Source organism: Erigeron canadensis, chromosome 6, assembly GCF_010389155.1.
Source record: "Erigeron canadensis isolate Cc75 chromosome 6, C_canadensis_v1, whole genome shotgun sequence".
Classification (NCBI taxonomy): Eukaryota; Viridiplantae; Streptophyta; class Magnoliopsida; order Asterales; family Asteraceae; genus Erigeron; species Erigeron canadensis.
Window position 1 is genome coordinate 9,889,142 of NC_057766.1, and position 65,811 is coordinate 9,954,952.

Below are 65,811 nucleotides of genomic sequence, written 5' to 3' on the forward strand. Positions count from 1 at the left end.
CAAACGCACCAATATAAAAATGAAATGAAAAATTAAACTACACTACTTAAACTAAAAATATTTTTGGATTCTTGAAATTTATAGAAATTGAAAATACTAGTTAACCTAACTAGACTAAAAGAAAACTAACCCTAAAATGATATAGACCTAAAAACAGTCAATTAACTTTCACGTGCCGAAACACATGAAAGGATCGAACTACACTAGTAAACTAAGAATGCGATGCGTCGCTGGTAGCGGCGCCAAAAAAACATTGATGCGTGTTTTTTTGTGTGAAAAAAAACAAAATGATTTTTATTTATGAAAATAAACACTGGTTTTTAAATTTAAAAAATGTTGTACAAGTAAAAAACCTCAAACTAAACACACAATTATGGGCAGAGAACCCGGTCAGGTATTGTATATCAATTGATACGATACAGGATCGTTCGCAGGGACGCTTGCACTACCTAGTCTAACATAATGTGTAATTCTAGCGGTTGGGGGTTGTCACGATTTCTAATTTAAACTAATTAAACGAAATTAAGCAAAATAGAAGCCGCAACCGCTTGGTCTAGCGAGAAGTTTCTCTTAGCCTAGTAACTAATATTGTAATGCAGAAAACAATAATTAAAACAAATACTTGTTTGACATCTCCGTTCACATGCATATGACAATTACTACCTTATTTTATGCTAGTCTGTTGGTAACTTATTCATGGCTCAGATTCTTGTTAGTTTCACTTTGCCTATGTAACCAGAATTGTCGCTAGACTCACACTACTCTTTAAACAAATTCTCGTTAGTTTCATTGTTTAAGCATTATTAACCTAAGTTTGTGTTACTGGTTCACCTTTTAGTATACCCGGCTCTTAAGTCATGATCAGATAATAATTCCGTCTGGTGACCATAATGCACGTTTCCATGTCACTAGATTGCGTCTGACATTGTTAAGCATCATGTTCAACTCATTCTAATTATTATAGTCTTGAATCCGTCTGTTAGAACTGAATCACCTTTTACATCTAAATAAAGACCGATTAGTGTTTTTGTTAGGTCCAGTTTCGCTAAAAAACTGGAACTCTCAAGCTGCATCTGGAGAACAGAAGAATTGTTCGAAATATTAGTCCAGTTGCAATGTATAGTTTATGTAACTGATGACTTCCTCCAGTTGAGATCTAAAGAAATCATCTTAAGACATTCCAATTGAAGTCAAAGACAACAAGTGGAAGATAGAAAATGGTAATGCCAGTGAAGCCCAATTGACATTCTAATCAGATTAATCAACTGGAGATCCTTCGGTGTAAATGCACTTACAAAGCTTTACACCGATTACGAGGAGGACCTTTTACACTACATCCTTTTACCCGGACAATAATCTTGTCTGTAGATAAAAATACAAAGATGTAGAGTGGTTGAATAAAGTAACATTTTGTCTTACTTTATTTAACGCACACACAAAGAATTATTTACTAATAATTTTGTGTGTTGTCAACCATATTTGTACGTCGAAGTTGAGATCTCAATGCTCAACTTTCGACTATAAATAGAGGTCCTTGCACAAGCATTTCAACAACTTTGCAAAAACACATATACCTACAACTTTGCACAAGCATTTCCATCTTTATGTATTAATCCTAGTGTTTGATTATGGACCGATCATCAGAACTAAACTAATACATGTAGATATAGAACCTACAACAATATGAAGAATTCATTAACCTTGGATCTATGACAAACAGTAATCACTAACCAACATATCTAACAAGTAAAATTAGATAAATAAACGTCTACATTATCACATTGATGCAAACAAGTATTCAACCTACTAGCTTGACATTATTAAAGGAATAACAATGTCTGAAAAGATGAAAGACATTGTTTACCAACTAGAAAGTAAAAGAAAGTAAGAGATCTAGGTTGAAGATGAAGATCAAGAGGTGTTAGAAGCTCCAAATCCTTCTTGGAATCTACAATAATCGATCTAGGGTTCTTGGGTGTCGACCTAGCGGTTGGGATATGCTCTCCCTTAGGATTTGGAGGGTTCTTGTTCTATTTAAAAGCTGAAAGTCGTAACTGGACCTAGGCCACCCAGCGGCGCTGGAGATGGGTTCTAGCGACGCTGGGGCCTGGGCCACCCAGCGGCGCTGGAGATGGGTTCTAGCGACGCTGGGGCCTGGGCCACCCAGCGGCGCTGGAGATGGGTTCTAGCGACGCTGGGGCCTTCAGATGGGATGTCAGCGGCTCTGGTAGCTGCTCCATCTTCTGGATTTGCTTTGTTTGACTCCCGGCTTGCCTCCCTGTGTCTTGTAAATTCATCGGCCTTCATGTTGAGTTGATAAATTTCATTAACCCTCACTCACATCTTCCATAAACATGCGTTTATATTTAATCCATTTAGTACCAATAGTTCGCGAATATTAACTCATTTAGACATTAAAATGTGGCCTTATGATGGGGGAATTTATCACAAAATGAAATCTCATCACTAAACCTGAGTATTTGACATCAGAGTAGTATTAGAGACAGGTTCCAAAAAGGTTTCTTAATCTTTTTATCCATGGGTTTTTGTTATTTGATTGTTGGTACTTTCTTAAAATTTGTTGTTCTGAGCTTTTCTTTGTAGAAGTATGGCATATAGAAGAAATATGACTCTGGAAGAAGCTAATAATCTTAGAAGGGATAGACAGATCGAGGCTCTCTAAGAACAACTTGGAAGGGTTGTTAATCTGTTAGAAGATGCTATGTATCAACTTGTTCCAAAACTCAATGCTACCAAGAAACCTTGTCGAAAGTTATTGCATTCTTATGGTAATATATACGAAAAGGTTATCAAGTTACGCAAGGATTTAGATGAGGTTCAAGTGGCGTTAGACAAGGAACCACATAACAGTGATCAAATTAAGAGAAACAAGTTGATTGTCTAAATGTCTATAATGAGGCGGTACTTGATGAGGAAAGGTTTATAAAACAGAAAGCTAAGGTGGAATGGCTTAATGTGGGGGATTCCAATTCTGCATGTTTTCATAAAGTTGTAAAGTCCCGCAAAAATCATAACTGAATTGATATGCTTATTGATTCTAATGGGGTACAGATTGATTGTGATGATGTTGCAAATGCTTTTGAAGCTCATTATGTTGGTTTTTTAGGTCAACCTGGTCTTGTGTCGGATTTAGATTGGTTGGATTTGTTTTCTGCTCGGATTTCTAATGTTAATGCTACAGCTATGGTGGCTTCTATTTCTGATATTGAGATTAAAGAGGCTATTTTCTCAATGGGTGATGACAAATCTTCGGGTCCATATGGTTATTCAGCTGCGTTTTATAAGGCAGCTTGGGATGTTGTGGGGTCGGATGTTATAAAGGCTGTAAAGGATTTCTTTCAGTGTGATCGACTTGTTAAAGAAATCAACCATACTATTATATCCCTAATTCCTAAAGTGTCACCTCCTTCTCGTGTTACTGATTATCGACCTATTTCTATTTCTAATATCATTTTTAAATGCATTACAAAGATTTTGTCCAACATGATTAAAGGATCTCTTGAGGAGCTGGTTAGTATAAATCAATTTGCATTTATACCGGGACGGAAAATTACTGATAATATCCTTCTTACTCAAAAGCTAATGCACAATTATAATCTTGATAGAGGTTCTCCATGGGCTACTTTTAAAGTTGACATTCAGAAAGCGTATGATACGGTTGATTGGAGCTTCTTGAAACATATACTGATTGGTTTTGGTTTTCCTAATCAAATGATTCACTGGATTATGGAATGTGTTTCTACCACGTCTTTTACTTTGAGTATTACTGGCAATTTGCATGCTTTTTTCCATGGAAGACGTGGTTTAAGGCAAGGTAACCCTCTTTCCCCTTATTTATTCACATTGGTTATGGAGGTTTTAACACTTATTATCAAACGTAATGTGAGAAGGGCTGAGAATTTTGGTTTTCATCCCCATTGTGAACGAGTTGACATTGTCAATCTATGCTTTGTTGATGATCTGTCTATCTTTATGAGAGGTGATGTTGAGTCGGCTAAGGTTGTAAGAGACTCGCTTGAAGAATTCAAATCTGTTTCAAGGCTAGCTCCTAGTTTACCTAAGAGTACCGCGTTTTTTTATAATGTTGTTAATCATGTTAAGATTGCTATCCTTCATGTTTTACCATTTGAAGAAGGCACTCTACCAGTGAAATATTTGGGTTTCTATGGAGTCAAGGAACTTTGAAACGCGGTCAGGCTAAAGTATCTTTGGGTTCGTTGGATTCACATGTACAAGTTAAGAAATAAAAGTTCCTGGGCCATTCAACCAACAGGTAGTATCACTTGGAGTTGGCGGAAGTTTCTTCAAATCCGCTAGATTATTAGGGAGCATTTTTGGCACCGACTTGGTAATGGTAACACAAATTTTGCTTAGTTTGACTTTTGGTGCAGTAATTGTCCTTTGTTTGATAAGTTGTCTCCACACATAATTACTTCTGCTGGTTTTAATCTTAATGTTAAAGTTTTCGATGTTGTGGTTAATGGCGAATGGATGTGGCCGACTGAATGGAGTTGGAGGTTTGCTTTTGGTGATCCTCCGGTTCTAGAGGTAACTAAAGCCGATGAAATCTTGAGGAAATATAGAAATGGTAATCTGGATTGTTGGTTTAGTTTGGAATGATCTTCAACCCCATGCTAATCTGGTCCATTAGTATCAAGTGGTTTGGTTTCCTTAATGTATCCCAAAACATTATTTCATTTAGTCTAAGTGATTCATATTTGATGGATTTGGGAAAGAGATGGTTTGTTAATCTTCAGAATAATGGATATGTTGATTACTTTTGGTAGAGATTGCAAAAGGAAAGAAATTGGCATTTTGTAGATAGAGGTTTGAAACCTAAGGAAAGATTGGTTAAACCTAGATCGCCGAAGAAGATTACAAAGCCAGATGGCATAGTTGAGTTTGTTCAAAGGAAGATCAAGTGTGTTAAACAAGTTCCCGCTATCAAATGGGATCAAGATATGCTGACTACTATGACATATTGGCAGATAGATATCAAGTCAGGTGAAGCACAAATGTTTGTTGATAATTCAAAGAGCAAGATGTTGCTTCCCATGTATGATCCAATGCAAGTTGTCAATTTGTCAAGAGGTGATCAACGAAGATTGATTGAGACACCTTGTACAACTCGGATTTTTGGAGAACTGAAGTTAGACGCTATCGCAATATTCTTGGATTTTGTTTGGCTGGGAAGATTCATGCAAATAGCATAAGACTTCTATTTGACGGTCGAGCATGAAGTTCAAAGATAAAGAAATCTAGTCGCTAATGTGAAGGGGGAGTCTATAGATGCAGATTTGTGTGACAGTCGCAACGTAGATTTGGTTAACTTTTTTGTTCTTAGGAATATTTATGTAATCGTTGAATAATAAGTCGTTAGGACATACGTTTGAACTTTAGTATAAGATCGTTATATGTTTATTGTTATGTTTTGTGTGTTATATTTATTGTTTTGCAGCTACAAGGATGTAGAGTCAAGGTTAAAGTGTTGTAAAACACTTAAACGGTGGTTGGGCATTATGTACAAAGCAAAATAAGGTCCTAAGATACGCGCCCTTATGGTGACGTCAGCAGCACATAGGAATGTCCTCGTGCTGACATCAGCGCGAAGACAAGCCGATTGATGGATCTAGGCTTATGGACTTCGAATTAAGTCCAAGCCCACACGAATTAACATTATACAAGTATAAATACCAAACCTAATTACGTTTTAGGTAACGAATTAACAACTAGAAAGTCGAATTGTTGCTTGTGTGATCTCCTACACGAACTACTACCTCGTACAAGACCTTAGGTTGATTAATTGCTCATTAATTGACAGAGGGTAATAGCAATCTAGTTATCTCAAGAGGATTCCGCACTCTTGACATAACGAATCACGTCTTATTACGATCTATACGACAATAGGGACCTTAAACTACGGCCCACTATACAACCACACATATGGAAAAATATTAGAAAGGGATTAAACACTAACGCATGGAGTGACAATTGGTGCAACCAAAGTCCATGGCGTGGGTTTATTTCACCAAGGGAGACTATGAAGGCAGGATTAACTCTAAACACTATGCTTGCTAATCTGATCTGAGGTGGACTTGGCCTCAAGCATGGTACGATCTTTTTCTTGTTTTAGTTCATACTCAAATCACTCAGATTGAGGATAGAATTGATCGAGTAGTTTGGAAAAATGTGAATGGACCTGAACGAGATTATTGTGCGAGTGAGGTATGGGACACTTTCCGTTTAAACACGTGTGGGTATCCTGGGCTAACTTAGTTTGGTTTTCACAATGTATCCCCCGTCATGCATTTCACGTTTGGCTAGTATTCAAGAACAAGCTTAAGACTCAGGATCGCATGAAAGCTTCGGATGTCAGAAGTGAGACTAATTTAAGGCTTATGTGTTGTCCATTGTGAAAAAAGGGCATCGACACACACTCACATCTTTTCTTCAAGTGTACTTTTTCTTTGCAAGTATGGCACCTTTTTCAACTAATGGCGAACATGCATAATGTTGTTGAAAATTGGGACAATATTGTTGATTGGCTATCTATAGCATCAAAGAGGAACTTTGCAAAAAGTGTTATTGGAAGGCTAGTAGTAGCGGTTGCTGCATACCTCATATGGCAAGAGCGTAATGCACGCCAGACATAAGAAATGCAAGCCAATTGAAAGAGGTGATAGGTTACCGTCTCTCAAGTTTAAATCAAATTCACGTAATAGAAGACTCTTAGAAGAGTGGAAGCTGATTGACCAAAATGTCATACGGACATAACCCAAGGATTCGTGGTCCTATCCAAGATGCTTTTGGACGAGTTTCATGCAAATAGGGAATCTATGTTTTGACTATTTATATGTAGTTTTATAAAGGATGTTTTTAGCGACTTCTAATGTAATACGTATGGGATGCCATACATAAATTGTAAGTCCCCCGGGTCTTACCGAACCGAGATCGACTTAAGGATATGTCGAGGTGTGGAATCCCTCAAGATAACCCACAGTTACTATATCTACCTTTTATGATATATATATATCACTATATATATATATCTTTTTGCGTGAATATAAACACTCGTATTTGGTTATATAGTGAAACGGCTCTTCGGACAAACTTTACCAACCACCGTGGCAACCTAAGTCTACAAACCATCCAAACCGGGTGTGTGTTTGCAGTTCGTGCGTGAGTAGAGAACCCACAAGATCAAACCGTGTGTCTTTCTTGGTTTTCTCTCTCTAGGTTTTGCCCGTTTCTCTCTCTACACTCTTGTTAAGAACACACATGACACACACTCCTATTTATAGGCAAATGACAAAAACTCTCAAATCCAATGGATTTGAATGTTCTCATGTCAAAACCATTAGGGTTTCGGCTTAGTTTGAGAGTTCTTGTGTACAAGCATACTTTTGCTTGTTTCCACAAAAACTCTCAAACCATTTGAGAGTTCTTATGAACAAGCATACTTTTGCTCGTTCCTCAGAAACTCTCAAATGACCATTTGAGTGTTCTTTCCACAAGCAAACTTTTGCCCGTTCCCAAGAACCCTCAAATGACCTTTTGAGTGTTCTCTTCACATGCAACTAACTGCTAGTTCCCGAGAACACTCAAATAACACTTAGGAATATTTGAGTTAATGTCTTTTCTGTTGTCAAGACGCCGAACCGACATTACACTCTGAGTTAATGTCTTTACTGTTGTCAAAACGCAGTACCGACATTAACTCAACCAATGTTTCTACTGCTGTAACTATACGCAGAAACAACATTAGCTATGACAACGTTTTTCTGTTGCTGTAAATACGTAGCAGCAACGTCATCAATATTACCTGTTAGAGGTATGTATTTAAGATAATGTTTCTTCTGCTGTTAATACGCAGAAACACAATTATCTTAACTTCCCTTTGGAAGTACATTAAGTTAATATTTCAACTGCTGTAAAACTCAGAAACAATATTAACTTAATGACTCTTTACATGTTATGTCTAAAACCTGCAAAATATAAATAATAAACAAACACATAAACATAAATGGATCCTAATATGATCAACAATATATGTCCAGGTAATATTATTGACAAACGGTAATTACAAGATAAATTACAAGACTTGGATATTATATGAAAATATATGTAACACATCTAGAATGCTTTTGTCACCGAGAAACTTGCACTAACATAAATTGAATGAGGTATTCAGCCACATTATTTGTACTAAACACTTTGATTCTAATATATCATCAGTGGGTGACGGCCATTTACCGAGAAAAAAAAAGACCTTGTTAACCAAGTCTAGGGTACTATACTACACCTTTTATAATTCAGGGTAGTATAGCACCTAGTTGACCAAATTGAGGGTACTAAAATACATTTTAGCCATCCGTATAAAGCATTTGTAACTCTTTTACTAAATTTGTTAAGTTTTAAATTTGATAAGCAACAAGGTTAGATTATTTAATTATCTCTTCGATTAAAAATTAGAATAATCGGATATTCTATGCATTCTACTCATAAACTTATGGGCTAATAGCTTAGAAAGTACCCAAAACTTGTCACAAAAAGCTTTATTGGGATCCTAACTAAAAACCCAACCTTTATGGCCTTAAACTTTTCAAAAGTTGCTTTTGTGGCGTCTCCGTTATCCTCTTAACAAAAATTGTCGATGTGTACCATTAGTTTTTATTTACCTTTATTAAATAATTTCCACCTCACTATAACTTTCCACCTCGCTAAAACTTTCCACCTCATTAAAACATAATAAAACACATGAGGCCTATATATACATATACATACAACATATATTAGATCAAAACCTTAAATTGAAAAAACATACCCACCCCCAAACTCCCCTATTTGAAACCCTTCCCCATTTTTATCAAACCCTAAATTGAAAAAACCAAAAGTTAAGAGGTGGAAAGTTTTAGTGAGGTGGATATAATTTAAATAAAGGTAAAAAAAAAAAACTAACGGTAGTCGTCGACAATTTCTGTTAAGAGGATAACGGAGATCCCACAAAAGCAGTTTTTGAAAAGTTTAAGGCCATAAAGGTTGCGTTTTTAGTTAAGACCCCAATAAAGCTTTTTGTGACAAGTTCGGATACTTTCTAAGCTATTAGCCCTAAACTTAACATATGTAGTAAAAGAGCTACAAATGCTTTATACGTATGAATAAGTGATGTGTCGTATTTTATACCCATTTCCCACAATGTATTTAGTTGTTTTTAAGTGGTTTCGAGTCGTTTTCGTATACATTTGGTGCGTTTATAGTATTTGTTAGTGTTTCAAAATATTAACAGGTACTTGAGCATAGTTAAGGAGAAAACGACATTTTAAAGTGAAATGACTGCTTACGGATGGTCAAAATAATGCTTTAAATTCGAGATGCACAAGGATTTTGCAAGATAGACATGTTGATATAATATTTTGCTTGGAATGAATTAATTGATGGACTAGTAGAAAAGAAGCTTGTATGGCTCGGATAGAAAGTTACAGTCCAATTATCGTTACCTTGGTTAGGAGCATAGTTGTAGACTCGTAAATCTCGACTCAACTCGAAATCTGATTTTTTGATTCATGACTCGAAACGTGACTCGAATCGTAAGAGTCAGGATATTTGAAAATGTATACTTTTATAATTATGTGCAATTATTTATTGTAGACATATTGTAATGTATTAATATGTTAAGCTAAAATTAAAAATATTATTAAAATCAAATTAAATTTAAAAACATATAAAAGAGTTATGTTTAAAAAAAATTTTAAGAAATTAAAAATTATTTTGTGACTCGTGACTCGGACATGACTCGGACCGACTCGCACCACAAACACGAGTCATGTTACGAGTCTGGAGTAAAGCGAGTTATTTCATTGAGTTGCCTCGTTTTCCTTTTGTTTTGACTCGACTCTTACGAGTCCGACTCGTGACTTGTACGAGTTTGACAACTATGGTTTGGAGGATACTACCCGAGAGATAAAAAAAGAAAGGTAGTCATGGGCTTGAGCATCAAATAAATAAAGAAGAGAAATAAGGCCTGTGGCCCTTTGTTCAAAGAAGGTCAGCCCAATTTAAAGAAAGTCAAGTCGGCTAAAGTAGGCCTCAAGTCCAGTTGAAAGGAAGCAGCTCAAATTGATCAAGGGATATTGTTTTACATATTTTTGGAACGTGAGGTTGAGGGGAGCCGCATAAAGTGATCTTCAAACTAGAAAGTGAGGTTTTTTTGAGGTTGGATTTAATTTCGAGGTGCCTGAAGAGTTTTTGGAACTTGAGGTTGAGAGGAGCCGCATAAAACAAAAGTCGAATACATCATCCGCATATCAACTCGTTCGACTTCTTCACTTTTTATTTTATAATTCTTAATTGCTTAATTACAAGTCTATATTGCTATACAATTTTTATTATGGATTTTATTTATTTAATAATTGTTAGTGTTATCTATCCTGATATGAGTGGCTAGTCCCTTTATCATCCGTCTTGATGGAGTGAGACAATATGTAAGGATTGCATACTTTTTATAATTCAAAGTTGATTACATTTAACGTTATATCGAAATCTAAGCATATTTGTTCCTTATAATTTATCTTGAATTGATTGGTGATTTATATGTGTCTTTAATGGTAGTTATTGGTTTCATATATTTTATTTCAATGGTTTGGATACAAATGATTGAATCTATGACGGGTACGGTAGATAATCATTCAAAGATAATAGGAATAAATGTGTTGACGGTTGGATACAATCGATAGGTATAAATGTTATTTTAATAACCAAAACCATTGTTGAATTAGCAAATTATAAAAGATGTCTTGGGGTACCAGTCTTTGTAATGAAACTAGTTTATATAAGAGAGTCAAAGAATGTCACTAACTTGACGGGTACGGGGTTGGTATTTAATTTGAATCTCGGTTATTTAATCAACTAAATTGGATTTGAACTTCATTTTATATGCAATCCGAACATGTTGTTGAGCGAAATCAAGATGGATGAACTTTTAAATTATTGTTTTAAATCAAAACTTTCTCTCTTGCGATTAATCCTGCAGGATTACTAACAATTTTACTAACTATTTGTAACGTGACAATTCGGTCACAAAACCCCTTTTAATCTGAATTACTTTATTTTAACAATTGCTTACAAAGTCCTTGTGATCGACCTCGGATTTACCAAATTTACTATACTACATGCGATACACTGTCTGTGAGTGTGTTGTAGTCAGTCTTTTTTCGTAATTCGTGTTTATAAATTTTATTACACGATTTCATCCATCAATAAGCCATGCATCTCAACATCTGTCCTTCTATAAGCATCTGCAATGAGTTGTCGCACACTTATCATGTTAAAGAAAAACGAAGGTTCCTGTCATTTTTAAGTATGAAGCATTCTCTGGTTAATGAGCTTAAAACTTCTAATCTATAGGGTCGTGTAAAAAAACAGAAAACAAAAAAGAACTAGATATCGTGAACTGTATATCTCCCAAAGTCCCAATCATGCACCAAGTCACCTACTTGTAGCAATATGTGCCCAGATATGCACTTGTATTGTATGTCACCAGCACGTGAATGTACGTGGAGTCGACAGATACAAAAGGATACAGATAATAGTATTTGTACTACGATAAATTCAGAATAGGCTGACCTTGGCAGCCTTGGCAGAACATTAGCGTACTTGCTAAGGTCTATGATGATCCCCTCGTATGCATAAATAGATATACCAATAAATTAATAAAAATTGCTTACATATACAAACTCAACCAGATCTGAGTCATGGAGAAAATGGATTATAGCCACGCGAAATAAAAGATAAGAAATTGATATTTAGTTTTATGCCTGCTAGTATTCCCCAGTAGTAAGAACTTCGAAGTGAGTTTCTCATGATTCTACTTATGGACTACATAGCTTCCTTTATAACTTGCTCTTGTTAGAGTTGGACGGTGGCAGGGAAACTCAACAAAATGGCTCTGAATAAACTCAAAGTTACTAGTAACCTTATTTAACTTGTTCATATATCCGAGCTCGGCCAGGATTAAGAAGAGAATCTGACATCACCCACCCCTGCACAAGGTGTTAGCATATATTTAAGATCAATCAATCAATAAGTTAGTAACACATTTCAGCTTTTCTAAAGTGGTTATGATATATTATTAAATCATATTATCAACAGTGTATCATGTTATCCCGTGGCAAAATGGGGGGTTGGATAGCACTTCAAAAGGGTCGGATTGGTTGACCAGTTAACAATTCCTGTCTAATTTTTAGAAATTTATAAATAAGTGAATAACTGGTATTTGATCTTTTATATTTAATTAGTTATTGTTAGAAACCTGACATGCTAGGACTCAAGAAAGCCATTTGGAAAGTTACAAACATTTGATTAAGTTAAATTTACGAAAGGCTACAACTTAAGTTGACCCATTTCCATTTCAGTTAGCTATACAATTCCCCTGTTTGAACCCTTGTATCATTTACAGTAAAGCTTTACCCATTTTCACATTAGAGGCTCAAATTACCATCAATACGCTCAATCCAATAGCAAGTTTTCAGTAAAAATGCTACTACCAAAAAACCCCATTTAAATACATTCTAGACAAAGATCGACTAACTTGACCTGTTTCATTTTTTGCTGACTTCTATATTTATAAAGCATTTGTCCAATTGAGAAAGCATATATAAGTATATAACCCAGCTCAGCCCATCTTTAAGATGATGAATGGAAGTGCCAACTCTAGGCACAACAAACAATTAAGGGATTTTATATGCAAGCAAACAGGAAAAAATTAGCGTAAAGCTGAAAAATCTACCAAAAAAAATCATACCTGTTCTTTAGCTTTGCTTTTAAAAGGTCCGTACAAAGCAGAAACCATGTTATATGACTCTGCCACATGAGCTTGAAGGTCTGCAGATGTCGGCAAAAGAGTTGAATGATCTCTACTTGTATATTCACTTGTAACTTGGTTGTGTTTTGATGACCGAAGGATGTGGAGAAGCACATGAGCCTGGATCGCACAAGATCGGTATAATCCTCAATACAAGATAAAACAATGTAAATTGAACAACCAATGCAACCCTTGTATCTTTGGGCTTGACTTCTAATACAATATTATGGTTTACTTCTAGAAAAGAAATAAAATTGAACATCGAACATGACTGATATGCAAGCACACTAGAGCTCACAACCCCTTGGATGATGGGCCACCAAGATAACTGAATATGCAAGCACACTGAATGCAAGACATATGCGCTCTCATACACAGGGACGGAGCCAGAGTTTTTTTAACGAGGGGGCAAATTTTGAAGTCGTATGTCTTACTCATTATCTAATGGGGAGGGAGAGTTCGTCAAAAGATGCCCCTACTAAACCTGTAAACCGGTAACCCACTATTATTTTAAAGTGCCTCAATCATAATCAAGCTAGCAACTCATCTCTACCCCAAATTTATTTTTATAAGAACAAAAATGAAAATGTTAAATGAAGTCACAAACTAGTATGATAAGATAATATATTTGAAAACCGGTATGATATTTAAGTCGACAACCACTAATTCACTAGTCAAATCAAAGACATCATAGTGCAGTAGATAAAGAATGTTGAACATGTATACTAGTTTATTTCATATGCATTTTAAGAGTAAGAAGTTCATTGCATATATTTGTTTAGAAGTTTATGTTCATAAAATAATCAATATTCTATAAATAATCTTTTAATAGTAAAATAAAAGATTTGAATGTTTGGTTAAGTTAGTTATGATTTGTATTTTAGTAGTTTACCAAAACAAAATATATACTATGATAATTGATAAGATAAATCAGATATGTTACTTTTGAGTTTAAAACCATATATATAAACTATCAAGTGAAGGGGAAAAAGTGTAAAAATAATAAAACAATGATTGTTGATTGTAAATTGATGACAAGATGACAAAGTAAGAATGTCATCTCTTTTACTTATATTATATGTGGCTATCTTCTTTATTTCTCATGGCAAAAATTCCTGACCACAATTTTCCAATCTCAAGCTTTGTTTTATAATTACCTTTAAAGTCATATATCCAATAATGTATAATATAAATTCTTTATGCTATATCTAGTACATACTTTTAGCATTAAAATTCCAAATAAATGTGTAAAATAAAAAAAAGAGTAAATTACACTTTTCGTCCCTAAAGTTGGCACGTTTTTCACTTTTCGTCCCTTAAGTGAAAAAATTACAATTTTGATCTTAAAGTTGGCAGATTTTTTCAATCATCGTTTCTCGCCAAACGTCGTTAAGTTTCAGCCGTTAAGTCGGACACGTGCAACACACGTGAGGGACTGAAACTGCAAAAATGACAAGTTCAGGGACGAAAACTGAAATTTACTTTTTTTTGTCATCACTTTCGTCGGAAAATTGGCCAGAAAACTTAAAATGCCGATATCTCACTCATTTCTTTGAATTAGACCATGAAACCACCACCAAACTTCTCAAAATTAATTTCCGCACGAATCCTATAACTGAAACGAGATCCAATGAATCAGTTGTCACACCCGAATTCTTTGTACCTCAATCTACTAATCTAACTATTGTAACAACTTAATAACCTTAACGATTGACCAATAAACTATATCGAAAACCTTACGATGAAACTAACATGTAACTAAATCACCAAAAATGAAAGGTAACGAATCGCTATGAAACTTAACACAATACTAGATTAATCAACGGTTAACTTGTAACAACTTTCAGAATGAGATTTCGACGTAAGGATTTCACGAACAACGGATTTAAAGTTTCTATACAAAATATAGAACAAGAGCTATAATCAACCAAATGACGAACTGTAAATTGCTTTGAACTTCTATTACATAAACTAAGAATTAGGTGACGATGATCAGAATTTTTGATCTGAAATATTTGAGTTTTAGGGGCTTGTCAGGCCTCCTAATCCTTTCGTCCCTCTTTGCTTCCTCTTTATATATATTTCTAATTTTTCGATCTTTTGTCTTTGCCTCATTGACAAAAACCGAACCCATACGAAGGTCTCTCCCTATTTTGTACTTCTCTTTTTGGTGCAGAGTTTATGGAATAATAAATGAGGCACACCATTGGCGTCTTAGTGAGGAGAACGTACACCTAATCCAACATGGACTTATTTGCGAAAACAGAAATATTGCATTCTTAGAACAAGCTAAATCGTACAGAAATATTGCTCAAAATCCATGTTATGGGTATTTTGAGTTTTCCGGCAAGTGTTGAATCTGAAATCTTTTGGTTATGATTCATGCGAAAATTAATTTTGAGAAGTTTGGTGGTGGTTTCGTGGTCTAATTCAAAGAAACGAGTGAGATATCGGCATTTTAAGTTTTCCGGCGAAAGTCAGCCGGAGAAGATGAGGATGATGAAAACACAAAAGTAAATTTCAGTTTTCGTCCCTGAACTTGTCATTTTTTACAGTTTCAGTCCCTCACGTGTGTTGCACGCGTCCAACTTAACGGCTGAAAACGTTTGGCCAGGGACGATGATTGAAAAATTCTGCCAACTTTAAGGTCAAAATTATAATTTTTTCACTTAAGGGACGAAAAGTGAAAAACGTGCCAACTTCAGGGACGAAAAGTGTAATTTACTTCAAAAAAAATTTACAAAATTTTACCAAAATCAAAGTGGGGGCACACACTGCCCCCATGCTAGATCCGTCTCTGCTCATACATGAATATGATTTGAATTAAGATTGGATTTCTAGCTGCTTGTATCTGGTCATTATTATAGATTTAATCATTTAAATAATACATTACTATTTCCCACACCAATATGTACCAGATAGATGCTAAACCAACATAAGAAATACAAATAGATATTTACGAAATGATGGCTACAACCAGTCACCCACGAAAGATTTCTACTACATTTTTTTCTCTCTTTATTAACTAAAGCCACATCATTTTATGATGATCTCTTTGTACTGCTTCTTTAAGTCTAGCATTTCTATATATTAGTAGAGGTTGCAAAATGGGGTTGGGTTAATGTTAGGAAAAAAACTGCACAGACACACACACAAAGAACGGGAAAATAACAAGAATGAAGGACACGATTTAACGTGGTATCTCATAGTAATGTGTGTGAACCAATCCACGGGCTGCAACTAGAATAATTTATCTAAGCTTTCTTCCTCTAATCTCTCACATGGGAATTACAAGTACATGACAAATATATATACTACATAGATTAGGGTTAATAACTTCATCACCAAGTTACCAAGAAACCGGCCTAAATAAATTAAGGGGCCGACAACTTTTCTTAAACAATTAAGGCCTGTGTAGCAACCTTCTACATTGGGTTGTACTATCAAGTCCCCATAAACCTAACAATCTCTCACTTGGAGGCTTGGAGGCTTGATAATCTTCAAACTGGCCTCTAGCTGTGAATACTTGTACTTGTACGTCTAGTAACTCCGTCATCCTATCCTAGTTGGAGAAACCTTATTATTAGTTGACTAGAAGGTCTATTGAGTTTTTAAATCATCAGTCATGGCTATCTCTAGTCATGGCTATCTCTGCTATCTCTGCTCCTGACTCGTCCTCTGTCTCTACGAGCTCCCACGTAAACGAACGGCTAATTCTTGAGAGATACTAAGAACACACACTTTCCTTTATAAGCAAGAAATCATCTGGAGAGACTTTACCCACTATCGTCAGCAGTAACCGAAGCTTTGACTATTTTAATGCCAATGTTCCCACTGTCACGATGTCCCCATGAATGGTTTAACCTTTCGAACTCGTTCACCCTGAATCTTCACATTGGCTCTAGGTTGCTATCTTGCAAAGCATACCTTCTCCTGGCCACGAGATTCTGTAAACCAGACTTCGTTTTTGATGTCATGCTAAAAAGTATGACGAACCTCTCTTGTGTCCTAGGTCATCCAACTGCCCAACAGAAATTAAACTCGTTCTTCAAGCTTGGAATGACCCTCACGTCTCTCAAAATGCTAGTACTACCGACTAGGGGTGAGCATGGGTGAGAATGCTTTTTATTACTTACTTATATCATTTAGAACATAAACTTTTATTGATTTCTACACTAAAAAAGCAAAAAAATTATATATATATATATATATATATATTAACAAATTACTAAGTACAAGTAGTAAATAAAAATGTAATATGATATAAATATAAATATAAAATAAGTTAAATTATATTTGGCTTGGTTCGATTCAGTTTTTGATCGGTTTTTTATATAAAACTAAAATCCGAACCGATCCGTTCGGTTTTTAAAAATGAAGACCAAACCAATCGGTTTTGTTCCTCTAAAAAATGAACCTACATGGGTAGCATGAAACGACGCACAAGAATCCATTAACTAGGAATCTACACTACTTTCTACACTACCAATGAAAGCATTATCAGAAGCAAAAGTAGTATTCGCTTCTTTCTTTTCGTTAAGACATTGATTCCTAAAATGACCGACCTCTTCACAGTTCCAAAAAGTCACATCATTACCAAGGCTGATTCATTTTTTCGTTTCCGCTTCTACCACTTATGTTATTACTCCTTCCTCAACCTACATTCAATAAGTTACTTCATGATTCGACAATTTTTCCGTCTAATGCCTTCCACTATAATTAAATCTCGAATTCCTTCAAAAGTGAGCTTTTTGTATCCTGCTGACTTGTAATAGCTGTAACAGTTCCGGACCAACTGTCGGGTAACGAAGATAACGGTAGCAAAGCCTTGACCTCATAATCGTATTTTATCAGCACTAACTCAAGTCTAGACAAAACCGAGTTCATATTAGTGATGTGCAAACTTCCTTCATTCTTGTATTCACCAAATCTCGAATCAAAAAAAGTTTATTTGTTGTCGAAGATCCATGATGTCCTTCGCTTTCTTTTCTTTCAAGATGTTGAACGCAACATAGATAATATCAACCGAATAACTGCGTTCGCTTTCTTATCTTAAGTTCCGGTCTTTCACCCGACAATACCACGTCCAAATCCAATTGAACTAGCAAATTCTCTACCTGGATCTTCCACCAACGGAAATCTTTCCATCTTCTGCCATTACAATGACTAAACGAATAACTAATCACGGAAAAAGATCATCTAACAAGAGAAAAACCGTAAAGCTGCTAAGGCTTAGCTGTCGATTAACAATGAAGACCAAAATAGACGGTTGATTGACACTATATACCCGAAAACGGATTTCTCATTAATTCAATATACCAAAAATCGAAGCATACTGACCTGGAATCCCCATAATCAGGTGCTAATTCACGAACCGAAAAACCCTAAACTGTCACAACCCTTAATCTGCCCAATTGAACCCTAATCTGCCAGAATCAGACCTGATTATGCACAATTCAGACCAAATTCTGCCTAAATTAGACCTCAATGAGGCTGTTCTCGCTGACGGCGGCGCCTGTGGTGGCTGGTTTTAGCTAGAACCCTAATTTGGGCGACAACTGTGGTGGTGGGTCTTGTCCGGAACCCTAATCTGGTGACGGTTGTGTAAACAACCACTTGTTAGGAATTAAACTACACATACGCAAGAACGAGAAAATAAGAAGAATTAAAGACATTAGAGATTTAACGTGGTATCTCACACTAAACTGCAAGGTTGTAGAACTCGTGGATGGGGATCTTATGAGAAGACGGGATTTTTTTAAAAAATCGGGCAGATAATGGGAATATATCGGATAGGGTAATTTATATACAAAGATTATAGTTTATGAAATTATATGTAACAAAATATTAAAAGTATTTTGGACACCTCAACTTAAACATAATTGTCTCAAAACATTAACAAAATTATTTAAACTTAAACATGGAATCGAATAGGGGTTTTTTTTAAAGACCTCTGAAAATAGAAAAAATAACTTTTGTTGACCTGACCGAGTTTGACCGGCCGATATTTGACGGATTTTTTTAAAAAATCGGGCAGATAATAGGGATATATCGGATAGGGTAATTTATATACAAAGATTATAGTTTATGAAATTATATGTAACAAAATATTAAAAGTATTTTGGACACCTCAAACTTAAACATAATTGTCTCAAAATATTAACAAAATTATTTAAACTTAAACATAGAATCGAATAGGGGTTTTTTTTTAAAGATCTCTGAAAATAGAAAAAATAACTTTTGTTGACCTTGACCGAGTTTGACCGGCCGATATTTGACAGAGATTCCAATATTTGCCCGATGGTTCACTAGTGTTGGCCGATATCTAAGCCATCACACCCATTTCATCTCCTTTAGAGACTGATCCCAAACCGATACCGAGATATCGGCCGATATTTACAACACTGCTAAACTGTGTTAAGTAATCTATGGGCTGCAACTTATTAATATTTTATTAAAGTTTTCTGCCTCTAATTCTCACACAAGAATTACAAATACATGACAAATATATAATATATACAATGGGAAAAAGGAATATGGTGTTGTCTCACACCTAAATTAGGTGAAAAACCACTCACATATTTTTTTTTTAATATTTTTTGTATAATGAAAAAATAATTAGGCCCCCATAATTTTTATGGAATAAAAAATCAAGATGTGAAGAGTTTTTCAACTAAGTTGGGTGTGAGACAACCCCGCCTTCACTTCCCCCTATATAATACATATAGGGTTAAGAACTTAATCCCCAAGTTATAAGCAAACTGGGCCTAAGTAAACTAAGGGGCCGATTGTTTTTTTAAACGATTAAGGCCTTTGTAACAGCCATCTAAATAGGGTTGTACTATCAAGTCTCCATAAACCCAACAATTAACCCAAAACACCTCTATCCAATAATTCACACACAACTCATGCATATCAAAATTATCATTATTTTTTAGTGAAACTATTTTGGATTATATATGCATTACAATTAGAATTTGAAAATTTTTAACTCGCTCAATGCATTTAACCAATTTCCATTTAGGTAGTGTTTTCTTTGAATACCAGACTTGAACTTATGACCTACTTAAAGGAAGAACTTGTAAACCAGCAAGCTAAGAGAAGACTGGTTTTAGCTATGTTTATTATTATAACTGAACTGATCCATTCACAAAGTAAACTTATGGAAATTCCTGTCTTATAAATTGAATATCCAATTTGACTTTTGTGTTCAAATGACCCTTTTGTTCAACATCTAGAATCAAGACCTTTGATTGGTATAGCTTAATGTGATTGGTATTGATCCCTGTAATACGATCATTAAAGTTCATGTTGAGTGCTAAGTACTGATCATAAAAGACCATATCGACCAAAGGAGTTGGTTGCTCAAAAAGTGGGAGTGCAAATTGTCAAAGGTACTCACATGGAAAGCTGCTTTCAAAATGTCATCAGGCTTGGCTTCATCCTTTAGAACTGCGTATATATTTCCTTTTGAAGGATTATAAGCCACTACATATCTCTCTTTCTGCACCAAAAGAATAAGGCATGGAAGTTCAAGTTCCGCAGAGTAACAGTGACAACTATCCACATCACTAACGGATTTAAGAAGGGTACCTGAAAGACAGGCTCTACATCATAAAATGAATTTGCATCTTGAAATGCATCCTTAAATCGTGAACCTGGAACCAGTTATAAGAAACATTAGCGAGGAATAAACAAGGAAAATTGTAAACTAGTATGACCTGAATAAATCACGAAGCATAAGTACAAATTAGCTATTAATACCAAGAACAATTGGCCTGTCCTTGCACCAAGGGAAATTAAACACTGTTTCCATCATGTTTCCTTCATGCAAAGTTGGGACAGTACCTATGTCAAGATCATAGAGAAATAAAATATCAACTAACAATAATATTTATAGATATAATTTTCTTCTGAAAGAGAAAGATGAATACATTTTATAAAGTAAACTAAAATAATACTACTATGATTAGTATTGTCTTTTATGCATGTATAATGTGCTTTGGAAGCTGATTAGGAAGTTTCTTGGACAAGTACCAATCAGTATAAGAGGTTCTTGCTATATCAATAATAATAAACTGCCCATATGATACGAACCAATGGCTTCTATCAAATGATAAGAACAATAACAAAGATAGGCTGGTATTCGAGAACCAGTAAACTCCCAAATTAAACTAAACAAGAACAATAAACTTCTGATTAATATTCCACACCTCAAAATTACAGCCCTAATATTCTATTTATACTAATCCTATAGCTTGGTTAACAAGCTAACTAAATAATAATAATAATAATAATAAATATATCAATAAAAGACTTTCCTAATAATAATAATACTAATAAATAATGTGGAGACGTATCATTACTCCCGCCCCCAAACAACACCTTGTCCTGAAGGTGTTGCCTTAAAAAGTTCTCTCTAGTAATTCCAGGATCCCAAATCTTGACTTGTAAATCCATAGCTTGCTAATCATAGTGAAATTGTAAAATAGACCCGATCATTGGTTTGTCTTCCAACCATATCCTAACCTCCTGTTCAACACAACTTGGCGAGTGTTTTGAAGACTGCTCCATAGATATATTAAGTTGCCACTTCAACTTCGACTTCATATCAGGTTTGAACATGTCATGGTTCTGCCCTACAACTTGAAGTGTACTTCTGATAAAGATGTTTTCTTTCGGAGTAAAATTATTTCCAATAGCAGGTTGACTAGGGAAATCTTTCAGCAAGGCAACCTTACTTTTTTCAATAAACTTATTCTCTATATCTTCTGGCACCACCATGATTTGTTCTATAAGAGCCACTTCTTCATCACGTGGAGCAACCATAAACTCAGTTGTACTACCACCATCTTCGCTATTTTCTTCCACTGTGATAGGTCTGATAGGTAGAAAATATAACTGAGTTTTCATGAGAAGATTTCAGTCCCTTTTATTTTCTGACTGTGACGTTTCCAGCTCACACCTTTCAGCAACAGCAAGTTGGTCTTGGATGTCCCATATATCTATCAGTATACTTTGTTGAACTATTCCCATTCTTTGTTCAGATCTCAACATCTCCTTTTGGATCTTGTGAAAAGTCTGCATACTAGCTTGATGTTCTTCCATTATCTTGGACCGAAGATACGCCATTGATTCAAGCAATTAAAAATAAATAAATCTTTTTAATCCCGTGTTGTGAGCAGTGACGATGAACAGTAAATGCAACAGTGTTTTCTAGCGATGAACAGTACCCCCGTGAACAGTGGTTTGAAAAGTGTTTTTTTGTGTGGATATCACAGGTTGCAAGATCGATGCTCTGATACCAATTGATACGAACCAATGGCTTGTATCAAATGATAAGAACAATAACAAAGATAGGCTGGTATTCGAGAACCAGTAAACTCCCAAATTAAACTAAACAAGAACAATAAACTTCTGATTAATATTCCACACCTCAAAATTACAACCCTAATATTCTATTTATACTAATCCTTTAGCTTGGTTAACAAGCTAACTAAATAATAATAATAATAATAAATATATCACTAAAATACTTTCCTAATAATAATAATAAATAATGTGGAGACGTATCACCATAACCCCAGGAAACAAAAAAAAAAAAAGATAAAGATAATAAGGTAGATATTTTGACATGAAAATAGGAAGAAAAAAAAAAGCATGCATTAGAAGGCAGTACAGGCCAATCAACTCATTTGTGTATTAAGAAATATCATTCAATCTTACGACAGTCGGGTATGCTAATTTTTATTTTAAAAGGCAGGCATGCTAATATCTTTAAGGCTGCCTTTTGATTTTTGTTACGCCAACATGCCTTTTATAGGGCAATACCCAGGGTGCCCCACATACCAAAGGTTGTGGGTTCAAGTCGTGTAAGTGACAGGTGGGTAGGTATTTTGTAGGTCTTTACTTTAAAAAAATAGGCACGTTGCACCACAATAGAAAATAACCATCAGTTTTTTTGGTTACCCACTAACATTAGTAAAAGGAAATAATTTATAAATTCTAAGACCCATTTGTACCGTATCACTTTTATACTATTCCTTGTTCACTACACTAATAAGATATAAACTTATCTGAAAATGGTTTAGATAAAATTTTGTTATTTCAAATAATAAGATCATTTGGCTGCATTAGTAACGGAAAACTTTCATAGCCTTTCTAGAGTTGTGTCTTAGATCATCAAATTAACATCACCCTTCATGTTGAACCCCCATCTTTACTGACTAAAAAATGTTAGAATACATGACTACAGAATATTCTCACGTCTTCAGCAAGGAGTACTTGAGATAAGTATTTCAAACGAGAACGATATGCATCTCAAATACAAATCAACTTAAAACCAGTCGCAGCGTTAATGGTGTCAATAAGGACAAATATCAAACTACCCAGGTCAACAGAATATTGCAGATGAGAGCTGCAATTTAAAAACAAATTGATCTGCCAAATTCTACTCAGTAGGTTCAATAATGCTTTAAGCCTAAACAGCTAAATCTAGCCACCAAAGCAAGAAAAATGGTAGACTAACCTGTCTTCAGAAACGATTCTACTGCCACAGTGAACCTTGCCCGATTCAACGTATGCAGGACAACGGATTTTACCTGGTCAGATGAGAAGGTAATAGCATTAACACGAAAAGACACCAGCTAAAAAATATTACTAATATATATAAAAAGCATTTACCAGTTTACAGCTGTTATACCTCTTGGTAAGAGCTGAAAAGGTATCCACAAGAGAGTAAGGCAAACGTTGTGAATAAGGAAGGATTCCTTTTAGCTATGATGATGCTCAATCCAGTTCCCAGCTTGACAATAAAAGAAAGCATACGAATCAAGGTAACAATATAATACAAACCACCAGATCATTACCACAAGAACAATTGAAAAAGCATATATTTCTATTTTGAGAGACATAATAACCAAAGTACACTCAGCAGATCTATTTTCTGGTAATGATGTTTGCATATAGGGTGATTTTTTTGAAAGGGGTAGAGCATAGAGTTTTTATTACAACATCTTACTTTATACTCAATGATTTGTTGGGCTGCAAATTTTAATGATTTGGAAGATAGTCAAGACGATGCATTAACTATATAATCAAGATCTAATCATTTGGGTTTATGCCCCGTCTGTAGCGTCTTTGATCTTGGGGTTATCCGCCAGTGTTCTAGTCCCACTTCTCACATTTGAGAAGGTAGATTGACGGACGGGTTTTTCGGAATCCCTGGGTTTCATTGGCATTTGTTTAGTTCAGGAGTAGGATAATTTGCCGTTCCTAAAAAAAGTATTTGGGTTCTTTAGTATCAAGCAATCCACGTAGATGGATAACTTCTAGAAACTCTAATATCCTGTGTGATCCTGGTCCCAAAATCCAAGATGCTATCGGTATGACGTTGTTGGTATTTGAAACATATGTGATTAGAGAAGTATAATCTAGGAACAGGCATTGGCATGCGTTCTATTTATAACTAAAGGATTACGCATCTAATTAGTGTCAAATTAAGTATTTAAGGATGGGAATTTCAGTATTTCTGTCAACGACCGGTAAGCGAAATATCGGTTTTTCGGTGATATTTCGGTAAGTTTAAATATTAATATTTATATATATATACTTTTATATTTTATGTAATATATCTATAACTTTCTAGTATATAGAAGTTTGCCCATATAATATTTATGTACTTATTAGACTAAAAAAGACTAAATCAATAATTAAGGGTTCTAGATGATATTTTACTTACCCAAGAACTTATGCATAACTCGTCCTCCAAGATGTGCTATAAAGGTTGATACTGAAAAAGCTTATGAGACGGTGGATTGAAGGTTTTTGAAGCCGGTTCTGATTGGCTTTGGTTTTCATAGCCATAGGAGAATGATAGATTGAATTATGGAAAGTGTGTCCACCACTTCTTTTTCGATTTCTATTAATGGATCGCTTCATGGATTTTTTTCAAGGAAAGAGGGGTCTCCGGCAAGGTGATCCTTTATCTACCTATTTATTTGCGAGGGGATTTTGGTTCTACAAAAGTTATTATGGAGTCTTTACAAGAATTCAGGAATGTATCGGGGTTGACTCCTAGTTTACCTAAGAGTACCGCCTATTATGTGCCGGTGATGCGAACCCATCCCATAATAGGCTCCCATCATGCCCTAAGCTAGGTGTAGAATTCACTCCCAAAAGCTAGCTCAAAGGAGAAGGGGACACCTAGGCTTATGAACCACCAACCAATCCCATACTTGGCCGATGTGGGATCATATCAATACCCCACCCTTTGAAAAGCCAACGTCCTTGTTGGTCACGGCTATGTTGGTCACGGTTGGCACCCTTCTCCCTGGGTCCAAGCCACTACTCCATAGGCCACCACTCCGAGCGTTGGAACATCGAAAGGTAAGGATGGCTCTGATACCAATTGATGTGAACCCATCCCATAATAGGCTCGCATCATGCCCTAAGTTAGGTGTAGAACTCACTCCCAAAAGCTAGCTCAAAGGAGGAGGGGACACCTAGGCTTATAAACCACCAACCAATCCCATACTTAGCCGATGTGGGATCATATCAGCCGGATAATGTGAAGCAACTTATTTTGAATAATTTTCCTTAGTTCGGCCTTTCTTTTGGTTGTTTGTTGGAAATGGCCAATTGGCTAAAGCACGGCATGATAACTGGTGTTGTGAAAGCCCGTTGAGTGGTCATTTAACTTCGCGTGAAATATCTTCGGCGGGATTTCAACTTTCAGCAAGTGTCTCGCATTTATTGTCGAATGGTACTTTGGATTGGCTGGCTCACTAGGTGACAAAACTTTCGAATGGTAGTCAAGTGACTTTAGATGTTGCTAAACCGGATTATCTATTTTGGAAGGACCGTAATGGAGTGCTTAATGAATTTCATATGGGAAGAAATCCGGCCTAAAAGCAATTTTGTAGACTGGTATGATTTAGTATGGTTCTCGCATTATATCCCTAAGCATGCTTTTCACCTTTAGCTTGTGTGTAATCAGAAATTGAAGAAACAAGATCGAGTTCGACAGTGGGATACACATGCTTCATTGGATATTTTCAAACCTGCCCTTTTAGCTAATTACTTCCTCATTCGCATAAACATCTTTTCTTTGATTGTTATTATTCTCGGCGGGTATGGAAAGGTGTGTGTGACGAAGTTGGAATTGATGATGTATCTACGGATTGGAGAGTTATTCTGAATACTTTTATTGGCGATACCCGCGCAATGGGGCGATGGTTTTGGTGGCAACGTTGTGGTGGTGAGGGCCACTCTTTGGTGGACTCTTGGTGGTAGAGGCAGTGTCAAGTGGTGTAGATATATTTGAGATCCCCTAACAGGGTGAGACCCACACACAGATTAATATTCTTTCCACTTTTTCTCCTTGTCATATGCGTGTAACGTTTATTAGCTCGAACTTCACACATCTCTTACCATTAAATTAGCATAAAGATCCCAAACAATGGAATCATTTTCCCCAAAATCAATACCAGACATCTTCGTAAAAAAAGAGCTAGGTTACCTGTAACCGACCCGAACCTACCCACCCGGAGACCAGAAGAGTGGGCCACAGTTCAACTTTTCATGGATTCTCGGTTCGGTCCAAAACCCGGCACAACGAAAGAAATGTCTGATAAATCATAAATAGTATTGGGGTGAAATTATGTGCATAAATAGTATAAGCTTGAAGAAAAAGATAACCCAACGAAATAAATAGGCACAGCAACTATAAGTTGTGATAAACTAATATGTTTTATATTTATAAAGAATGAAATGAATAATGGGTTAAAATGGTAAGATAAATGGATTTTTTTTGTTTCGGTTGATGACTATAACCATGGCTGAAATTTTAATTGTATATATGTATATATAAAGAAGAGATAAATATAAAAAAGAAAAGCACATAGTGCTACCCATGACTTGTTTTAAATTTTTTTTTTTTCGGTAAAAGGCCGTCACTTGTTTTAAATTTAATATAAAATAAAATAAAATATTATTAGAATATGTGAACTTGTATTAAAAATGGGGTTAAATTGTAAAACATTGTGGCTTTTTGAGAAGCTACGCAGCCAACTCCCAAAATCCAAATATTAATAATGAATGAAAACAAATTGCATGAGAAAAGCCTATTTCATTTCTTACTTACACACGCTTTCTTTCTTCCCTAAAACTTTCCCACTTCTCAACAAAGAAACACCAAACCCAATTTCATTTCTTATTCATAACACATCCTTTCAAAAGATAATAGATAAAGACAGAATGATCATGATAATGGAGACCGAAGAACTCAGCTAGCATATCCATCCTTTCATCTTTCACACGCTATTTGCAAGAAAAAAGAAACAAATTTCGGTCCAACCCTTAAAACCCGAACGCGACCCAGTGAAACACGGGCACGAACCGAACCACCCGGGAGGTTAACAGGCCTAGTTTTGGATACGTTTTTCATGCAATCTCGGGTTGCGGGTCATGCCGGTTCGGATTGCATCCCGTCATATCCCTGAACGTCCCTATCGCGACCACAATGACAGGTCTTGTTAGGAATAAACTGCACACACACACACACACAAGAACCAGAAAATAACAAAGAAAGGACACGAGAGATTTAACGTGGTATCTCACACTAAACTGTGTGAACTAATCCACAGGCTGCAACTAGAATATTTTATTAACGCTTTCTGCCTCTCAACACTAGTGATGAGGAATTGCAAGTACATAACAATATATTTATAATAGACAAATTAGGGTTAATGACTTGATCTCCAAGCTACCAAGCAACCAGTTAATTAAGGGGTTGCTTTGTCTTAAGCTGTCAGGCCCGCTGCCTAAAGAGCCTTCTAAACTGGGTTGGCCTATCAAGTCTCCATAAACCCAACAATCTCCCACTTGAAAGCTTAATAATCTTCAAACTGCCTTCCATTGTAAATACTTGTACTTGTACGTCTAGTAACTACATCATTCCATCCTAGTTGCAGCGACCTTCTTATGAGTTAACCTTCTTATGAGTTAACCTTCTTATGAGTTAACCTTCTTATGAGTTAACCTGAAGGTCTGTTGAAACTCGAGTGAGCTCCCCTGACTCGTCCTTAGTCTTTACTAGCTCCCATTGAAACGAACTGCCAGATCCTGAGAAAAGCTGAGAACAAACACTCTCCTTTATAAGCAAGAAATCATCTGGAGAGACTTTATGAGTCGAAATCCTTGTTTTCACAACCCACTCTCGTCAGGGAGCTGTAACCGAAGCTTTGACTATCTTGCTGCCAATGCTCCCACTGTTACGATATCCCTTAACTGGTCTAACCTTTCGAATTTCGAAATCGTTCATCCTGAATCTTCAAAATGGCTCTAGGTTCCTCTCTTGCAAAGCAAACCCTCTTCTGCCCACGAGATTCTGTGAACTGATCTATTCTGATCTTCTAATGCTAAGCTAACAAAGTATAATGAACCTCTCTTGTGTGCACGAGCTATCACAAGATTACCTTTAACAACTTTCCACTACCATTCCTGAACTTTACCTCGTGCCCCGAGTCATCAAACTGCCAAACTGAAATTAAACTCTTCTTCATGCTTGGAATAACCCCCACGTCTCTCAAAGTCCAAGTAATACCGGTTGAAGTTATCAAATCCACATCTCCTATACCTGTAACATCAAGTATATCATCATTTGCCAGCTTAACCTTTCCAAAGTCCCCTATTTTAAGATTCTTCAACGTCTCACTGTCGTAGGTAGCATGAAATGAAGCACCAGAATCCATTACTTAGGTATCCACACTACTTTCTACACTACAGATTAAAGCATCTGTTTCATCATCTAAAGCAAAAGTAGTATTCATCTCTTTCTTTCCATTCAGACATTGATTCCTAAAATGACTGACCTCTTTACAGTTCCAACAGGTCACATCATTTCGAGCCTTAGACTGACTCCTTTTTTTGTTTCCGCTTCTACTACCTTTGTTATTACTCCTTCCTCTACCTACATTCAACACTTCACTCGATGATTCGGCTGAATTTTTTCGTCTGACAGCTTCGCCTAGAATTAAATCTCGAATCCCTTCAAAAGTGAGCTTTTTGGATCCTTCTGAACTTGTAACAGCTGTAACAGTTCCAGACCAACTGTCAGGTAACTGGACCTCATCATCGAATTTTATCTGCACTGACTCAAGTCTATACAAAATCGAGTTCATATTATTGATGTGCACTATTACCGAACTTCTTTCCTTATCCTTGTATTCACCAAATCTCGAATGAAGAAAACTTTATTTGTTGTCGAAGGCTTCTCGTACATATTAGAGAACGCATCCATGATTTCCTTCGTTGTCTTCTCTTTCAGAATGTTCAACGCAACATCCTTAGATAATGTCAGCCGAATAACTGCCTTGGCTTTCTTATCCAAAGTTTCCCATTGGTCTAGTTTTATACTCTCTTGTCTTTCACCCGACAACACAACATCCAAATCCTTCTGAACTAGCAAATCCTCGACTTGCATTTTCCAACATGTACCATCATTGAAGATCCCGACTCAATACTTCTCCGGCAAATGTCTTCACCCAATACCAAATCCCGAATCTTTTCAAATGTCATATCATCGGTTCCCACCGAGTTAGTAACGGTTGTCATTGTCTCGGACCAACTATTAGGCAATGAAGATAGCAATAATACAGCCATGGTCTCATCATTAAACACTATCTTAACAAAAAACAATCAAGACAAGATCGAGTTCAATTTGTTAATGTGCTCGGTCACTCAGCCCCACTATTTCATTCTCATGGTAAACACATGAGGGAAAATGAACATCAAGTTCCTATTTTTTCCGGGATTTTGGCTACCTATAGGCGAAAGAATTAGACTTTTCTGACTATTCATAGGCAAACGAATTAGGCTTTTGAGAAGGACTAAGCAGCAATCTCAATGAAACATGGGAGGCTCATTGCGTACGAGCTTCAAGTCAGAGCTAAGCTAGGAACGGGGAAGGATGAGACTTACCCATAGAAGGAACGACTTACTCTCTCATCAGGAAAACCTTGTTAGCAGCAGGGTTTCTCATACATATTTGACAACGACAACATCATACCACTGGCGGTTGTTTCAGACATGATGTTGTAAGCCACGTTTCTCGTCAAACTTAGTGTAATAACCCCTTTGGCTTTCTTATATTTTGTATCCCAAAGAGCTTCCTGTTCTTTATCCATCTTCTCTGGTTTTTTACCAAGTACCATTTCAAGATCCTTTTGACCAAGTAATGCTTCAATCTGCATCTTCCACCAACTATAATACGAACCGTCAAACTTTTCAATCACAAATTTCACGTCTTCGGCCATAATGGCAGAAGAAAAAAAATAACCAAAGTTACTCGTCTTCAAGTTAGTTGATTAACACCCGTCAACAATAATCAAACAAGGAAAACCAATAACAACAACCAAACAATCTTCCAAACAATTAGTCAACAACACCAAAAAAAGCCCAAAACAGGAACCCTAAACCCGAATTTCACTCAAAGGCTGAGCAACAGTCCGCTGCAACAGTGGCGGCTTTTTGGTGATTTAACAGCAGAACAACAACAGATCAGCTGCAAAGCAGACTCAAAACAGATCAAACAGGAAGATTGGAACAGCAGCAAGAACAGAACAGATCAAAAAATGAACAACAGTAGCAGCAATCAAATTAAAATAATTCGAACAGCAGCAACAACAATCAAACTTCAGTCGGCAAATACCTAGAAAAACAACAGCTTACAGTAGCAAGAACAGAACAGGTAATAAAAAATGAACAAGGACAGCAATCGAATTAAAATAATTCGAACAGCAACAGCAACAATCGGATTTCAATCAAACTCATCTCAGGAACCAACCGTGGCTTTTGTAGCACTTGTTAAGAATCGCATTTAATAAACAGCACAAACTTAATTGCATTGAATAATAAACACAAGACCTGCTGTAGAAAATCAGGTTGCACAACGGAAACAATAAAGAAGAAAAGATAAAAAAAAAAATTAAAAAAAAAAAAAACACGAGAATTTTACATGAAATCTCACACAAAGTGTGTGAACTAATCCACGGCTGCAACTAGGGAATTTTATTAATGCTCAGTACAACAATTACAATGCAAAGGTTGAGATATATATAGCCATCAGATTAGGGTTCTTGGAGTGGTGAACAAGAAAGGCCGAATGGGCCTCCTAATCAACCGAAAACAGCCCATAAGGACTTCAAACCCAACAACTTATAAAGCAACATATTATTCAGAATGGGAAGTATATAAATGACGCCCAGTATTATTGAAGAATGACTCCAATAACAATCCTGCCCTAAGAAAGAACACACATTGTTCCATATGGTTCCTATAACAGCAACTTGAACTAGCTAGACAGATTGGAAAAACATACCAAGTCTGCAACGTTACCAACACATTCTCCCTTAGCCGTAACATCACCTATGTTTTCGCCCTTTGCAAAGGCCTTGTATATTGGCGTGCGAGTCGATGTTGATGTAACAGCGGCAACATTCTACAATTAAAATGAGATCATGGTAAAAAACAAATTTAGTTTCATAATAGATGCATGACTTCATAAACAAAGAAAGGGTAGCATCAAAACCTTTGCAACGTTGGCAGCACAGGCAAGAGGTAGAAAAAGGTGTGGTGCAGCTGCAGTGGCTAATTCTACACCAGCACCCAACTCCATTAAGAGGTCACCTGACAGTCGAAGCTATCAGAAAAAAAAATGATCAGATTAGTAATCTCTTCAACTTACACATGGGTCAAATGTAAGACAACAAAGAACCACCTGCTTTAGATCATAGTCAAATTTCTTTCCTTGCCTAGAAAAAAGCATTTTGCCAATGCGTCCAGAGCCATCCTACACATAAAACACATATAAACTGATAATATCATAAAGGAAACTGCACCCCTAAAGCTTCATAAACAAGTATATAATTTATTTCAATTCTCTCTGTGTACATAATCTTATACTTTTGAAATTAAACTGTCTTCCTGAGAGCACTTATTGAGCCATGCTCTTTGTTTATACCCTTACCCTTTTAACTCTATCATATTGTTTGACTTGTATCCTGATTCATTTCCCTATCATTTGCCCTCTATGCTGGGTCTAAAGTAACACATTAACAATATGGCAATATAGTGGTTTAAATTGCATTCTAAAATCTGAACATTAGCAATATAGCAAATGTAAGCATACAAGAAGCAATACATAGTAACCTTTAAATAATAATGAACATAAAATCACCACATTACAGATAGACTGAAACCAAAAAATATTGCCTGGAATTCTTGTATGAAAGGTGAAAGCAGTCATTACTCATTACCTTAATAATCCAGTTAATAGCTACAGCACCAGGCATAACTTGACTTTTAGAGACACCAACAGAGTGAAGAAGTGCTTGCGTTGTAAAGACGCCCATCGCTCCACCAAAGAAGTGCTACATTGAAAGTAAATCACTGTCAATGGATCTAAATTCTAAAACCATAGTACATAGTATCACATTTAGTTACAGATCAGACCCTTCCTCTTTATGATTCAATAATGTACCTTTAAAGCTCTCCATGTCATGTATGGCACGTATGAAGGGCTAACACTGTCAGGGAAGCCTTCTGGAACCACATAGGATCTTATAAAGGACACAAACTCCTGCAATGAAAATCTAAATTATCCCGAGAAGTATATATGACCCCCGGGTTCAATGGCTACCAAAAAAGATACAGAAAAATAATGTGACGTATACACATGGACATTTCTAATAAATTATGCATGAATCTTCCGATCATCTACCACCTGTATGGTATGGCCTGCTACATTTTTGTTGGGCCAATCTAGAGAAAAAAAATGACCTCTACAAGGTTACTGGATGGTCTTCACTTGGACATATATCCTATCTCAAGTCGAACAAACTTCACAAGATAAATGAAAGGACACTAGTTAAAATGAGTATTATGAGTTGCTGAACTATAAATTGGGTTTCTTAGTGATGTCTTAGGGTGCGTTTAGTTCAAGAAAACTCCCTTGTTTTCCATTTTCATTTTTCAAGAAAACAGGAAACGCGTTCAAATTGTAATTAGAAAAGTTTTCCTAGAAAATGAAAATTCCCTTTTCAACTTTTGCACTAAAATTAGAAAACTGTTTTTTTCAGTTTTTGTTTTCACTTTCCTATTTTCTAAACCTTTTATAAACCTAGAATTAGAAAACAAGTGAATTTGAACATGTTCTCTAGTTTTCTAAAATGGAAAAATGAAAACTCCATCTTTTATTTTGAACGCGTTTTCAAAATTTTCAAAGGTTTTTTAGAAATGAAAAACCTTTTCATTTTCTAGAAAACTAGAAATGGAAAACTTAAAAACATTTTCTCCAACTAAACGCGCCCCTAGCTGCCTTATTTAAGCTCTTTTGCAATCCAGCATGAAAACTAGGTAACTAAAAGGGAAATCAAATAGCAAAAACAGCATCAAGTTTGAGCTCAAATCATAACCAAATATTTGGGGTTGAAAATACAATTATGATAAGCTATAAATATATATATATATATATATATGAATGTCTAGGGAAGGAAGGAAGGAGATGGAACGAACATCGAGAGGAGGTTGACGAGATTGAAGACTAACAGCACGGATGGAATTGGACCTATTATTATTGGGTGATAAATATTTGAACCTGCGGCCATCCACTTCCTCATAACAAATCAATCTCAAGCTCGCATCAACAAATTGTTCTTCAACACCAAAACTTGACCTACTATCATTATTCTCTGCTAATTGAGGAATAGTAATGGGAGAAGGAGAAGATGATGATGATGATGCGAGATTGGCGGAAATTCTTAAGGTTTCACGCACCAGTAAACGAGCGTCTTGTGAAGAAGAAGAAGATGTCAGGGTTTGACAAGTGGTGATGGGTGTGCTTGAATTTGGACCACGCCGGTCCAACTTCATTTCCTTCCTTTGGTTTCGTTTGGGGTGACTGTCAATCTGTTTGTGTGTGCAGTGGCGGATGTTTATGTGGAAGAGCAGGTAGCTAGCGGCGTTTACGAAGCAGAACGAAAACCCAACAAAGATGTACAGCTTTTGTTTTTTTTCCCATAGTTAATTAATATAACCTATAAATTAACGGGATAACTAGTGTGTTTCTAGAGCATGTATCCACCTTGATTTTAACGGGATATTTTACTCTCTTATAATAATTATAGGTTAGTCTCGTGTGTTGCACGTTTATCTCTATATAATATGTTTTGCTAAAATGTTAAAATGAAAGAGGCGTGATACTAGTAATAATGTGTCAAACTTGTTTGTCTCCTAACATAAGTTCTAACATAGGTTGTCTACATCTCAATCTCCCAATACACAGTCGTTGTATTGCGATCCAAAACATATGTAATATGACATTGGTATTACTTACTTTAGTCATTTTTTTTATCTTGTCATCAAACATTCAAAACTCTTACACATATATTGCGTGTCTTAGATGCTAATTTTTTAATACATAAAATCAAAATATAACGTAAACGAAGATACGTTAGTTAAATATGCAATAAAGAAATAAAAACCAAACTCCAAACATGCTTTTTCATTTGTTCGAATCAAATAAGAAACACAAGTTTTGTTTCTTGCCAAAAGGTAAGTTGTTTATTTTAAAATAAATTTTGTTGTTTCTTCTCGCCAACCAAAAAGTTCACAAAAGTAAAGAAAAAAAATGTCTTTCTTTTAGTTGCTTTGTTTTATCTCTTTTTATTTCAACGGCTATGATCCAAAATAATCAATGGATATATATTTCTAATAAGAGTTAATTACATATTTCGTCCGTGAAATTAGCAATTTTTGCCAATATTGTATTAAATTGAATAAATTACACGAATCATCCCTAAAGTTGTCAATTTTTTTCAATTTTTACACCGCGACCAATCGACGTCTATTTAGATCGTTAAATGAGAGGCAATTTCGTCATTTCATCATGTTCTCCTTCTATATAACACTTTTTTCTTCTTCTTGTTATTCCTTTTCAGATCTAACACTAAAACCAAAAAATAAATACATACATTCATATACTTATAATCCAAAATCCCACCACACACTACTCACCTAAAAATTCAATTACTAAATTGGCTGCTGTTAATAGCCACATATCTTCACGTTCCTTGAATAAGTTGAACCTTGTTGTCGAGATTAATCACTAAAGCCCGCACAGAAAAACTGATGAACTCTCTTAAAAATTCAATCGTAACATGAACCCAACCTTTCACGAATCAGGTTTTTCTTCTGTACCCGTGACTCAATTGTTAACGTCATCTAACAACTTCAATCAAATTATAAATATAATATTATAAATTAGCTAAAACTAAAAATGTTGGTTGCAACCTTGTCATCTTTGTCTACAATGAAAACATCAGAATTTTGTTTACCTAATAGATATATGAGGGATGAAAATATGTGGTTGTTATGTACCTAGATTAGGTATAAAACCTATAACATGTTAATTTTTTAATTCATAAAAAACATAAAGGTGAATCATTTATTTACTGTAATAAATATCAGAATATTAGTATGTGAAAGGTATTTATACCTAGCTTATGTTTATAACAATCACACACTCACTGTTCTCTAAGAATGTTGGTTATATAGTATACACTTGCAAAATATATAATAATAATTATTCTGATTTAATAAGATATTGAACATATATTCATAAAAGTTATAATCATAAAGATAAGAATATTTATTATTTAGATATGAAATCTATAATTGTATATCTAATATTTTTAGAATTGTATATATAAATTATTTTTTATATATCTAAAGACAGTTGTTTTAATAATTTATTAATCAATCAAAAGTTTCAATTTCTTTAAATTGACTTTTGTTTTTAATTTTGACTTTAATTTACATTTTTTTTTATATTTCATCCCCAATTTACACTTTTTAATTACATTTTTAACCAACGATTCCAATATAATAAATCAAAAATAATACCATATATATATATATCATATAAATTAATAGTTAATATATATCATAATAATACGCTATATCTTATATATATACAAAATTAATTAATTAAAAATAAATAAAATTCAATATAAATATATTAAGATTTTTTAATAATAATTGTACTATTATCTTTCTTTTTTTAGTTTTTAAATTATCATGACACATATTAGAAAGACAAAATATGTTAAAATGATATCTTTAAAGAAAACACCTATATATTTTAACTAAATATTTAAGATATAATTCATATAAAAATAAAATATTATTTCTATTAGTGCAAAATGTGAACTTTAATATACTACGTGTATTCGTGTAAAAATAAAATAAATAAATGATAGTGATATATTATGACTTTTTAATATTCTAATATCACTAAGTCGGTCACAGTCTGCAATTTCGATGGACATATTATGATTTTGTTATATTTAAATATCGCTAAGAATGTCACATTAAACAACTTTGATAGACATATTTTTAAGAAATATTTCAATATAAAAAAAGTTTTAATATATAGATCAATTTTTTATTATTAAAATGGTAAACTAATTTTTAAACCGCAATAAATTAATTACCAATATTGATAATATCATAATATTAGTGTTTTTAACACGGGTCTAAAATCTAGTATACTTGTCATATGAGAGATTTATTAAGTTTAAATTTAAATGACATGTCGTTCGTAAAATAAATAAATATAAATAACCAAGAAACCAAAATGATAGAGCATGAAGTCATTTATTAAATAAAAAAAAAGGACGGACATAAAAACTACACATATGAGCCATATATCAAATAAAAAGATGGAGATAAAGTACAAACAAATTTGTTGTTCATTGGCAGCCAGCTTATATTTTGCTATGAACGTCATGGGATCGAAACCCACTTGTGGTATTTATTTGGGAGGTGACGTGGCGGATGAGTTGTCAAAATTTAGAGCAAAGCGAAAGATGATATGGCGAGCTGTGAGCTATGTCACATCATCACTTTGATATAGAGAATTATATATAGATAGAGATTACTTTCTCTCTCATAAAAGTGTTAGATGCAAAATTACCACTTTACCCTTGATTAATTAACTTACATCATCAATCCCTTATCTTTTAAAATATCTCCACTATATCTTTACATCAATTACTTACACCCATCACTAATAATAGTTCGCCACCACCACCGGTTGTCGTCATGACCAAACCGTCGACGCATCGCGTGGGTACAATGCTAGTTTAAATATGTGATTTTCATGGAAGAGTTTGTGAAAAGGAAGCATGCTTTTTCCATGCTTCTAGCATCATATTGGTTTTTCCCATTAATTAAACCCCTTCTTACTTTGAGATTGACAAGAATCTATAACCATTTTCTTATTTCTTTTCTTTATTCCCCGGTTTATACATAGATTATTAAATTAACCCTTTTCTTATTTTTAGTGAATGGAAATTTAAATATTAATTGTGCATGGTATACTGTTTGAAGTGTGAACGCTTCCTAATTTAATATATTGATTAATTAGTTTTTTTCTTTTTGCAGTATATTACGAAGTATATCATATTTTATTATGAGAAATGTTAAATATAGCTCTAAGGGCTTTAGTGCATAAAGAAACTTGTAACTTCCATATTAAAAGCACGCCCCTTGATTTTCATGGTAAATGTACAAATAATTTGTGCACCTTAAACACAGCCCTAAGAGCTGTATTTAGCAAACCCCTTTTATTATAAGAGATAACCAATAAATATACTTTCATTTACAACATACGGTTGTTTTTCTAACCGTTTAACAACATATTTGTCTTGTTTGAGCAAAAAAAAAAACTCATGACCGACCATGTTTAGAAACTTATATCTATATATATAAATGTACAAATTATATATTTTTTAAAAGAATTTAGTAATAAGAGAAAAAACAATTAGGCCTCCTACTCTAAAAATATTTGGATCCGCCACTCTATGAGTATGATGTATGTATGTATGTGTATAAATATATATATGGATGTATAGGAGAGGAAGGAAGGAGATGGAAGGAACATCGAGAGGAGGTTGACAAGATTGAAGACTAACAACACGGATGGAATTGGACTTATTATTATTATTATTATTATTATTATTATTATTATTATTATTGGGTGATAAATATTTAAACCTGCGGTCATCCATTTCCTCATAACAAATCAATCCTCATAACAAATCAATCTCAAACTCGCATCAACAAATTGTTCTTCAACACCAAAACTTGACCTACTATCATTATCTCTGCTAATTGAGGAATAGTAATGGGAGAATGAGAAGATGATGATGTGAGATTGGCGGAAATTCTTATACTTATATTAATTTAAACTTACACCAATCATCTCATGTGTAACCGATTTATATTTTGTTCTAGTTCTATACCATATGAAACCAAGGACTTGATATTTTGTATTTTTTTTTTCAACCTTGACCTTCACATGAAAAGAACTGCATTTGTTCATAGTTTTCCATTTATACCAATAAGAACTAACCTTTTGAGCACCATCTTCTTTTTCACTTTAAACCCATCTAATCATACATAGCATCCAAGTCTTCTACATGAAACAAAAACATGAATCTTACATTACACTAGTTGCTAATGCCGCTCCAAACCCTATCGCCACTTCACACGAACATAGTAAATGATTAACCGTCTTATCGCCTCTTAAATTTATATCGACCCATTTATTTATGAACTTATATTAACTCGATTTATCTTCTTCTTTAACATTTAAATTTATCTTCTTTTTTAACATTTAAACCACGAAAAAGTTTAGGTATCTAAGTTATTTTTATTTCAAAAAGAAGAGAATACAAATATACCAAAATATCATTAAGTCTCAACGTTATGAACAGTACCACCGCCACATGGCACTATTCCGTTGGTTTATATTTCATCCCGCATCACTATTTGGATTTTGCCATATCAGATCCTGTTCGGGTTCTATTCTGTAGGTTTTTATTGGTTTTTTCTACAGTTTTTTTTTGTTTTGTGTTCTCAAGTGGCACTGTTCCGTTGGTTTATTGTAACACCCGTCATTTTAAAAATCCGAATTTCAAAAACTTTTGCCAAAGGGCGTTTAAAACGTAGTGGAAATAGGATCACTTAAAAACTGCCCCAACCGAAACGGTTGGTACTTTCAATAAATGGTGTTACAAAGTGCATCATCAAAATGATATCAATGAAATCCAAGTCATGACACCAACATAAATGCCAACATTACTACGTGAAACATAAGTCATAAATTAAAATAGCCAAAACATAAAGCTAAAGGAAGTCTAGGCATTCAACAATCTTGTTACGCTTCTTTATTAAGTCTACCAAGCTCACGAGCTAAACATTTCTCTAGCTCAAGTCTGCTTATCGACACAACATTTTCATAAAAGCAAGTGCTAGCTAATAAATTAGCTAAATAAGATACACACATTTAATGAAACGTTCTTCATTTTACTTTCATAAAACTACTTCGTATTTAAGATATCAAAACATGATCACATTACATATCATCCACAAACATCGTAAGATCAACCCATCCTTACCTTTTTCCTACATCCCATCACATTTCGTATCATATTAACATATACTTGCAACGCAAACATATCATCATATCATATCAACATATAGTTACAACGCATGGTATCTTGATATCCTATCATCATATACTTACAACTTAATCAACAGCTCATAGTGTTGTACATTTTAAATTTAGGGGGCTGATCGGCTTACACCCCCAACCAACATAATATAGGTATGGACCACAGTATATATGAATGTGTTGCAGACTTGCAGTATAGATCAAGACAAAGATACACACAAATGTTTATCTTTATATATCATATATATATATATGATAAATTCTCACACACATTCATTTTCTTCCTATGTCAAATTACGAATCACAATAATGCAAAGTCAATTTGCTATACACTTTCAATTTGTACAATCGATTTGCTATCGTCAATTCATCATATAACATTATTATATTCCAATAATAAATCTAAAATCATCATCAACCTTATGCAAATCCCAAACCCACCACTTACCTCATATAATGATATAATACCTTCATTGGAGATTTTTAAAAAGTACAACTATACTTTCCCTTTTGACTTTTCAAATATGAAAATATCTTTCTTTGCCAACAATATAAGAAGAATTAGTTATGCATGGAGGTATAAGGAAATCTGAGAGAGAACACTAGTATAAAATTTCATTTTATTTTTAAACTAACCTGTGAAAAATCCAAATCAGAATATGAAGGAGGGAGGATATTAAATGGAAAGAGAAAATAGAAATATGGACATGGTTAGTGAGAGAGGGAAAATGAGAAAGTGAGAGAGTGAAAATGAGAAAGTCAGGAAGATGATAGAAAAGATATAAAGAGGTAAACAAAATCCCATAATATAATATTAATTTAAATAGTTTGTGTAAAATACAAATGCGTACAAATGGACCATTCTAGATTTAAATAAGGGAAGTGTGCACAAAGCATTTTCCTAAATTTAAAAGTCTAGGTAGATTTTAGTTTATACATATATGTATAGGTCTTACATAAGTATTTGAATTTAAGTTAAACTATGATTACTTGATTGAATAAGCAGTTACTTGCATGCTCATATATATATATATACATATATATATGTAACCAAGTTTAAGGTTTTACGTAATTAAATCCCATATATATATATGTTCGAGGTCGTATATACCTATATAAATATATGTTTGAGCATGAAAAGTAAAGCTCAAACAAATAAAGGATTTAACCAAGAAAATAATCATGAACTCCTACAAAGTAGTGCAAACCTAATAAATTCTTGGCAAATCTAAGGTGTATAATGATTTTCCCATAGAGATGTATCGATCTATGGAGGATATTAAACATAATATGATGATTGATTGACAATGATGAATATATACTGTAGATATGCACAGAATGTTGTATATAAATGTGTGATGAACTGGTTATGAATAGAATATAGAATCCATCCACTCTAATGATTATGAGGCCTATTTATAGGTAGTCAAATTAGGGTAACCTCGTGATTTGGGCCTATCAGAAATGGGCCTTGGTATTAAAGTCCAACACGAGTTCAAAGAATAGAATATTCTAGAGGCTTCACTAAGATTGAAGGCTTGTTAGTCTTCTAGTGTGACAACATGGCACCTCGTCTGGGTGTTAGTCTTTCGGTCTGCCCTTAAGCCTTGACGCTTCGCTGGTGTTCCTTTCTCAACCCTTTAAGCTTTGCTGAAGGTTAGGCTAGGGCCCACTCCAAGCCTCGTGGGTCTAGCTTTAAGCTTTCTTGGCTTCCACTCTAAGGTTGGAAGTTTTTCCTTCCTTACTTATCTAGCCTTCTAACCTTGGAAGCCTTTCCTTCCTTACTTGTCTAGCCTTCTAAGCTTGGAAGCCTTTCCTTCCTTACTTGTCTAGCCTTCTAACCTTGGAAGCCTTTTCTTCCTTACTTGTCTAGCCTTCTAACCTTGGAAGCCTTTCCTTCCTTACTTGTCTAGACTTCCACTCTAAGGTTGGAAGTCTTTCTTTCCTTACTTGTCTAGCCTTCTAAGCTTGGAAGTCTTTCCTTCCTTACTTGAATCTCATTCCGTCCCTCACTTGAATCTTCAAAAAATCAAAAACATTCCGTCAAATTCCATTCCTTCAGATTCCAATTCCTTTGAAAGATTTCATTCCTTCCAAAAACATTCCGCGAACCAAACGTGCCCTTAGATTCAAACTTTCATCTATTTCTCTTACTTATATATATATATTTGTACTAATTAACTTAAACTGTCTAAGCTTCAATTCTCTTTCTTCCTTTTAAGGTTCGCTAGAGTGGGTCCCATTTCCAGCCTCTTTGTCGCTTCCTAAGCTTCGTTGGAGAGTGATATCGAGGGCCTCTTATGGGTCCCACTCCTTGCTTAAAGGTCGATGCCTTTTGCCTTTCCTTAAGGTCCGCTAGAGCTTTTCCTGGGTAAAGGTTGGCATGGGCCCCCACTCCAAGCTTCGACTCTCTCTCCTTCCAACCTTAAACTTCCCTTAAACTGGGACCCACTTCCAGGCTTTACAAGTATTGAAGCCTCGCCAGCTGAGTAGCATCGTTGAGACCCTTCCTTTCGAAACTTCGATCTAAAACTTGTTGAAGCTTCGCTAGCTTTAATTATTTGAGACTTCTAAAAGATTTTCCCAAGCAAAGGGTCGACATTCTTTTTTTTCCTAATTGTCTTTTCCTGAGCCCCTACCCATTAGACATATCTTTTCTTATTTAAGAACACTTAGCTTTATAAAGCTTGCTTTATTATATATATATATATAATTTAACGATTTCTCAATATAATTTATATATTGATATGAATCTTTGTGTTTCTTGATTCTTCTTTTGACAGTTGAAGGGAAGAGGGGAGGCAATTTTACCTTCTTTTACCTCTCTTTGTATAAGTACTTGCGTTAGTTGGATTATACGCTCATGTCCTCCAAGCTTAATAGCAAAGTATTCTTTGCGATGATATTAAACTTTGAACTATATTTTATTTTATCTTTGCCCATGTCTGGGTCTTAAAATCTTTGTTACTCCGGAGGATTGTTACTTCCTTTATCTTTTTAGATAAATAAATTTTATGTGCGCGCCGCTTCCCAATAGGAAACGCTTCTCTTATCATCCAATGAATGAATAAGACGTAAAACTGATGTGGGTGGAGTAATTTCTTCGTTATCCCTTCACCAATATCACTTCCCGATGAGAGGTGCTGACCTTGTCCAATGAACAAAAAGATGAATAAAATATCACTTCTCGATGAGAAGGATGAGAAGTGTCTACCTTTTTATCCGATGAATAAAAAAATGAATAAATTTTTATTAGTGTTCAGCCGGGCCCAGTTTTGGCTTGTTACACTTTGGGACTCACATTTTGTGAGACCCTCACTCTACTCTCATTCAATAGATGGGAAAAAATAAAAAAATTTGAGTGCTAGCTAAGCTTAGCTTAGACGTTTATTTTGTATTTCTTTATCTATCTTTTTCTTGTGAGAGGTATCTATCCTTATGGGTGAGGGAGATGAAAATTGTTTTAAATGTTAGCTATGGATTGCTTTGTAGCTTTTATCCTTTTTGAATTTTTCACTCATACATATTAGGTATGTCTTAGCGTTTAGGCACTTGGTTTGTCTTTCTTGCCTATACAAGCACTTGGCTTTTTATAATCTGTGTCAGAAGTTGGCTAGGAATTCTTTCTTCCATCTTAGCACTTAGACTTCTGGAATTTTCATTCGGATTACCCTTCTAACTTGTCTCAAAGCCAAAATACACTTACAACAATTTGTTGACCAATTATTTTGGAAAAGAAGATGATATTAATGATAAGGTTGGGATACATGATCAGACCAACAAACATAGCAATAGTTGAAGTAAAATGACATGGAAATACTTAAAAATAAAGTAATAACTCTTGACGTAGCTTAATCAAGATGCTTTAGAGAAGGGGGAAGGATGATTCTCAAAGGAGGGGGACTGGGACCCATACTAACTTAGAGTCTTGTCATTTGTCTTATTCATGGACCATGTATACATGGCCCTCAGGCTCTCCTGGATCATCATCCTCTTCTACCACCTTCCTTTGCCATGCAAAGGTCTTCTATGCCTGCTTAGCTCCCTGGACTAAGTGCTCAAGCTTCCCCTCATCCAATGCCCTCTTGATCTCCCACTTTAGTTGTCTGCATGCATTAGTATCATGTCCGTGGTCCTCATGGAATTCACAATATTGATTCATGTTCTTCTTCCCAGACTTGAAGGCCATTGGTGAGGGAGGTTTGAAAGTAGCACACACTGTCTCAGTGTTCAAAATTTCTTCCCAGCTTGGTGAACCACTCTAAGGCATAACCTTTTAAGGTGTCTGGGAATAAGTGGCATGCCACGGGCTCCACCCACTTTTCAGTTAGCACCGCCTGACCATAGATTGCGAGATTATCTTCTGGGTCCCTAGTACCATCGTAAGTGCCAAAGATAGTGGGAACCTTTTGCCCGTTTGGGAAGGCATAGTTTGCCACCCAATCACAAAACCTTGACTTTGTTGCAGACTTTGGCACTGTGGCCACCCTTGCTTGCTCATCAGCCTCTTCCCCCGCTGCAATTTTTAGCATTTTTAACAACTCTTTTGTCGGGTTGACTGGTTCAGGAGCAGGTTTGACTGGCCTTTGCTTTTTCATCTCATCCACCAACAACTTCATTATGGAAAGTGATGGGAGATGTGTCAGGTGGGGGTGTTGAAAACAAAGATACATAGGGAGATATAGAAGGTGAAGGTGTGGAGAAAAATGGTCTCACACTAACACTACCAGACCCAAGGCTAGATGCCAAGCTTACCTTGGGTGGCAACCTAGATCCACCACCAGAAACAACATTTGTTGCATTTGTTACCACCTCACTAGATCTAGAACCATAATTTGGATATTCTTCACCAAAGATATCTTGAACATTAGAGATCTCAGAAGTTTCCAAATTGATTACTGGAGATTCTTCTCCATCAACACCCTTCCCCAACCCAGAAGATATAATTTGAGAAATAGGGGTGAATTCTTCAGCCATCTAAGAAACAAACAAGAAAAAAGATGATTTTTTCTTTGTAAGAACACAAAAAAAACCATCAGTGATAAGTAAATTCACGGATGGCGCCAATGTTTGAGCATGAAAAGTAGAGCTCAATCAAATAAAGGATTTAACCAAGAAAATCATCATGAACTCCTACAAAGTAGTGCAAACCTAATAAATTCTTGGCGAATCTAAGGTGTATGATGATTTTCCCATAGAGATGTATCGATCTATGGAGGATATTAAACGTAATATGATGATTGATTGATGATGATGATGATGAATAGATACTGTAGATATGTAGAGAATGTTGTATATAAATGTGTGATGAGTTGGTTATGAATAGAATGTAGAATCCATCCACTCTGATGATAGTCAAATTAGGGTAACCTCGTGATTTGGGCCTGTAAAAAATGGGCCTTGGTATTAAAGTCCAACACGAGTTAAAAGAATAGAATATTCTAGAGGCTTCACTAAGATTGAAGGCTTGTCAGTCTTCTAGTGTGACAACATGGCACCTCGTCTAGGTGTTAGTCTTCCGGTCTTCCCTTAAGCGTTAACGCTTTGCTGGTGTTCCTTTCTCAACCCTTTAAGCTTCGCTGAAGGTTAGGCTAGGACCTACTCCAAGCCTCGTGGGTCTAGCTTTAAGCTTTCTTGGCTTCCACTCTAAGGTTGGAAGCCTTTCCTTCCTTACTTGTCTAGCCTTCTAACCTTGGAAGCTTTTCCTTCCTTACTTGTCTAGCCTTCTAAGCTTGGAAGCCTTTCCTTCCTTACTTGTCTAGCCTTCTAACCTTGGAAACCTTTCCTTCCTTACTTGTCTAGCCTTCCAACCTTGGAAGCCTTTCCTTCCTTACTTGTCTAGCCTTCCACTCTAAGGTTGAAAGTCTTTCCTTCCTTACTTGTCTAGCCTTATAAGCTTGGAAGCCTTTCCTTCCTTACTTGTCTAGCCTTCCAACCTTGGAAGCCTTTCCTTCCTTACTTGTCTAGCCTTCCACTCTAAAGTTGGAACTATGCCTTTCTTTACTTTAAAGCCACGTATATAAATTTATGGTTTTATGATCTCACGATAATCATCAATATACATGTTATATTTTGTGAACTCCCAATGTAAATTATTGTTGTTTGATATGTTGAATTATTTGGTGTTGTTATATGTTGTTTCAGTTGTTATTTATTCTTTCAGATTGACCTGATTAATCATAATTTTTGTGTTTGACATTTCTAAGATAACTAATCATCTATGGGTATTTTTTTGTACTAGAGGGCAATTGCCACTATATCTTTAAATGTCTAGAAGGTCAATTCTCTTAATGAACCTCTAGGAATAGATACCTAGATAAGTCTAAGTAAATTGTTCTAGTCGTAAATTGAAGGTTGTTACACGCTGACACTGTTCCATTCGTTCATCTTACACCTCGCATCACTATTCGAATTTTGCATATCAGATACTGTTTTTTTCTATTTGTATTTCTTGATTTTTCCGGAGTTTTTATTTCTTTTATGTTCTCAACTAATGTATTAGAAACTTTTATATATTTTCACATCACAAACTTTTGGGCATTACTCTCACATTCATTTTGAATTTTTTTACCCTTAGTTTTTTTTCTCTTTCTATATTTTTTATTTTTGACTTTATTGGGCAAACAAACCTATATGTTTCATATCGAATATTTTACGGCATGACAGTGGTATTGTTCATAAATACATATAAATTGGATATGACAAACATTGTAATAAAACATATCTATGATATAGTGTTTTTGTTGTTGTCTTTGATTCTTAAGTGATTGTTAATTTTTTTTCCTAAACTTTTTTTTAACCGAATATGAAACCACATCAACAACAAACGCAAACACGATTACTGAAATCCCGCAATGCGAGATATACATTTCCTAGTTAATCAATAAAAATAAAAGTTTTCAATGTTAAAATTTTTCATTTAAAATTAAATAAAATCTATGACCAACCCACCGTCTCACCGTCACTAACTCAACGGGCACCGCAACACGCGGGTAACATTCTAGTTAAATTACTCGTAAAATAAAAACCATGGATGTCTAAATTGTAATTCGTAAATAGTAAATAGGGTACTCCATCCTCTACAATTTATCTTTTTTTCTCGGTGCTCTGTATACGTAACGAGAATCTTCCCTCTCCCCTTTTCTCATCCTTTTCCACTCTCTCATCAATTCCTCTATTGTAAAATAATAATTAAAAAAAATTCCTCTATCTTTGTATACAACCAAGAATTTTTTTTTTTTTTTACCTTTCTCCTCGATCCTCCGTTGTTAATTCATTAGGCCCCCAATCAACACAAGTTAAAGGTTAGTGTATACATATATCATCTCCTTTAAATTATCTTATATTTGATTTCTTTCATAATAATAATAATAATGATTGTAATTTCTGCTTCTTTTTATATCTCTTATATATATATGTGTGTGTGTGCGTGCGCGCTTTTAAATTCTTTAGCATATTCTGCTTCAAGTGTTATATATATATATATGTCTGTGTGTGTTGCGATATACTTGTTTCATGAATGGAGTAATTTTTTACTGTATTACATTTGTATCTCTAGTAACTAGTAGTGAATAAATACTGACTATTTGGTTTTGAAATGGAATTGCCAACATCTGTTTCACTATCACCATTGTCACAATGATAATTCGTTCTCTGTTATAAGTATGTTCCTTTTCATATTTTCTAAGTCTAGGAAATGACCTCTTAAAACTTTTTTCCCATAGGCTGAACAGGGATCTGTATCGGTTCACGTTTTATTTACGTCCACCATCCGGTTCAATAATGTTAATCTTGAGCTAAACAACATATGAAATTGGGCTACTCTGTTGTTATTACTCTAGTTCGTTCGGGTAACTTGTTATACAAATTTTCATCACTTATGCAGTCGCTTGTGATACTATACATACGGGTTATTATCTATGGATTCAATAATTTTTTAACAACACTTCTATATCACTTCATACATTGGGAACGGAGGAAATGATGAAAATATAAAGTGATCTGTTACATACATAGAATACCAATATGTGAATGTTTGATTCGATATAATAAATTGAATTAGAGTTTGGTTGTATTGTATCCCGTAGATTATGAGTTTTAACCTTTATTTGCGTGTGCTGGTTTTAAGGTCTGGTTGATTGAATCTTGATTATGAGCCTCTCAGTTTACGCTCTTTTGTCAAACTAGAAAATAGATTTTATTTGTGTTTAGCGTCTCTGTAATCTAGTATAATTGGTTGCCTACTTTTCGAAGTAGTTGGTAGTGGTTGTGTCGGTTATGTATGTTATTGCCTATGTAACGGGCTGAGATGTGGGATTCGCTCACATCCTGTGTGCTTCAATGTGTTTTTGGCGTAATAAATTTACCAGGCTTGAAGCTTTTTACCCAAAATAAAAGCTTATGCTCTTTTGTAAGCATGTAACAATGTGTAATTTAGTCATTGTGTGTATTTGTGTTGTTCATCAAGTTTAGTGATTAATCTCTCTAAGTTGATGGATTTACAGTTTTTTGGTTTCAAAAAAGTGGAAAGGTAGGATGTAAAAGGACTTCGAATCTCATATATTTTCGTCTTAAATTCGATAGTTAAAATACCTTCAATTAAGATTCATACGTCTGTCTGTGAAATTTAAGAATTGGGATTCAAAATAAATCTTCCGACAGAATAGCTCCAAGCAATGCACCCTATTAGTAATTGTTACTATTACGACTTATAACTAACAGTTTGGACTTTGTATAGTGTTCTTCTGGAAACTGGGCGTGTCTACCTCTTAGTTGAGGAGAAATCCGTAAGTAGATCTTTAACTCGGGGAAAGCAATGGAAGATTCTTCTGGTTATGAAGATGTCTATGTTTCGATTCCTCGTGGTGGTCCACTATTCGTATCAGACATGGTTGGTCCACTCACCAGTGTTTCTAAGTTCCGGTCATGTGTCGAGGATGAACTAAAGGTAAAACGTTATTCTTAGCTGTTATAACTCATAGTTGTCATTATGCAATACCCAGTTTTGTTAATGCTTTGTTATGTGTGTATATGCATTATATTTAATAATACGTATGTGTCCAATAGGTGTCAATTCAATTTATTTAACTAGCTTGTTTTGACAAAATGATACTTTGTATATTTCAAGAGTACACCGTCATAGTAGTAGTAGTTTACAGCCTCTTGTAGAAGTAAAATTTAAACTTGGAGGGGTCCTTGTTTAGGCTTCCCATGGAGAGAAGAGCTTTTAGGTTCGATGTATGCAGCCTAGCAGGTATTCCCATGGCCGTTTCCAAGAATATTCCCTGCCATTCCAAGTTGTTTGGCCAGGTGGTTTTGAACCCTGAAACTTCTAGGTCTCTTATGACCAGACCACCTTGAAAATGGTCAGCTAGCTTGAAGTTTTTATATTTCGCATTATTGGTGGTATAAAGACATACTAATGGTGTTCATGAATGCTTAAATCCTTGGAAACTGATCTTTGGCAATTTGAAAGACAAGAGTGACACATGTAGTCTAGTTATGATGACCCTAAAATGTTTATAATGCAGAGTCATTTTAAAAATGGGACCCATTTTGGATTTGTTTCAGGTGCAGTTTTTTGACACCAATTCGTTCTGTTGCAATTTGAGGGTCAATTGTTCTTTAGGAAAATCACTGCTATGTTCTAATTGTTAGACATTACAATTAAAGCAGTAAGAATGGCCATTTCTGTGGTGATCCTATTTCATTTTTTTGGAACTTGTTTGGTTTTTGACCAACCATTATCGGTGAATGCAGGATCTTAGAAAGGAAACATGCCTGGGATTGGTTGAACAACATCATGAAATTTCGTAAGTTATTATTTTGATCGTTTCCAGGTTTGACTTAAAGTTGAATATAGTTTGCTTTCGGTTCATTTACATTATTAACTTTTTGTTCACCATATCCCTAATGTCAAAAGGAATATTCCGCCTTGAAATAAGTGTAAGTTATGTAATCACAATTGCAACCACCTCTAAGGTGGTCTAGTGGTCAAGTGACTTGATTTCCCTACAAGGGATCTCAGGTTCAAACATCGCTAGGTAACGCTTGGGGTTTTAGGTTTGAAAACGGCCACAGGATACCTCTGTTAGGTTGCATACATCTTTACTCCCTTATAAAGCAAATACCTCTTTTTATTTTAGGTAATATTCTACCTTTGAATTACCAGAATTGCCCTTGACTTTTTATGTTTTGTCCTTAATGAATTATATATACACTCTAAACCTTTATTTTAATAATTAACACTTTAAGCTCTTATCTTCTAAAAGTTTCCACTATCACAATTACATCAACATACACCACTTAACACCACCACCACCACCAATAATACCATCACCGACAGCCACCTTCCCCACCACCGCCGCCACATTGCGCGGTACCATGCTCATTTGAGTAAAAAAGACTCAACATCCCAGGGTAAACTAGTTTCATTATGTAATATAATGCTTTATTCATTGACTTGAACCAAAAAGTAAACAAAACCTGAAAATTCAATCAAATGAATACAATTCTTAGTATATTCAGATTATATGTAAAAGCATAATCCAATACGTTTTGTAATTTGGTTTTTTTTGATAATAAATGTGGTTACTAAGACTATTTAATGTGTAAAACCTTTCGAGTTTTATAAATCTTGCAAATAGGTATATAAGATGCGGGTTTCAGGCCACATATACATACACTCAATACACTCACAATATATGTATATACGAACATGTATGTAGAGAAATAAAGTGAAAAGCTTTTTCTTTCTTTCAAAAGGGACACTTCTTTCTTTAAACTATTGAGACTATATATTGTTAGGATTAAACATGCACACACACAAGTTAACAAGTACTAAAAAGAAAATTGAACTCGAGAGATTTAATGTGGTTCAATCTTACGATGTGTGAGAGTTAATCCACACCCTAGGTTTTCTTTTTATTGAGTGATAAATAAACAATGTACGAGAGAAGTTTATATAGGCTACACCATTAGGGTTTACATCCCAACTAAACTTGTTCCCCAAGTTTCTTAACATAGCTTATGTAATAAGAACCCCTCGTGTTCTTTAATGCTCCCTAGTTACTCCCGGTTTTCTTTTCGGTTAACCTGAAAACCGGTAAAAGGCTCCCATTGAACTCAACCCAGCAGCCATAACAGCTGACTCGTTCTCCGTCCCTGTCGGCTCCCACTGACTTGAATTGCGGTCACCTGGAACAGGCTGGAAACAAACACTCTTCGAATAAAACAGATGATTAACTGGAGAGACTTTAACAACTGGAACATTGGTTCTCTAAACCCACTGCGCAACACCATGCTCCTGCTGCCATGAATGCCCTTGACTGGTCTCTGAATTTTCCCTAGGTGCTCAACCTGTGTAGATCTGGATTTGCCAATTGCAAAGCAAACTTTCTTCTGCCACACAAGATTATGTGAACCTAATTTTGTTTTTCTTCTGACTTGAGATGGTCACTACCTCAGATGGTATACTGACCATATAAAGCGAACCCCGTTTCTTGTTCTAGCCACGACTAGATTCCCCTTGATAAGCTTCCACTGCCTGTTCTCGAATTTACCTCATGCCCCTGTTCATTCAACTGTCTGACAAAACTGACATAAATTAACTGCTTCAGACTCGAGTAACTCAGACATCCTTCAGAGTCCATGAACCGACTGGAGTTTTCAATTCTATGTCACCCACACCCTACACATTTGCCAGTCTTACCTTTTTAAAATCCTTAACTTTAAGATTCTACCGTGCTTCACAACGGGGTAACCTGAAATGAAACATCGAAATCGATGACCCATGAATCTACACTACTCTCTACTCTTCAAATGAGCGACTTGCCTGGGTAGTTGTCTTCTGTAGTATTTAGTTATTTCTTGTTTTCTGGACATTAGTTCTTAAATGTCCCACCTCATCTGATCATGCTTGTTAAAAGAAGCATCTCCACCCACCAAAAAAACAAAGCCACAAGCCACTGCCTTTAACGTTTTCTTTCGACTTGCTAAACGAGACGAATCCAAAGCCATCTGCTTTGACGGATCCTTACTGCCCGTTTTTCATGCAATACGCCGGACTCCTCTTATCACGAACAAACCAATCTAGGCCCGCTATAACTTGACATCAGCACACCTTGTTGATGAAGAAACTTTTGATCTTGCCTTTACTACCCCATTGATTTTTTTCTTAGTTGTAAAACACATGACAACCACCAACCTAATGAAAAGAACAAGAAGTGAGCCTCTTGCTTCTAACATGACCTGATTCAAAGCCTCCTGCTTGACGAATCGTCGAATCCTTCCCGTCCACTTCTTCTGCTCTTCTGGTTGGAATAAATTATGCCTCAAGAACAAGCCGTCTTGCTTACAAAAGAAAGAATAAAAATCGGTCGAAGGTACCTGGACACCTGCTGCTGTCGTAATAAACAGCCACAACCGGACACCTGTGTTCATCGTCATTCACTTCGTCGTCTCAAACGGTACTCTTCCGCGACAACGGCTGACTTGATCACCCTGAAATAGCCCCTGCTGTCCCAAACAGTCCTGAAACAACCCCTCCTGCGATAAATAGTCATGGAACAGCCCCTGCTGTAAACAGTCTCCGTTTTTCTGCTGTAAACACAATCTTGAAACTGCCCCTTCTGTCCCAAAACCCAGTTTTGTCTACTGCTGTGTGCCCCGTAACTAAGATGACCCTCTATGTCACCGGCTTTCATAGAAGCCTCTTTCTTCAACCTTACTAACCTGGTGATCTGTGCGTTATGAGCTTGGAAGCTGGCTTTGATACCATTTGTCAGGAATTGACACACACACACACAGGTTAACAGGTACTAAAAAGAAAATAGAACACGAGAGATTTGATTTGGTTCAGTCTCATGATTTGTGAGACCTAATCCACAGGGGCAACTGGGTTTTTCTTTTATTGAGTGATAAATAAAACATGTACAAGAGATGTGTATATATAGGTGACACCATTAGTGTTTCATCCTAACCAAACTTGTTTCCCAAGTTTCTTAAAAGGCCAGACCTAAGTGAATTATAGACCGGCTTGTTTAGCTTGACATAAAAAAGACCTGCTGCCTTACTTATCTTCTGAACTTAGTAGCGTCTTAGTGGGCTGTAGACAACATATGTCAACATATGTAGCCATTATTTGACAACGTGGAAATGCAAAAACCATTAAAGTTACTACTTTAAACTTTACTTAGTAACTGGTCAAACAATGACCTACTCCTCCATTTCCATACTAAGGATTCGGTCAATACATTGACTTTAGTACTTTTATTTACCTTATAATTAACATGCTAATACTAATAAATAAGGGCCAACCAAAATCAAGATTAAACTCAACATAAGTATCATCACCCGACGAGAGTGGGATGCTCATCAACCCCTTTACTTTGAAGTTTTTTTTGGGTAATGGGCTACCTCCATGAATCTCATATAACAACCATTAATGTTTTGTCAAGTAACATGGCTGAAATCCCACATTAATTTCTATATGTGACATGCCACATTGATAAGAGGGAAAGATGAAATTTATTTTCGATTATTCTCTTCATTGCTTGATCATGACTCAGTTATTCCTACTCTAGATTCTAGAAATGTGAGATAGAGACTTACTATAACAAGGTTAGTTAGATTTCATAACATTTATGTCTATAGGCATATAGGTTCACTTTTTTTAAGCTGTATTGGTCGGTTTCTTAGTCATCTTACTTCCAGTTATCTGCGTTTGTCTGGTTATTTGGAGTTATTATCATCCGTAATGGTAAATGTGGATTTATACAACAATAGATTTTACTCTCCTTGCACTTATTGTGTTGCCTTTTACAGGGTTGATGAACTCAAAGTTCTCAGTGAGGAGGAGTTGGTTGATATGGCGTTCCAAGCATCACTCGAGGTATGCTGCTAAATACACTATGTTAAAGTTGCATACAATATAACCCATAATGCCGTTAATTTCTTGCAGGGTGGTAACATGAGAAGAGATACGTCATCATTATCAAAAGAGTGCTCGAATGGGTAAGGAAGTTATCTCCAAAACCTTTCATAGATTCATGTAAGAGGTAGCAAAATGGGATGGCAGGATTAAAGTAGGAGTAGGAACTCAACCTTTATGGTTACTTCAGTAGTTATCTTTTTTAACAGAAATAATCAGGAGGTTATATGCATAAAAATACATTTTGGATGACTTTTGATCCCTTAAACCATATTTAATTAACTTGTTGATTTTCCCAATGTGACCCATTTGAGATAAAAAAAGTTAATTGAATTCGGCCATTCTATATGGAGGCTTTGGTGATATTGACATACTCCCTTCTATGGCAGGATCTCTTTCCTTTGAGCACAATAATTGAATACGTGTTGGTATAGACAAGTGTCTTTTATATTTAATCATAGTTGTATGTCAACCTCCTGACCTCTATAAGTTGAACCTTCAATTGTAAACGTATAAACTTATATATTAACTGACTGATTTCCCATTCCTCTCATCTTAGATATAAGCATTAGCTTTTTCTCTTGAGACTTGTCTACTATAATTTGTTGTTAACCTACCTTCCAAGTTCTATTATATGTAAAAGAATTTAATCATAAGTTTCTAAAAACTGGTAATATTCATTTTTTCTTTCCCTACTACTGAATGAAAGGCTCTCCTAAGTAATTTTTTTTTGCTCTATAATTTTAGGACTACAAATGCCAGCAAAATCACTGATGCCAGTCTCACATACTCAAAATCAGGACTAGATGAGGATTATGTGCCTTCAAATGAATTTCGCAAGGGATCCAAGAGAACCATTAATAAGGGGAAGATGAATGGAGACTCATCTAAGAAGAGCAGAAGAGCGATTAAGAAGGATATAACCCATGAAGTAAGGCATTTATTTACTCCGTCTTTTCTGTTACCTTTTGAGTTTGATGGTCATGCATGATTGCATACTTCAACCGCCATTAATTTGTTAGGAAATTTGAGCAGATTTTGACTGAATACACAGTGACACACACACAATACTGAATTAATCAACAAGAATGAAGATCACAAGAGATTTAACGTGGTATCTCACACTAAACTATGTACTAATCCACTAAACAAGGCCTCCTGCTTTTAGATATCTGCATGGTTGTAAAATCGGTCGGCGGTATATTGGCCGCTGACCACCTTCAAGCGATAAATCGATCTTGGCCGTGATATATCGGTTTCTCGGAGGATAGTATAAATTACTATTTTTTAAAAAAAGTAATTATTAAATTCAATATCCCAACAAAATAGGTTAATAACCATAATAAAAGAAAAGCTAAATCTACAACAATAATATACTTATATGACCTAACAAACCGGCCCTAAGTGATCAAAGGGGGAGGCTGCTCTAGACTAAACAATCAAGGCCTCCTGCCTCTGTAGCCTTTTAGTGGGCCGTACCCCCGTAGAGAACAATACGCTAACATAGTTGTTTTTTCTAATGGAATGGTCAAAACAGTCGGTCTACCAGGAAACTTGTTTATTAATCCTTAACTCAACTTTTAACATTTGTTTTAGAGTGGACAAAGGGATCAATATCACTTACAAGAGGGATAGTTTTGAAGCAATACAAATTTTTCTTGTATATAATTTAAAGCCATTGTGGCTATTGTGCCTGATTATATTTATATATTTTTTTCACCTATAAATTATAAAGAATCTTACCATTTATCCACCACACACATCTATTATATGGCAAATTTGAATATACAAGTACTGACTTTTTTGCTACAGTATGATTTTTCTTTTTCCATTTCTGTTGGCTGGTGCATTTCCTGATTATAATACTTCTACCATTCAAGATTTTGATCGTTTGTTTTTGATGTGTTAACCTTTATATACTACTGTATCATAAAATGGGAAATGTTTAATAGCTGTTTTATGCAGTAATTTTCTTAGTTGGATTTATTAGAATTAGGTTGCATCTCCAGTTCAATGTGTTTTACTTCTTTCTTGTTTATGTAATTGTACTTTAATTGACTATCATGCATCAAGTGATTAGGCCATTTTAGCTGGTTTTATTTCTTAACATTATTTTGAATTTTTGATTTGTCTTTAGAGGTCGTTAAACTTCAGTTGCATTTGCTTTTGTTGATTCAATTTACGTTTTCTTTCTTTTCGATAGTTTAAACTATTGTGATATTTTTTTTATGTGTTTTGATGAGTCCCATTTTCATATATTTTATTAAGAATACGTATCAGTGAGTAATGTATTTCCTACAAATTTTCAGGAAGATTATATGATAGAGGTGGAGAAAGTTGCTATGATCAAAGAGAAACAAGAAGAAGATAAATCAGCTGCAAGATTACATTCTTTTAGGTATGTTATCTCATAGTTTATACTAGTAAAAGTAATGCTTGTGTTATTTATTCATTGGTGATTCTGGAACTAGTGCATAATTTATGATTTTCTTTTAATTTTATAGTGGTGCTTCTGGCCCCGTTTCATGCGTGACTCTCTCAGAGAAGAAAGAGCGCCTGTCATCATCTAAATTTACAAGCTATTCTACCCAGGTTTGCATTTTTGTCAACTCAATTTTCCATATCTTGAACTTATTGTTATATAGGTTGACTTATTATCAACGTATTTATTACGAGTATATGTTGTCATGAAGTACATGTATTTGCCCGTTTTAAGCCTGCCAATGTGAACTAATTGAAATCTTCATATATAACATTTTTTATTCTCTTAGCAGGTAAAGTCATCAAATACTCGTGAACACATACCACTACATGGTAGTGAGATTCTTCTTTGTGTAGAGGTTTATTATATTAACCGACGAGCAACATGGGTTAAGGTAAAAATATTATTGGGAATCCAACATTTCATTTTCTTTTTGTTGATAAATTACTCTCTACAATTATATTGACTTATTTGACAACTAATTTTTATCTTGTTATTTTTTGTAGACTCAAGAAATTGTTGTTCTTGGACAACAATTATTAACTGAACTGAGAGATAAAATATATTGTTTAACAGACCAAATCATGAAGTTGGCCACAAAGGATGATCCGTCTGGATATTTCCTCATAGAAGTAATTTACTGAATCTTTTGCTGTGTGTTTCAAATATGCTTCTATATAGTTCGTCAACCATGTATTAAAAAGTTATACTTGTGTAGGATGTATTTTACAATGATTCAAGGAATGCCCGTGCTGCAGACTACAGTAAACCCATTCGTGATTGGCTTAGAGAATCCAAGGAGACTGCACTTGAAAAGTGGGAATCCATTGTATCTGGTGAACTGCAGCACAAGCAAAAGAAATTTCTAGGTAGCGGACGTGGACCAAAATTGCCTCATTTTAAAGATCGTCCAATGCAGGGAACCCATTTTTGTGACTTAAATTTCCGAGTTGGAGCAGGGTATTTGTACTGTCATCAGGTATAATTTCTATTTTATACACGTGCTTTGTTTTGGTTTAAACTTGCATTGGTTTTATTTTTGACTTACGTTTTTCAAAAGAAACCTTAAAACCCATAGGTGGCAGCTCAACCCACTTACTCATCAATGGTCGATTTGTTATGTTTTATCTCAGATGGGTCAAACAGCTTAAAAAAGGTAGAAAGGGTCAGATGGGTCTAACATGTCAAATGTGGTCCTAAGTGTGTAACTAAATGAATAGAACCTCCAAAAGCATTTTATTTTTAAAAAGTTAGATTATTACTACCACAAATTAATGTTTGTAAGGTGAAGTGGCATCAAAGGTTAAACTTTGTGTAAAGAATTTAACTATGGTGAGGTGATTTACCTTTATCCACAAAATGGTCGGGTGACTCTCCACGAAAGTACTGAACTTTTAGAAATTATTAGAATGGGCAATTTTGACGCAAGTTACCCTATTATTCAAATTTACACTAGTAAATTACCCTTTGGAGGTCAAAGGTATCCTTTCCAAAAGTTTTGAAAATAGAGTTTAGGTGAGTATGTTACTCTTTAGTGAAATTTTAGTTTATTTATTTATTTGGTATATCTTATTTGTACACTCAGCACTTGATCTGTATAAATTATCAATTTTTACCCATCACTCACCTGTTCAATTTTGCCCATTTTGCCAATTGCCACCTCAATGATCAATGAATCTGAAGAATACAAATTCGAGTAGCTGACAATCTGACATGAAATTTGTTGGTGATGTAGGGAGATTGTAAGCATGTATTGGTGATTCGAGACATGAGATTAATTCATCCGGAGGATGTACAAAATCGAGCTGCTTATCCATTGATTATGTTCCAGTCAAAATTGCGTTTCCAAAAGTGCTCGTGCTGTAAGATTTTTAGAGCAAGAAAAGTGACTGTGGATGACAAGTGGGCACCAGAGAATCCTTGCTATTTCTGCGGCATTTGCTATTTCATGCTTCATTATTCAGATAATAAACTCGTATATGATGACTTCCAGGTCTTTGATTATATTCATGATTAGTTTCAAGACAAGCTACCAGAGGAGGATTCATCTGACCATCTGGTTTTGCCTCCCAAAATATGACCACGTTAGGGCTTTCGAATTTTGGGCCATGTTTGTTCAAGCTGATGATTTATGCTACATGCACCATGAGTTCTGTGGCAAGTTTTCCCTTTTGCTATCTGAACGCAATGCTGGTGGATGGAGGTAGTTTTTCCTACAGAAACAGATGGAATAAGTTGAAAGCAAAGATGAAAAGGGTCTACTTATTTCATTCAGTTGAGGAGTACATCATAAGATGGTATACATATACACGTCTGGATGAGTTGATGTAGAACGCATCAAGTTAATCTATCATTAATTCAAATTTGAAGTTTTGGACCTTTTTAATCAGACTCGTTACCTTTTAAATATACACATGTATCAATGGTGCCGAAAACTTGTAAACATGAAACTAAATCAACATAAGACTACATGCATAACCTATGATTTCACTATATGGGAGAAACTAGATTACACTCGTGAGTTACGAAGTAATATTTTGATTATTTATTTGCTTCAAAAAAGTGTTTTAAATAAACTACAATACAATCAATAACTAAATAAGTACAAAAAAAATTATTGAACGGTATGCAACTAATTTTGTCAGATAAAGACAATAATAACGACATATAAAACCACAGTATAATACACACAAAAACTCCATGTTAAAAAGAAAGGAAAAACATAAACATATGTGTAAACAATAAAAATCGAAATAAATGCTTTTGAGAAGTATATTGGCCAAAAATATTATTTTTTAAGCAAAGTAACGTTATTGGTGTGTCTTTACTATAAATAAGTTATAATGTCGTAAAGTACGCATAAAATGATTTGTTAAATATCTATATCTATTTACCAATAAACTAAAACAGGATTGAGATATTTTTAAAACGACATGTGGTGTAATTTTTTTATCGACATGTGTCCTTTTAATTAATTTATTTTATTAAATTAGTTTTTTTTTAATTGTATATGGATTCAGTTTCCTTATTAGACTTAGAGTTAAAGTCTAATTTTTGGCTAGTTATGAAATGTTTTTAAAACGACATGTGACGTAATCCTTGATCGACATGCGTACTTTTATTTTATTTATTTTATTAAATTAGTTTTTAATTGTATGTAGATTCAATTTTCTTATTAGACTTATAATTAAAGTCTAATTATTGACTTATAGATACAAAACTCATTATAACCTTATTTGATTCGTGTTCTCCTTAATAAAACTGTCTTTTTTTTCTTTCTCAATTCTTCAACTTCTATTACTTATGTTACTTATAATAAGTTATTAACATGACTTCAAAGATTTGAATTTTACGATCGGAAATCACAAGACAATCAACATGACTTCAAGTTTCGATTTTGATGTGATTGTAAAAATTTTAGGTAAATCCAAAACTTTAACTAAACATATATTATATTTATCATTATGTTTATTATGACTTAGTTTCAATCATCGATTAACTTTAACCACAATTTATTTCATACCCACGGATCGAGGCATATTCAAATTTGTTTATGAATAAATTAATATAGGATGAAAGGTTGTTCAAGTGACACATGTTGAAATCTTTGATCGACAAGTGTATTTTCAATCTATTTTTTAATTAAAATATTATATGTTAGTATTAGTATTAGTATAGAAATCTAATTAGGTTTATGGTGGTTTGTTCATTTAAAACCATAATTTTGCTTGAGATCCAAGGGCAAATCTTGGCCTTTGAATCATCTCATCAATGGCTAGGATCGAAACTTATCTTCTAAATGGAAAAAAAAACAAAAAACACAGGGGTATAATAGTAATTTGCATTCGATAAAAACTCTACCCATTTATCTTCATAATTTCTTCCCCTAACCAAAACACACACACACACTAGATCTCCTCCTCTCCTCCCCTCCTTCTCCTTGGATGGCGACCACCACCACCATCTCCGACCACCACCACTACCTTTTGGATCTCCACCTCAAACCGCTAGCAGCAACAAGAAATAAATAATGATTTTTTTGATTTTTTTTTCTTATGTAATTAATGTTTTTTATATAAAAAAATAGATAAAGAAACCATTTTTCACCATGATTGGTAGTTTATTTCAACTATTTTTGTTTTTTCATATGATAAGATGTTGTATCCTTGGTTGTTAAAATTTTTTTTAAAGAGTTTTGCCCACAAAGTGTTTGATTAAATGTCTAAACCAAAGTATATATACTAACTCAAGTTTGATTATATACGTATTTACTATTTACATAGAAAATCATACTTGATTCTACATATATCTATTCTAACGTTTGAAATTGTTAAATTTGTTAGATATTTAATTGACTATGTTGTTTGGTATAATATTGCCTAAAAGGTGTTTGATGACCAAAGTTTCTTAAATATGATTTAGAATCAAATCACAATCAAAGTATTGCATACAAGGTGTTTGATGGAATGTCTAAACCAAAGTTTGATAATATAATTTAATCACCTTTATGATTCTGAATAAAATCAGCTAAATCAATCAATCAAACTTGATTGGTCAAAGACAAACACATATGATACGAAATACAATAGATTCAAACATACAATCAAATTTGATTGTGCATAGGTTTGTTGATATAAACTCTATTTGTTTGTGTAAATGTATGAATAAAATCAAATTTGATTTTGTATAACTTTTTGAAACTGTGTGTATACAATCAAAGTTGATTATATATAAGTTTGCTGATATAAACTCCGTTTGTTTATGTAAATTTTTGAATAAAATCAAATTTGATTTTGTATATCTTTTTGAAACTGTATGTATACAATCTAATTTGATTGTGTACATGTTTGTTAATATAAACTTCATTTGTTTGTGTAAATGTATGAATAAAATCAAATTTGTTTTTGTATAGCGTTTTGAAATTGTACATATACAAATTTGATTCTGTATAAGTTTTGTTGATAAAAACTCCATTTGTTTATATAAATGTATGAATTAAATAATAATAAATGATCTTTGGTCGAATTCACGGAATTAGAAATGTACTTTAAAACTTACCATTTTTAGAAACGATCTTTCAGAAATTAACATAAATAGCAACATGTGACCGGGTAACTGGCTGACGTGGCAGTTTTGATAGTTAATTCACGGAATTAAAAATGAACTTTGGATGAATTCACAGAATTAACAATATTATTTTGGGCGAATAATAATAATAATAATAATAATAATAATAATAATATATACTAAAAACTATGAATGGTTTTCGGTACCGAACCCATTGGTACCGAAACTGAAGTAAGCCCAAAATAGGAACCGAATACCGAACCGAATATACCTCATTTCGATACAGGTATCGGGGCTTGCTATTTTCCCCTTTGGTACCGAATTAAAAATTACAAATAGAGTAACAATAACCTTTTACGCAAAGTTCCTATATAAGTAATAAAGATATAATGTTCAAAGTTATCGAACATTAAGGAACATATAAAGTAAAGCAAATCCGTGCTTAAAAATTCACTATACATGATAATTTGTTAAGATCATGCCAAAATTGCACTTACGACCCAATTACGTACAATCTAATATTATTGCAAGTATAAAGTAAACTCAAGTTATTAAAACTTGAGTTATGTTGCTCAAGTTTTCCTTTTGACATATCATTATTAAAACTTCCATTTTTGTTAGGTTTATTTTAAGATATATCAAGAAAAAATAACTTGGACATTTAGTTGGAAACAAGTGAATATTATTTATTGTCTTTTTTCCGAAATGGCGCATTTTAGAGAGCAATTTCTTCTTGCCATATAAGCTGAGGTACTTCCTAGTTAGTGGATAAAAAATTTCATGCATATAAAGTTTTGATATCTAATTTTTAATATCATAGATTACTTATGATATGGTAGTATAAGTATGTCTTTGACCTATATGAATCAATGGGACAACTTTTGTGGAGATTCCACATTATTACTCGTGAAGTAAAGGGTCATGTGTGGCCGCATGATCTTTAGATTTAACGACTAAACTGCTTTATATACAGCAAGTTGTCCAATGTATTTAGTTAGTTGGATGCTGTTTATTAATGTTAGTGTGAACTCGTATCATAATAAAGAACTACAAAGTGACACAAAAAATTAAATAAGATGGGAATGTGAATCTTACTTCTTGGTATAAGATCAGCCAAACAGTAAAAGGGAGATAAAGAGAAATTCGTTCAAAAAAAGCTCATATCGCATCACATTTCCCATACCTATTACGCCATTATTCTCCTTCAACCTTTTTAATGCAACTAGATTCTTGCTTTTTCCTTGTTTACGTGATTATCGATTATTGGTGTGTCAATTTCTTTGTTAATCGATTCCAACACATAACATACATATATGGTATCGAAACTAAGAAACCATTAAAAAAAGGTTTATTACATATGAATGTAACTAACTATGACCAAATGTGTACGTTATGTAAAAATCTTGTAAAATGTTTATGTCATGTAATGAACTTTCAAATCTCGATTATTGGATGTACATGACCAATCAAAAACTTACAAGTGACAGCTTATATGATTCTCACAGATGTCCAAAAGTACATATAATAACCAAGATTTAAAAGTTCATTATATTACATAAACATTTTACAAGATATTTACATAAAATAAACATTTTGTAATAATTGGTTACATCTACAGATAATAATCCCTTAAAAGAATGGTGAAAATTCTTTCCATATAAAACGATACATCTATCAACTACATAAATTTGTGGGGAGGTATACAATCCTTTAATGAGATATACATCTCTATCACTTTTTTCGATGATATTCATAAAAAAAAAAAAAATTTGAATAAAAGTTTGTATTCTGTTTAACTTGATTTTTCTAACAAACACCCCCAATAATATATCCATATAAATGTAAAAAGTAAGATTTGAATCCTAATGGAATATCTCAAGGTTAAAGACCTAACTAAAGATATTTAATTTCGTGATTTACATAGGTCGATCAGTTCTTTTCTATTATAAGACAAATGTGTTAAATTTGACTAACCATGTTTGTATTGTCACTTTATGAACCTTCTTGGCAAGAAGTTTTAAATTAAGCCTCGACAAGCTTTGCGTACACATGCCAATATCATGTGTGGGTTCTCTGTTTTTCAGTATACCAAAATGGACGAAGTGGAAATTGCGTGTGAAATTCGATCATTGCATTTTCTGTTGGGACCATTTGCAATAAAATCTTTGTCGAATCTTTCAACACTTTGTACAAAGTAATAAGATAATATATTTAAAATATTTGTGAAGGTTACATAAATCTCTTATATTTATAAAACAATATTGTGTTACATCTATATTTAATAAAAGAAATTACTTGGCTGAACATTTTCTTATTAATTATTCATATTTATACTATATTATAAAAAAATAGCTCTCTTTATTTTTGGTAATGTTAAAAATATGTAATATTTTTACTTAGCGCCCCTTAAAATACTTTCATATACACTATCCTCTTAACATTAATGATTAAATTACATTGTCAATCATTTATCATTTAAAATATGTCCATTAACCTTTTACATTAATTATATACACAACTCACCGACGCTCCACCACCAACAGTCGTCCAACCATCACACCGTCGCCGCCACGACCACTGCCGCATAGCGCGGGTACCGTGCTAGTTCTATCTAAACAATTATGACATCATATCTAATTAAATTTTATGATTTGTTCTATTCCATCCTCCATTATATATCTTCACTTTGTTATATACAAATAGTTATATGTTTTTCTTTTAAGGTTATATATATTAGTCCTAATACTTATACGATATACGGTAACTATATGCCTATATAGATTATATCATAAAGAAATGTGAAAATATCATATACATCATTCGTATGTAGTGTGTTATTTTTCATCAAATTGCAATAGTAATAATACTACATGTAATTTGTTACTAGTATTAGATTGTATACATATAAAGGTTATATGTATACAATTTTGGCTTATCAAATCATGCCAAACCTTTAGTAATAATAATTATGACAAGTTATAAAGTAATAAAAATATAATGTTGTTATGTACTTACGTTCCCAAATGCGTTAAATGGTGTAGGTATTTGATATAAGGATATTTGATTTAAAAGAGTAGTGATATATTTTAGAAGATAATGAAATGATTGTGACAGTTAATTCATTAAAGATAAAATGGTAATTTCACATGTCCTAAAAATCTTAACTTTTATATAATTTTTATATAGTATTATAAATTAACTAATTTATTTTGATTTATACTTAAAAATAAAAATAAATCAGTTTAATTAGTTTACCTGTTCATCTAGGAATAGATACCTAGATAAGTCTGAGTAAATTGTTCTAGTCGTAAATTGAAGGTTGTTACACGCTGACACTGTTCCATTTGTTCATCTTACACCTCCCATCACTATTCGAATTTTGCATATCAGATACTGTTTTTTTCTATTTGTATTTCTTGATTTTTCCGGAGTTTTCATTTCTTTTATGTTCTCAACTAATGTATTAGAAACTTTTATATATTTTCACGTCACAAACTTTTGGGCATTACTCTCACATTCATTTTGAATTTTTTTACCCTTAGTTTTTTTTCTCTTTCTATATTTTTTATTTTTGACTTTATTGGGCAAACAAACCTATATGTTTCATATCGAATATTTTACGGCGTGACAATGGAATTGTTCTTAAATACATATAAATTGGATACGACAAACACTGTAATAAAACATATCTATGATATAGTGTTTTTGTTGATGTCTTTGATTTTTAAGTGATTGTTAATTTTTTTTTCCTAAACTTTTTTTTAACCAAATATGAAACCACATCAACAACAAACGCAAACACGATAACTGAAATCCCGCAATGCAAGATATACATTTCCTAGTTAATCAATAAAAATAAAAGTTTTCAATGTTAAAATTTTTCATTTAAAATTAAATAAAATCTATGACCTATGAGCCCACCGTCTCACCGTCACTAACTCAACGGGCACGCCAATACGTGGGTAACATTCTAGTTAAATTAAAATAAAAACCATGGATGTCTAAATTGCAATTCGTAAATAGTAAATAGGGTACTCCATCCTCTACAATTTATCTTTCTTTCTCGGTGCTCTGTATACGTAACGAGAATCTTCCCTCTCCCCTTTTCTCATCCTTTCCCACTCTCTCATTAATTCCTCTATTGTAAAATAATAATAAAAAAAATTCCTCTATCTTTGTATACAACCAAGAATTTTTTTTTTTACCTTTCTCTTCGATCCTCCGTTGTTAATTCATTAGGCCCCCAATCAACTCAAGTTAAAGGTTAGTGTATACATATATCATCTCCTTTAAATTATCTTATATTTGATTTCTTTCATAATAATAATAATAATGATTACTTGTCTAGCCTTCTAACCTTGGAAGCCTTTCCTTCCTTACTTGTCTAGCCTTCCAACCTTGGAAGCCTTTCCTTCCTTACTTGTCTAGCCTTCCGCTCTAAGGTTGGAACTCTGCCTTTCTTTACTTTAAAGCCATGTATATAAATTTATGGTTTTATGACCTCACCATAATCATCAAGTCCCCCAAGTTTGAAGGTAAGGATTTCCATTCAAAGACTTAGGTCGCGTTTGGTTCACAGAATTTGATGGAATCTGATGGAATTGGAATTGAATTACATTCCTTAGTGTGTTTGGTTGGTTAAAGATGAAGGAATCACATTCCGTTGGAATGTTAACATTCCTTCATTTGATGGAATCTCCATTCCTTGGGGATGGGGGAAGGAATCTCATTCCGTCCCTCACTTGAATCTTCAAAAAATCAAAAACATTCCGTCAAATTCCATTCCTTCAGATTCCAATTCCTTTGAAAGATTCCATTCCTTCCAAAAACATTCCGCGAAGCAAACGCGCCCTTAGATTCAAACTTTCATCTAT

At 34.3% G+C, this 65,811-nt stretch overlaps 2 protein-coding genes across 2 annotated transcripts; one reads left to right on the forward strand and one right to left on the reverse strand.

Annotated features, from left to right (window-relative positions):
- Positions 1–11,597: 11,597 nt before the first annotated feature.
- On the reverse strand, positions 11,598–33,959 carry LOC122605116 (protein root UVB sensitive 6). The gene is made up of 13 exons (XM_043777997.1): positions 33,455–33,959; positions 32,421–32,519; positions 32,197–32,310; positions 31,659–31,730; positions 31,470–31,580; positions 31,260–31,379; positions 23,583–23,684; positions 23,409–23,481; positions 20,645–20,728; positions 20,474–20,538; positions 20,283–20,384; positions 12,821–13,000; positions 11,598–12,059 (listed from the first exon to the last, which is right to left on the reverse strand). The coding sequence occupies exons 1-13, from the start codon at positions 33,809–33,811 to the stop codon at positions 11,994–11,996; spliced, it is 1,545 nt and encodes a 514-aa protein (XP_043633932.1). The 5' UTR covers positions 33,812–33,959; the 3' UTR covers positions 11,598–11,993.
- Positions 33,960–48,193: 14,234 nt separating this feature from the next.
- LOC122604052 (snRNA-activating protein complex subunit-like) lies at positions 48,194–57,987 on the forward strand. Its single transcript, XM_043776947.1, has 11 exons — positions 48,194–48,405; positions 49,218–49,270; positions 53,283–53,349; positions 53,419–53,471; positions 54,136–54,319; positions 55,698–55,786; positions 55,893–55,980; positions 56,160–56,264; positions 56,377–56,502; positions 56,589–56,849; positions 57,606–57,987. The coding sequence occupies exons 1-11, from the start codon at positions 48,274–48,276 to the stop codon at positions 57,885–57,887; spliced, it is 1,440 nt and encodes a 479-aa protein (XP_043632882.1). The 5' UTR covers positions 48,194–48,273; the 3' UTR covers positions 57,888–57,987.
- The last annotated feature ends 7,824 nt before the right edge of the window (positions 57,988–65,811 follow it).

What these genes read in the sequence shown, in the direction of transcription:
- LOC122605116 (XM_043777997.1), bottom strand. Translation starts at nt 33,811, where the DNA reads ATGAAGTTGGACCGGCGTGGTCCAAATTCAAGCACACCCATCACCACT. An exon ending in TTGACTATGATCTAAAGCAG is followed by an intron (nt 31,581 to 31,658) that starts GTGGTTCTTTGT and finishes TTTTTCTGATAG; the next exon opens with CTTCGACTGTCAGGTGACCT. An exon ending in GGACAGGCCAATTGTTCTTG is followed by an intron (nt 20,539 to 20,644) that starts GTATTAATAGCT and finishes AACTGGTTCCAG; the next exon opens with GTTCACGATTTAAGGATGCA.
- LOC122604052 (XM_043776947.1), top strand. Translation starts at nt 48,274, where the DNA reads ATGGAAGATTCTTCTGGTTATGAAGATGTCTATGTTTCGATTCCTCGT. An exon ending in CGTTCCAAGCATCACTCGAG is followed by an intron (nt 53,350 to 53,418) that starts GTATGCTGCTAA and finishes AATTTCTTGCAG; the next exon opens with GGTGGTAACATGAGAAGAGA. An exon ending in TCAAAAGAGTGCTCGAATGG is followed by an intron (nt 53,472 to 54,135) that starts GTAAGGAAGTTA and finishes CTATAATTTTAG; the next exon opens with GACTACAAATGCCAGCAAAA.